General features: G+C 47.1%; 1 protein-coding gene across 1 annotated transcript; it reads right to left on the reverse strand.

Moving 5' to 3' along the window:
• Positions 1–761: 761 nt before the first annotated feature.
• TMEM265 (transmembrane protein 265) lies at positions 762–37,540 on the reverse strand. The gene is made up of 3 exons (XM_069244390.1): positions 37,336–37,540; positions 15,094–15,364; positions 762–1,992 (listed from the first exon to the last, which is right to left on the reverse strand). Exons 2-3 carry the CDS (start codon positions 15,304–15,306, stop codon positions 1,840–1,842), a joined length of 366 nt encoding a protein of 121 aa, XP_069100491.1. The 5' UTR covers positions 15,307–15,364; positions 37,336–37,540; the 3' UTR covers positions 762–1,839.
• Between the last annotated feature and the right edge of the window lie 34,549 nt (positions 37,541–72,089).

Here is a 72,089-nt window from a genome sequence, read left to right on the forward strand (position 1 = left end):
TTTGAGCACCGGCACCTCTTAATTTACAAATTAAGCACTGCTCAAAGTCCTGTTGGAACCTCGAGCCTATAACAAGCTAATATTTCATGTGGCTCCTGCTGCCACCCTCCTTCTAACCAGGATGTGTTGGTATAGTCATAGCTTCTGATTTTGAAACAAGAGAATGAGGTTTGAGTCCTACTGTTGGCTGAACATCCTGTGATTCTGGGCAAGTAACTTGATCTCTCCCTGTCTATAAAAAAATGAATGTGACCTTGTGTAATTTAACTGGTGTCAGGTCAAATTCACGCTCTATAAAAACTGCAGAAAAATGCGCAGAGGTAAAAACACTAACAGAAAACGAGGAAAGACAAAAATATACCCACTTAGTGGCTGATGTGTACAAGGTGAAACCAGAAAACCCGGAAAATCGCCTTTTCTCCTTTTAAAATGTGTGTGATCTTAGACAAATATTTTATTTCACCAAAACTCTTTTCTTCATTATCCCTTATGAAAGCACTTTCAAATAGGTGAGGTCCGAATGCCAGTCGTACAAAAACATATTGTGTTTGATTTAATAGACAATAACGACTCTCTTTGCTAAAACTATCACACCCACCGCCCCCTCCCTCCGCCCATAGCTCGTGTAGGTGGCCCAGCAAAACCAACTTGTCTCTTCCAGGCATTTTTAACGTGAACCGGAAATAAGTTAAATATTGTCCCTAGCTCATTCCGAACGTAAAGCGCCACGCCTCCACAGCGACCTTTGAGACAGACACTGATTTCATAACAATGTACGTTTTACTACGGTCTTTCGAAAAAAAATGCGACAAAGCACAGTTTTTTATAATGAAACAAAATAAATATATTAAAAACTATACACTGTAAACTGAAAAAGAGCCACTGAGTGAGCAAATATATGAGCAGGTATCCCACGACACAAGGAATTATTCACCCTTCTGTGGCCTACATTTGGTGGCTAGCAGTTCCGATTTTGGAAGGGCCGGGTAATCTGTTTGGTGAACTGTTACCATTTGGTCGTGTTTAGGTTTTATCCTTTGCATCTCACTCCATACAGCCACTTGCTTTTTAGTCAATTCCTTCAAAAACCCAACAGTTCCTTCCAAATGTCTCTCAAACTGGATGAAGTTCTGTGACTGCAGCGTTCTGTTCTGCCTGCTTGAGACACATCTGGATATCGGTCTCCAGCAAAGCCAAAATGTCACAGCGTTGGTCCAGATCCTGTCTCCTCGGAAGTCTAATGTTGGTCTTGCGTATATTGGGCTAGATGGGTGTGTGGCCATGTTTAAGACTGTCTGTGGTTCAGATTATACATAGGCCTTGATTCCCAAGTCTGGTATGTAACTCTTTTGTAGGCCTGGGGCAGATGGAGTACTAGGCTTGCATGTGAGGAAAATCTTTTGCCCTTCCATGGCATGAAATGGCTGGAAGTTGCATCTGGTTTGAGGTAGTCACTGCAGGCTCCGATGGCCAATCCTGCAAATAAGTCGGATCTGCAAAAGTTTGGTCCTCCTGGGAGTCCTGGCACTGTGGGTCCTGCTCTCTTGCCAACACATCCAAACAAGCATGGGTTTTGTGAAGCGTGGATAACATCCACCGGCCCAGGCAAAAGTGCTGCAAGGCGTCAATAGCCAACAGAGGGTGCCAGGAGGAAAGAGTTACTGCAGAGAAGCTGGAACACTTCCAAAGCCAAGAGAGCTCAAGATGCCTTTCTGACATGCAAGGGTTTGGAGACATTAGTGGAAAAGAGATGAGAACAGGGGTACTCCACCGTGACATGTCCAGGGCCTCCGCAGGCATCCACAAAGGGGGTGCTGATCAGCTCTCATGGCACCGACCTCACTCGGCCTGTGCAACAACATAGGAGAGAAAGCCAAGAAAGAGGGGCAGAAAGATCAAAGTGCCCACCCATAGACTGATGCTGAGGATGGAGAACCGACGGGATTTACGTCTCATGGTCCTGGCTGCCTCCAGATCACCGGCCCCCTCTGCCTGTAACACAAAAAAACAATTATAGATTTGAGATCACACAATTATCTCATCAGCAAATAACAAACAACACTTTCCATCCACATCAGGGATTCACACACAGAGCAGGAAATGGATGAGCAGGTGCAAAGCAGTCTGCTGAAAACCAGTGCCAGAATGGAAACCAAAATCAGCCACGGCAAACTTGTTGATTCCTTTATTTGTATTCCGAATAATTGAAGAAATATTGGGTTGCTGTGCTTCCGTTGAGCTTTGTGGATCAGAAAACTCCCTATTGTATCTCCCCTAAATGAAACTCTCTTGCAAGCAGGCTGTGTGGCATGTTCTGACGTTTATGTACAGCAGCAGGAAAAATCAGTGGCGGCTTGTGGGAGGAAAAAGGGGCGGGGCGGCGCAGCACGTGGCAGTGGAGGGGGAGAAATAGAATAAAATAATGTAAAAAAAAGTGCCTTAATTCCGCGCCGCGCTGCTCTGTCCTCGCACCTACAGGACCAAGCTTCCAGCCTGCCTGGCGGCCAATCCTGACGCTGCTCAGAGTAGCATTAGGATTGGCTACAAGCGCCAAGCCAGGAGGCTCCCAGGCAGACTGGGAGCCTGTGCCTGCTCTCATCAGCCCAGCAACACAGTGCCGGGCTGGAGAGAGCCTACTGTGCATGTGTGTTTTGCCAGCCCGAGACGGCCGGCCAAACATACCTGCACAATTAGGGGGAGTGCACAGCACTCCCCCTCAATGCTTGTCAAAGTCCGTGGCCCCACCCCTTTTAAAACAAAACGCTAATAAAGGAAGTTTATTATGGTTTTGTATTAAAAGGCTTGCAGCTGTTGCTACTGTCGGGGGCGATGCTCCTGCACCCAAACACAACAATTCTATGGAAAGCAAGTTACAAATGTATGGTACATATACTCAATGGGAAGCAGCCTGAAGTGAAGGGGAATTAATTCACGAAGACACATACTCTTTCTTCTTAGTTTATTAGCATCAGATAGGCAGTGAAGACACGTCTCCGAAAAGGGGCACAGAGAGCAGCAACTGCCGCATCGAGGACACAGAACAGCGTGACATCATATCAATGATGTCACACCGTTCTATGCCTCTGCGAGGACGTAATACAAAGCAGTCACCACATCTATCCTCCCCCTTTTTAAAAAAAAAAATTAATTCAAATGACATAAATGAAACAACGCAAGAGATAAATTACACAACAAAAATAAATAAATTATGACATAACAAAACCTCGAAACTTCTTTGGTGTTTGACAAGTTCTGGTGCTTTTCCTACATTTGTGTTCTCCATTAATGCCTGGTGTAAATTCACTGCCAGTGATAGAGACATCAGAATAATCTTGTGCAACAGGATCCAAAGCTATGCGAGAATTGTTCCACCAGCTTCCATCAGCCAGCCTGACTGCATTCTTTCGCACATCACGTATTTGCTGCGCATCCTTAAACTTAGAAAATCCTTTTTTAACTAGCACCGGATTTTTTACTCTCACCCAATCACCAACCTTTAGTTTACTTCCCTTGATGCCTTCACCGGTTCCCCTTTTTAACCTACTGACATTGGAATTACACTCAGCAACCTGCCACAATTCCTTAAGATCACCACCTGCATGGAATAACTTTACCATCCAAAAAGGGCACAACTCCGTAGATGCCACCCTCCCTCTCATGAGTTCAAAAGGAGTTTTCCCCGTGGCAGAGTGAGGTGTGGTGCGATAAGACCAAACCAAATCCTTAATAGCTTGAACAATGGACAGATGATTTCTATACGAAGCTTGAATACAGTCTACCAACACTCGATTGAATCGTTCAACCATGCCGTTACTTTGTGGATGGTAAAGAGGTGTCCTGATATGTTTCACACCACACTTTTTCAGAAACTGAAGCATCTCAGCTGAGACAAACTGAACACCATTGTCCGTTAGAATCTGTTCAGGAAAGCCCTCACGACTAAATATCTTTTTAAGACATTCTATTACTAGACGAGTAGTGGGAAATCTAACAGGTTCAACCTCCACCCACCTGGATAAATGATCGATAATAACCACAAAGTATCTCATGTCTGGGGGCAAAATATAATAGGGACCTAAAAAGTCAAGACCGAGTTTTTGCCAGGCCCTTGCAGGAGAAGGAACGAAAGTCTCAGACGATCCTTCCGTGATCAACACCTTGTCACTGGTACAACATCTTGTGCAACTCTTTACATAGTCTTCAATTTCAGTATCCATTTTGGGCCACCAAAATTCAGATCTTAATTTTCTTTTGGTGATTGTAGACCCCAAATGACCCACATGGGAAGCCGCAATCAGCCTTCTCCTTACACTTTCTGGTGGAACCAACCTTTTGCCTCTGACCAATTTATCCCCTTCAATAGACAGCTCATCATATACTTTCCAATATGATTGTAGTTCGGGTGGTAGACACCTCTCCTTGGGCCAACCTGATTTGACCAAACGCATCACTTCACAAAGAGTCCTGTCATCCTGTACTGCTTTCACCCACTCACTTTCATCTAACGGAACCGTGCTTTCAGACACACAGGCAATGAAACATTCTTCAATTTCCGTTTCCCATTCTTGTTCATCATTATCATCAATGGGAAGCCTAGATAAACAATCCGCCCTCCTGTTTTTCCCACCAGGTATGTATTCTACTGTAAACGTGAATTCTAACAGCTTGGCAGATAACCTTGCGATCCTTGCTGTAGAACGTTTCACCCTTTTACCAGAAAGAATTTCTACTAGAGGTCTGTGATCTGTCTTCAATACAAATTGTCTACCCCATAAATACTGTTTGAATTTTTCAACACTCCAGACACAGGCTAATAACTCTTTTTCGATCACTGAGTACTTACGTTCCACCTGCCTTGACGTCCTAGAAGCAAAACCCACAGTACTTTCCTTCCCATCATTAGAAACTTGAGATATGACAGCACCAAGCCCATACTCACAAGCGTCCACTGTAATTATGGTGTTCTTATTTTCTGAAAACGGTTGAAGTGCAGGAACACTAACAATTTCTTGTTTGATTTGCTCAAACATGTCATTACATTCATTGGACCAAAAGAACACATGTTTCTTTAATACATTTCTAAAACACTCAGTGTTTTTTGCAAAGTTCTTCAGAAATTTGGCATAAAATTCGCAAAGCCCCAGAAATGATAGTAGCTGATCCTTGGTTTTGGGAGGAGGAGCTTCTATTATACTTTTAACTAGACTTGGTTTGGGCTTTATGCCACACCTTGAGAAGACATGGCCAAGATATTCAATTTCATCGACCTTGAAGACACACTTGTCTTTTCTCAGGGTTACACCTCTGTCTTCTAATGTGTGAAACACTTGTTCTAAAACTTTATCATGCTCAGCTTCATCATCAGCAAACACAAGAATATCGTCTTGGAAAACTGCTACATTAGAATTGTCTGCAAACATATCAGACATAAGACGCTGAAAAGCTGCAGCCGCTGAGGCTAAGCCGAAAGGTAGCCGACAAAACTGATAAGTACCATCAGGTGTAATAAATGCAGTAAGATGTCTTGACTCTACATCTAAATCTACTTGATGATAAGCTGACCTTAGATCTAGTTTGGTGAACCACTGAGAGGAGCCAATTTTCGTAATCAAATCATCAATTCTCGGGGGAGGAAAACTATCCACCCAAATTGCCTCATTCAAACTTCTCAGGTCCACACACATCCTTAAGTCACCTGATTTTTTCTTAGACAGGACTATGGAGGATAACCACAAAGTCGCCTCAACCTTTTCTATCACACCCTGTTCACACATTTCCTTTAACAACTTGGATAAATCAGATCTCACACTTAAAGGTACATTCCTCAACTTATGCTTGACTGGAACCGCATTATGTTTGAGTTTTATCGTGTGAGAATAGTTAGTAATCTTGCCGAGTCGTTCCTGAAATAATTTGGTGAATTTATGTTGCCATAACTCTACTGCATTAGAAACTACATTGACTGGACTTAAACCCTCCTCATCTAGAACCACAGGTTTATCTCGGCCTGGTATGATTGCTAGATTGAATTCAGCCTGATGAAGCAACCCCAGAACATTGATCCCTTTTTTTGCTACATAGATCTTACCACGCAGTGTTCTGTCAAAAATGGTTATCGAGGCCCAGAAATAACCTATCAAAACAATTTTGCTACCCTCAAATGCAACAGTGGAAACATCTGGAGGGTAAAGAGTTTTAGAAGACCACTTTTCCATGTACTTTTCCTGAGCCACTATGGTTATGCGAGCCCCAGTGTCTGCCAATAACTTAACATTCTTCCCCTCAATTATTACATCAATGTCAGGATCAACAACAACTCTGTTACCATTAGTAGAATCTTTAACTACAAACACATATTCATTCATTTGTTCTTCCACTACATTCTCTGTATCATCACTAATCACACAACGAATATTATTCTTTTTTGCGCTTCTGCACACTCTTGCAAAATGTCCCAATTTGTTGCAAATTCTGCACTGTTGTTGTACAGCTGGGCAATTCTTGAATGAAGATACGTGCGTGGAAGAACCACATCTGTAGCATGTGAGTTTCTGATTGATTCTACTTCTTAAAAATGAGTTGTCCTGTTTTCTTTCCAAACGCTTAATGTTGCTTTCATTTTGCGTACTAACAACTGCACTAGAGATAGTTGCACTAGCCATGGAAGCCTCCAATAGCTTGGCATCCTCCATGGAACATTCAATGCTTTTAGCAATGTCAATAGCCTTATCCAACGAGGGATCTTTGCAAGTCAGTAACTTTTCCTGAATTCTTTTTGAAGAACACCTGGCAACCAGCTGATCACGGATGAGTTGCGATGTAAAGTTCTCAAACTCACATTTGGCTGCAAGAACTTTCAATGCAGTAATAAAAGTGTCAATGCTTTCACTGGAACCTTGCGACCTTGTGAAAAATGTATAACGATGGACAACAATGTTCTTAGTTTTAATGAAATACTTGTCCAATTGAGAAACAGCCATTTCAAACTCATCTAGCTCCTCATCTTCTGCGAGTTCATATACTGGAAGATGATCAAAAATGTTCTGTCCTTCGATTCCTAAATGATAATATAATAAACTTTTTTTTCTCTCTGGTCTGAACTTATGACCATCAATGGCACCCAAATATGCTTTAAACGACCGTAGCCAAAGCTTCCATTCGAGAGGTGGATCTCCTGGATCTTGCAGGAAAGGCGCCGGAGGAATGACATTCTGCATGTTTGCTTAAGAATCACAGAGAAAATATAAGTGCAAGGGAGCAGTAAATGAATGTACAGTAAAAAATAACTTGTACACAGCTGTGCCAAGTGCTGTACTTGTAGAATACTATACTATAGCTTCCGTCGTCAGTTTTAAATGTTTCCGATACTGCTGAAACGCTGGGCAGTCACCTCAGAATACGATAAGAAAAAGAATAAAATGAGAAAATAACTCATTAAAACAAATTTGCTCAAACGCGAGGAAGCACAGCAGTGTCAATGTCTTCTCGCGCTGTGTCAGCACCATGGCAACAGCCTAAACGAAACGCTTTCACAAGAAAAGAAACGCTTGCTCAGCTCAGCTTGTTCAGATAGTGCGTGCCAAGCACACAGTGCTGATAATCTCTGTGCCCCCAAGTGAATAAACACTTCACAAAACTCATACAGGAAAAAAAAAAAATTAAGATTCACCAAGTCACAGGAGCGTCCGTGTAGAACAGCCGGCCTGAAGGAGAACGAATAGCGTTGAAAGCCAAATTAGCACGTCGTGGATTTCCCCCTCGTCGCCATTGAAGTGAAGGGGAATGAATTCACGAAGACACGTACTCTTTCTTCTTAGTTTATTAGCATCAGATAGGCAGCGAAGACACGTCTCCGAAAAGGGGCACAGAGAGCAGCAACTGCCGCATCGAGGACACAGAATAGCATGACATCATATCAATGATGTCACACCGTTCTATGCCTCCGCGAGGACGTAATACAAAGCAGTCACCACACAGCCTTTATCACAAAGACTAAACAACAAGAAGCCTTTACAATGAAAGGCTTTTACAACAAAACTTTTACAAAGATTATGCCTTTAAAACAAGTGCCTTTTACACCGAGAATTGTAAGAAATGTAAGTATATTGAAGGTTAGTAAATTGCTTTTTTTATTTATGTGTGCGTGTGTGTGTGTGTGTGTATATATATATATATACATATATTTGTAATTTTTAAAATATATATGTATACATATATAGGATTGTTTTAGGGTTCAGGGCTTATTGGTTAAAAGGTGTGTGTGTGTGTGTGTTTTTATGTATATATAAATGAATATGTATATATACACACACACACACACATATATATATATATATATATATATATATATATATTCACTTAAAAAAACAAAGGTTACATGGAAGTTATAGTTAGGCTTGCATTTTAAATGTAAGAAACCACAGAAATTCACCTTGTTATAGTTATAGTTATCTCAAGTAACTATGAATCATGTCCTAAGGTAACTAAAGCTCGCACCCCCACCAAGCAGTTTTTTCGTCAAACATTTTACCACAAATATTACATTGATATTATCAATTATGTTATCAAAGATGTCATGAGTACCTTAATTTGTAGGGTAATCAGCAGTGCATGGCTAGTTATAATTACCTTAGGGCACGAATTATAGTTATTTGAGATAACTCTAACTATAACAGGTGAATTTCTATGGTTTCATACATTTAAAATATGACCCTAACTATAACTTTTATTGATGTGAATATCTATATTGTTATTAATTCTATTTCCTAACTATAATGTCCTTGTAACCTTTGTTTTTTTCAGTGAATTTCTATGATTTTTCTAACATACAGTAATCTGTGTTACTATATGTTAATACAAACCACCGCTGCACGCCGCCAAACCCTATGGCCAATCCCGCTAACCTCCCACCCCACGCTGTGCGCAGCAGGAGTTGGCTGCGGCCTGTCTTTCTGGGTGTGAGAATAGGTTTGAGAGGGTGTATCTGGCAATGTCAATGGTTGTGAGAGTGTCTGGGTGTGAGAGTGGGTGCATCAGTGTCTTAGTGGGTGAGTCAGTGTCGGTGTGGGTCTGTGGGTGGATGCATGAGTGCTTCAGTAGGTCTGTGAGTGGGTTTGTGAGAGTGTCAGTGGGTCTGAGAATAGGTGTTTGAGTGTCTTTTTGAATGAGATTGGGTGCTCCATTGTCTTAGTGGGTGCGTCAGTGTCTGGGTTTGTGAGTGGGTGCTTGAGGGTTTCTGTGGTCTGTGATTGGGTGTGTGAGAGTCTGAGTGAGTCTATGAGTGGGTGCGTGAGTGTTTGAGTGGGTGTGTGAGGGTCTGAGTGGGGCTGTGAGTGGTTGAGTGAATGTCTGAGTGGGTCTGTGAGTGAGTGCATAACGGTCTGAGTGGGTGTGTGAGTGGGAGAAAAATTGAAAAAGAGAAATTGAGAGAGAGAGAAAGTGAGAGGGAGAGAGAGTGGGAGTTTTTAGGCTTTGGTGAATGATATACTCAGAATGATATATTTCTGGACAAATAGAAAAGAAAAATGTAACTGTCAATTAAAAAGAGTGAGATCACCTTTCAGTATGAACTTTAAACTTGTAAAGTTTAAAATACATTAAAATAGGGAAATAACTACTGACACACCTGAACTAGAACCCTCAACTTTCAGTGTGAGGGTCTGTGACCTTAACCGTTATGCCACGACTGACTGTAGTAATTCCCTGGAAAGATCACTGCAATGACTCACTCTCTTTCTTTCATCCTATTATGGGATGGAAGACAGCGAGAGAGAGATAGAGTGACAGGACCGCAAGGGAAGCCTCAAGGACTCCATAGTCGTAGCTGGCTCCCCACTTCCTGTGGGAGCCTGCATTGCTCCCACAAGCAGGAAGCTGCTTTTAATAGGGAGCAATGTCTTTCATCTGACAGGTGAAAACTCTGTTTGACAGCTCCCTTGTGCAGAAAACGCACTTTGGTTGCTTTAGCTTGGTGTCAGCTCTCACCAAGCAAAAAGCTATGTTCCAGGGGTGGGCATCGCGGGATATAGCAGGAGGTGGCTTTGGGGGTTGGTGGTCTCCAGGGCTATCAGTGGCTCCTCAATGAGCATAGCACCTGAGAGATGGTGGTCTCTGCGGCTGCGGGGGTCTGAAACAGCCCCCTGTCACTGTTTTAGGTTCACCCTGGGGAGGTGGCGGTCCCTGGGGTGCGGAGGGCCGGGCATCCACTTCCTCATTGAACTTATTTGTAGCTCTGGGGAGGTGGCAGTCCCCAGGACTGTGGGGGACTGCGTGCCCCCCCATCATATTTTTTTTAAGCCCCGGGAAGGTGGTGGTCCCTGCGGCAGCAAGGGGGGCTGTGTGCCCTCCATCATATTTGTTTTAAGCCCCGAGTAGGTGTGGTGCCTGTGGTAGCGGGGAGGTGGGCACGTGCCCCCCTTCATATTTGTTTTAAGCCCCAAGGAGGTGGCGGTCCATAATGCAGCAGGGGGCTGCGTGGCCCCCAATCATGTTTGTTTAACACCCTGCTGAGGGGTGGGCCCCAGGGCAGCAGGGGGCCACCCCAGCATTAAAATAACAATGCTCCCAGGACCAGGCCCACCTGGGGGCTTATTAACAAACAAGTGCGGTGCCCACACTTGTTTTTATTGTTTAATTTTCAACTGATCCACAGCAATGTATGCCGCAAATTAAAAAAACAAAACATGCTTTTCTGCCCTGGGGCATCTCTCTGGGACCCCACCAACAGAGCTGAGGAGTCAGGGTGTCCCTACCCTGGCCCCTTTTCTTATTTTTTACTTTTTTTACTGGATCTCGGCTAGAGCCAAGTCCCAACATGGCTGCCAAAACTTCCTTGTTGAAGTGTTGGCAGCAAATCAGATCTCAATGAATGGAGAAAGTGTTTTGAGACCTCTTCTTTTTCTTGGCCCCCACATGATGGATCATCCCCAAAACTTTCCAGACAGATGCTGAAGTGAGCGTTGTATTATTTTGGAAAATGTGGTGAAGATTCATCAAACGGTGCCAAAGTTGTTAGCAAAACAAAAAACACTTTTTCTGTAGAAACTAGGTCCTAACTATAACTACCTAGTGGCGATGTAATGCATGTGTGTGTGTGTGTGTGTGTATATATATATATATATATATATATATATATATATATATATATATATATATATATATATATATATATATATATATATATATATATATATATATATATCAAAACAAATCCCTTTCAGGGTTAGAGTGCTGCATAAATTATGCAAACAAAGAATAGAGAACTGTGGGTAGTTCCCAAGTTTAGGTGGAGAGCAGCTCTAGTAAGGAGCACCCTGCAACACCAGCGACACTCTAGATTTGCTCACCTCAAATGTCTGTTTATCTGCTAACCAGAACCTCAGTGGTTATGCTCTCTCTGCTTTCCAAATTTGTCACTAACAGGCTAGTGACTAAATTTACCAATTTACATTGGCATACTGGTACACCCATATAATTTCCTAGTATATGGTACTGAGGTACCCAGGGTATTGGGGTTCCAGGAGATCCCTATGGGCTGCAGCATTTCTTTTGCCATCCATAGGGAGCTCTGACAATTCTTACAAAGGCCTGCCAGTGCAGCCTGCGTGAAATAACATTCACCTTATTTCACAGCCATTTACCACTGCACTTAAGTAACTTATAAGTCACCTATATGTCTAACCTTCACCTGGTGAAGGTTGGGTGCAAAGTTACCTAGTGTGTGGGCACCCTGGCACTAGCCAAGGTGCCCCCACATCGTTCAGGGCAAATTCCCCGGACTTTGTGAGTGCGGGGACACCATTACACGCTCGCACTATACATAGGTCACTACCTATGTATAGCGTCACAATGGTAACTCCGAACATGGCCATGTAACATGTCTAAGATAATGGAATTGTCCCCCCAATACCATTCTGGTATTGGGGGGACAATTCCATGATCCCCTGGGTCTCTAGCACAGAACCCGGGTACTGCCAAACTGCCTTTCCGGGGTCTCCACTGCAGCTGCTGCTGCTGCCGCCAACTCCTCAGACAGGTTTCTGCCCTCCTGGGGTCCAGGCAGCCCTGGCCCAGGAAGGCAGAACAAAGGACTTCCTCTGAGAGAGGGTGTAACACCCTCTCCCTTTGGAAATAGGTGTGAGGGCTGGGGAGGAGTAGCCTTCCCAGCCTCTGGAAATGCTTTGATGGGCACAGATGGTGCCCATCTCTACATAAGCCAGTCTACACCGGTTCAGGGATCCCCCAGCCCTGATCTGGCGTGAAACTGGACAAAGGAAAGGGGAGTGACCACTCCTCTGACCTGCACCTGGAGGTGCCCAGAGCCCCTCTAGTGTGTCCCAGACCTCTGCCATCTTTGAAACAGAGGTGTTGGGGGCACACTGGACTTCTCTGAGTGGCCAGTGCCATCAGGTGATGTCAGAGGCTCCTTCTAATAGGCTCTTACCTCTCTTGGTAGCCAATCCTCCTTCCTTGGTAGCCAAACCTCCTTTTCTGGCTATTTAGGGTCTCTGCTTTGGGGAATTCTTTAGATAACAAATGCAAGAGCTCATCAGAGTTCCTCTGCATCTCCCTCTTCACCTTCTACCAAAGGATCGACCGCTGACTGCTCAGGACGCCTGCAAAACCGCAACAAAGTAGCAAGACGACTACTAGCAACCTTGTATCGTCTCATCCTGCCGGCTTTCTCGATTGTTTCCAGGTGGTGCATGCTCTGGGGGTAGCCTGCCTCCTCTCTGCACCAGGAGCTCTGAAGAAATCTCCTGTGGGGCGACGGAATCTTCCCCCTGCTAACGCAGGCACCAAAAGACTGCTTCACTGGTCCTCTGGGTCCCCTCTCATCCTGACGAGCTTGGTCCCTGGAACTCAGCAACTCTGTCCAAGTGACTCCCACAGTCCAGTGACTCTTCAGTCCAAGTTTGGTGGAGGTAAGTTTGGTGCCTCCCCACGCTAGACTGCATTGCTGGGTACCGCATGATTTGCAGCTGCTCCGGCTCCTGTGCACTCTTCCAGGATTTCCTTCATGCACAGCCAAGCCTGGGTCCACGACACTCCTTCCTGCAGTGCACAACCTTCTGATTTGTCCTCCGGCGTCGTGGGACTCCCTTTTGTGACTTCACGTGGACTCTGGTTCACTCTTCTTCCAAGTGCCTGTTCAGTTACTTATGCGGGTGCTGCCTGCTTTTGTGAGGGCTCGCTGGGTTGCTGGGCGCCCCACTCTGTCTCCTCCTCCAAGTGGCGACATCCTGGTCCCTCCTGGGCCACAGCAGCACCCAAAAACCTCTACAGTGACCCTTGCAGCTAGCAAGGCTTGTTTGTGGTCTTTCTGCGTGGGAACACGTCTGAAAGCTTACTCGCAACGTGGGACATCCGTCTTCCAAAGGGAAAGTCCCTGGCTCTCTTCTTTCTTGCAGAAATCCAAGGTTCTTCCATCCGGTGGCAGCTTCCTTGCACCCTCAGCTGGCATTTCCTGGGCTCCTGCCCACTCTCGACACTGTCGCGACTATTGGACTTGGTCCCCTTGTCTTACAGGTACTCAGGTCCGGAAATCCACTGTTGTTGCATTGCTGGTAATTGTTCTTCTACTTCTGTGCTCTCTGGGGGTAGTAGGTGCACTTTACACCTACTTTTCAGGGTCTTGGGATGGGCTATTTTTCTATCCCTCACTGTTTTCTTACAGTCCCAGCGACCCTCTACAAGCTCACATAGGTTTGTGGTCCCTTCGTGGTTCGCATTCCACTTTTGGAGTATATGGTTTGTGTTGCCCCTATACCTATGTGTTCCTATTGCAATCTACTGTAATTCTACACTGCTTGCATTACTGTTCTTGCTATTACTTACCTAATTTTGGTTTGTGTACATATATCTTGTGTATATAACTTATCCTCATACTGAGGGTACTCACTGTTATATTTTTGGCATATTGTCATAAAAATAAAGTACCTTTATTTTTTAGTAATTCTGTGTATTGTGTTTTCTTATGATATTGTGCATATGACACCAGTGGTATAGTAGGAGCTTTACATGCCTCCTAGTTCAGCCTAAGCTGCTTTACCATAGCTACCTTCTATCAGTCTAAGCTGCTAGAAACACCTCTTCTACACTAATAAGGGATAACTGGACCTGGCACAAGGTGTAAGTACCTCTGGTACCCACTACAAGCCAGGCCAGCCTCCTACACTAGGCAGATGATCCTGGTGTATGTAATGTATTTCTAAGGGCATAATAGAAGGCAAGGCAGATATGAGATTGGTAGGAGCCCCCAAGTAGGCGCACGGAGCTCAGGAAAGATGGAGATGGTCTCAGGGAGACATCAAAGGGGAAAAAAGAGCATCTCTTGCTTTCAGCATACTTCTAAGCTTCCAATTCGGAAAGTCATAATTTAATTTAAATATAATGCAATCTACTGGGGTAATTGACTTTCTGCTCCTATATTTTGCCTTTTGCTGGACTTTAAACCATAAAGGGCTTATCTGAAGCATTGCCTGTATTAATGGGTTCTGGGGCGACCTGTTCTCATGAGTCAGTGTTGAATGGATTCACACATGTGCAGTTTCACAGAGGGTTAGGAGTAAAACGATTTTCGCCAGGTCAAGCATGAGTCCGTCTTCTGGAGGTTCGGGCGTACCAGTTGTCTTTCATATCACGGGGCAACCTTTCTCCCAGGGTCACAGATGAGCCTGTCCTTTCGAGCACTAAGGCTGTGTCTGTCTCAGGGGTTCAAGGGTGGCTTTGACCTCACAGGGCTTAGGGTGAATCTGTCTCTGGGGCTCAAGGGCAAACTTGATCTGAGAGTATCTAGTGTGAATATTGCCACATGGGATGGTTTGAAAATGTTTCTTTTGGTAATAGTGCAAACTGCATGTTTTTGAAGGGGTAAACCCACTCATTCTCACAAAGGCAGGGGATTACCTGTTTCCATAGCATCAGTACCCACATATACAAGGTCAGCAGTGAAACTGGTCTCCAGGGCTCAGGTGAGAACCCGTGCTCACAAGGTCAAGAGTGTCTGTCTTCATGGGGTCAGAGGTGAACCTCTTCTTTTAGGCTCAGACTTGAGGCCTCAAAATACTGACACCTACGGAGTGGGCAGCTTACCTTCATGGCATAGATGAGAGCTACAATTCCTATGCAGGAGAACCCACAGATTACGCTGGTTATGGCAAGGTTGCGGGGACCATGCTTGGTGCAGTGCTGAGGCTCCTGGGATCTGGTGGTATCTGGGGAACCAGAGGAAATCAGGATATTTTCCTCATCAGTTCGGAGTGGTGTTGCATGCCCATTTCCTGGTAGGGTGATGCTGGAGTCCATCACTGCGGCGGGAGCGTGGTGCGTCTTGCAACCGAAGTGGCACAAACCTGGGGCGGAACTGAAGAAATTAAAGAGGGTCAGATACCAAACCAGCTTAAAGAGGAACAACAAGGTGAGGAGGAACTATAAAGGAGAACACCAGGAACCACAGATGAAAAGAACTATGGACTGGAGTAGTAGGGGTGATGCTTCTTTTGGTAGATGTAGGTAGAGCCCAGCCCTCACCAGTGGCCACAATTACTCCTTAAGTCTTTACTGACCATACTCAGGCTACTGAAAAAATAAAAGTGATGGGTGAAATGCTTGGATTAATCTTAGCCATTGATAATTAATTAGGGCCGCATACCAGTCCATCTATCTTTTGCCTCAGCGTCTTTTCAGAATCAGAACAGATATATGGAAATCAGACTTGATCCTGTTCCAGCCGGAATAGTACAGCCAGAACTAGCAGGCCAGATTGCCTCTAAATGGGAACACAAGCAACCTCCCAGACTGGATTCGTCCTAGCTGCACCTCACCAGAGAGAAACAGTTTGAGTCTAATGGCAGAGCGAGCCAAGGACCAATGTCTGGGCATACTCGTCACACTTATGGCATCTCAACAAGGAAAAAAAAATGTGATGGGTGTAATAACTGGCCTCTGTCTACAGCAGTGCTTCCTAAACATTTTACAACCATGGACCCATTTTTAGAAAGGTAAAATCTAGGTGGGTTGAATAAGTTTATCTTTCTAAAAATTGTGTGGGAGCAAATTATAATTTACATTTATACATTTTCTATTCAAATAGCCACTAAATTTGATTTGCACAGACATATGGTTTTACTGATAAAAGTATATTGCACACAAATAATAATTTGTGGAAATCTGGTTTAAGTGAATAGTTATCATTTGTGCATCAACAAGTTTACATTTCTTGATTTGTTTTGATCGTATTAAGATATATGTTTCATCACACTTACAAATGACAAAAAAAGTGTTTCACGTTTGCTTTCGTAACTGCTGAATGTGTACAGTTCCTTCACAGATATTTATATTTTGTTGTGTTATAAAAATGCAGCCTTTCCGGTCACTCTCACTGTACTCCAGCAAGATTGTCACATAATTCACTTTACTCTCCTTTCTCTTACTCTAAAGTGAGAGGAGTTTGCAAACACCAATCCTATTTTCAAAAACATAAGCAGCAATTTTACAGAAGCTGTTGCTTGACATTTGACTTTAGTCTTTGACGTGCAGCAAATGTGACCAAATAATACATAATTTAAAGGCATCTTTATTTATTGCTTGGATTTTGTGATCCCCCAAAAATCAGCTTGCGACCCACAGTTAGGAAAACACTGGTTTAGAGTGACACTGAGAGCAAAAAACATAAGGACTGAAAAGATGCCCAATTAATTGCCAGTGGTTGAACTTAATTCAAACATTTCACCACTCACTTGTCAGACTCCAGGTTACAGGTTTTGCACTCGGAGAACAGTCAGACCAAACCTCACCTTCATCTGAGTATTTCTGTAGTCCGAGGCATCTCCCTTACATTTACAACCTGGCTATTTAATGTGCTCTATGACTTTTTGGACGTCACCAGGAGGTATCTAGGAGTCTTCAAGACAGTAGAATACCTGCTTGTGCATATCTCTTGATGCATGATGCTCACTGTGACTATCAGGATACAACTTAGTTTTGCCACTTGGCATGCAGTGTTGTACATGTTCATAACAAACAAGTTACTTACCTTCAGTAACGCATTATCTGGTAGAGACTCTATCTAGTTGCAGATTCCTTCCCTTTGAATTCCCTGGCGTCAGCTTCGAATACGGAATTTTTTGTTGAACATGCGTCATCGGGTCGAGTCATTCGGATCCACATACGTCGTTCGGCTCAGCGTGGCGTCATCAGCGTCGTTGGAGCTTTCTGTGATGTCACGGTTGCCTATAAAGGCACCACCCCGGCGTGAATATGTCAGTTCTTTTTACCCATGAACTTCCACACCAGAATTGCAGCGTCATGGATAGAGCTAACAGTTCATCTGTGCAAAACTAGGGCCCTGAAAGGGATGAACCCCAACCCTACTAGACATATCTGCAGAGCGTGGAGGCATGGGTGGCTGTAAGGAATCTGCAGCTAGTTAGCGTCTCTACCAGATAATACATTACCAAAGGTAAGTAACATGTTCATCTGATAGAGACTTCTAGCTGCAGATTCCTTATCTCTGAATAGATCCCCAAGCCATAACCTCCTGGCGGTAGGCTGCGGATACCTCTACTTACATTAGAAAGTCCTGTAGGACTGAGCGGGCAAGGTGTCCACCTCTCCTTACCTGATTGTCCAGGCAGTAATTTTTTGCAAATGTGTGCAAAGATGCCCACGTTGCTGCGTGACAAATATCCAGGACTGGAACGCCCAGAGCTATCGCAGTGTTAGCAGCTTTACCCCTGGTAGAATGAGCCCTCAGGAGGCTGCTTCCTGGCCAATGTGTAGCAGATCTTGATGCAGAGAATGACCCAGCACGAAATGGTTTGCTTCTCCACACCCGACCCTTCTTTGCTCCCACTTACCCCACAAAGAGTTGGTCATCTACCCGGAACTCTTCTGTGCGGTCAATGTAGAACGACATCGCTCTTTTTGGGTCCAGCTGGTGGAGTCGCTCCTCTTCCTTAGGGGGTTGCGATGGAGCAAAGAAGGTGGACAGGATGATTTTCTGACCCAGAAGAAATGGGGTCACCACCTTCAGGAGGAAAGAGGCACTAGTTCTGAGAACCACCTTGTCTGGATAATAGTGAGATACGGTGGCTTTGATGACAGAGATTCCATCTCACTCACCCTCCTGGCAGATGTTATTGCCACTAAGAAGGCTATCTTGATAGTGAGCAGCCGGAGGGGACAGTTGTGTGAAGGTGTAAAGGGAGCACACATAAGAAATGTGAGGACCAGATTTAAGTCCCATTGGGGCATAACAAAGGGCGTAGGGGGAAGCAAATGTACAAGCCCTTTGAGGAATCTATGTACAATGGGAGACTTGAAAAGTGAAGGCTGATCAGGCAGCTGAAGGAAGAAGATAGCCCTTGAGAGTACCCAAGGCAGAACCCTGCTGGGCAAGGCATAGTATAAAGAGAAGGATTTCAGAAAGAAGCAGAAAGAGGATCAATAGTCCTTTCTGTACAATAATATACAAAGCGTTTCCAACGGCAGGCTTATACCATTTTAGTGGAGGGACGCCTGGCTGCCAAAAAAACATTACAGACTTCAGGAGGAAGGTCAAAAGCCATCAACTGCCACCGCTCAATCTCCACGCATGAAGGCACAGAGTTGACATGTTTGGGTAGAGAACCCTCCCCTGCTGCTGCGACAGAAGATCCTCCCGAAGGGACAGCCTGATCGGAGGATCACTGCTCATTTTCAGAAGCTCGGGATACCAGACTCTCCGTGCCCAATCCAGAGCCACTAAGATTTCTTGGGCCCGGTCGTTCTTGATCTTCTTGAGAATTCTGGGCAGAAGTGGTATGGGTGGAAAGGCGTACAGGAGGCCTGAACTTCACTCGCGATGAAAAGTGTCACCAATCGATTGCCGCCTTGGAAACTCCAAAGCGCACTACTGCTGACATTGCGCATTCTCAGTGGAAGCGAACAGATCTAACCAAGGCTTTCCCCACTGCTGAAAGAGTCCTTGTGCCACCTCCGAGTGGAGATACCATTTGTGATCCACTAGGCAACGACAGCTGAGTTTGTCCGCCCTGGCATTCAGAGAACCTGCCAGGTGTTGAACCACCATGGTTATGCCCTACTGTTCCAGCCATGTCCAGAGATGCAGAGCCTCTTGACAATGGGTCCACAACCCCACACCACCTTGCTTGTTGCAGTACCACATCGCAGTGGTGTGAAGGGGAGCACAGTAAACTGAAAGTGCTCGTGGCCCACATTGAACCACAAGTAGCGCTGTGGGGGTGCAAGATGGGGACGTGAAAATACACATCCTGCAAGTCTAATGCTACCATCCAGTCTCCTAGGTCTAGGCAGACAAGACCTGAGCAAGAGTGAGAATCTTGAATTTCTCCTTTTTGAAGCAGAGAATGACATCCTGCAAATCCAGAATGGGGCGAAGACCCTAGTTCTTTTTGGGAATAAGAAAGTAACGGGAATAACAGCCACTGCCTACTTTGGACATCGGGACCCTTTCTATAGCTCTCTTGGCCAAGACAGTCACAACTTCCTCGTGGAGCAAAATTAAGTGCTCCTCCATCAGCCATTCTTTTAAAGGAGGCATAGAGGGAAGGAAAGACTGGAAGGAGAGGAAATAGCCCTACAGTATGATCTGCAAGACCCATTTGTCCGATGTTATGGACCTCCAGTGAGGGAGATGAAATTGAATCCTCCCTCCAACTGGACGCATGTGGTCTTGCAGAACCACACTAGGAGAACGTGGGTGCTGTGGAGGAGGGGGGCTGGGTGGTGGCGGACCTCTGGCTAGATCCGCTGTGTCTAAAGGTACCACAACCTCGTACTGGCACTGGATGCTGAGATGATGGAGAATGAGGCTGATTTGAGGGTAGCGGGGTACCCCACCCCTTCCAAAGCCTCGAAAGGGGCAAAAGGCAGACTGCTGATGACCTGGCACCGAGAGGCTCAAGGATCTGGCCGTAGCCCGAGAGTCCTTGAACTGCTCAAGCACCGAGTCTGCCTTTTCTCCAAAAAGGCGTGAGCCACCAAAGGACATGTCCATAAGGTTTGTCTGGACATTCCCCGAAAAGCCAGAAGTACGAAGCCAGGCGTGGTGTCAAATGGCCATTGTCGATGAAATCGCCCTGCCCAGTGAGTCGGTCGTGTCCAAATCAGAACGAATCATAAACTTGGCTGCGTCTCTCCCATCTTTGATGGCTTGAGTGAGAGTGTCCCGTACGCCCTCCAGGACCTGGGGCAGCACCTGTGCCTCCGTATCCCATAAAGTATGGGAAAAATGGCCCAATAAGCATGAGGTGTTTACGGACCTCAATGCCAGGCTGGAGGAAGAAAACATCTTCTTACCAACTGATCCAGGGTCTTGGATTCTCTGTCCAGGGGAGCGGAAGGGAAGGCATCCTGGGAAGTGGAGGCTTGGACCACCAAGCTCTCCGGGGTAGGGTTTTGGGTGAGGAAACAAGGGTCAGTAGGAGCGAGTCGATGACGGTGGCTGATTGTCCTATTTACAGGAGCTCCTGTGCTGGGCTTGGACCAGGTCCCCAGCAGAACATCAGTAAGGGCTTTGTTAAAGGGTAACATTGGTTCCGATGTGAAAACCCCCATCTGAAGCACCTCTGTCAGGATGTTAGTCCTGACCAGCACAATAGGCAGCTCTAGGTCCAATACCTCTGCTGCTCTACGCACCACCATGGCATATGAAGCTCCTTCCTCCATAGCCACAGAAGGAGGTGAGAGCATGCCAGTATGTGGAGAAGTGTCCAGTCCACTGGCTTCCCCTAGATCCTGACACCAGTCCTGCTCCAATCCTTATTCTATAGGGTCCTCAGACCCCTCCCATTTCTCACCTGTACCTGGCTGTTCAAAATAAGCCTCAGGCACAGATCTAGGCCCTGTTGGTGCAGTCAAAGTCAGAATCGGCGTCATACTATGTCTCCGGATCATCCGGAATGAGGATGGGGCTCGAAACCACAGAGTGGGGACGGCAGTGGGGGAGCGTCAACATCGGGACTGACGCCGGAGAAGGTTGACTGTGTGCATCCGATGTTGCTCCAGATCCAATATCGGATCCCGGGGTCCCCAACTGCGTCAGGGCTGAAGCCACGGATGTGGAATTCAATGGGGCCCCTGCTGACCCCGGAAGGGCACAAAGGCGCACCAGTGCCTTGTCCATCTTGTGTTTGTATCTCCCCTGGAGCACAGCCTCTTTACTTGAGTCCTTCCACTGCTTAATTTTAGTATACTACTTTTTTTTCTTTTAGGTTAAGTGCTCCATGAGACTGCATGTTTTTTTCTAGCTCTCTTCTTCTTGAGATTTCTCCTACTTCCCCCTCCCCCTCCCTGGTCCGTTTTCCTAGCTTCCTCCTGTGGTTCCCCTGCAAAATCGCTCCTTCCCCGTGTTCTCCAAATGTTGCTTTCTCAGCCGTGTGCTTCAACCTCAAGCAAACCGCCTTGGGTCCCCCGTGCTCCTTGTTCTTCCTCCAACCTTCGCAGATGCTGTGTGTTTCTTTGTCCCTTGTCGACTTGTGCCAGTGCATGAAAGTTCACTTTCCGTGGGGGGTGGGTTCCTGTGTCACACTTGCTCATCAGCAATGTTACTTGTATCCAGCACAAGAGGAAGTCACTTGGTTTGGAAAAAAGCTGTAAGCGGGAGATTGCTGAAGTTAAAATAAACGTACTATGACTATTCCTGACACATGTTCTTTAAAAGTATAATAATTATTTCACCGGTAGTTTGAAAAACTGAAGGGAACTGTTTCACACACATTAAATTTCTCAGTGAGCAAGCTTAAAGCCCGCTTTTTTAGTGCATTTTAGAAGGTTTTCATGAACCAAATACACCTATTCAGACGTACAAAATAATTGCTGTATATGTTGCACACGCTACAAGTGAACATGATTCAAGGCGCCCACTAACAGCTACTACTGATATGTTCACGCAACTCAATGACTGTTCATGTTTTTAAAGGTTGATGGATGAAATACTGAGCTAGCTGCCGTTCTTCATCCTTGAGGCCTCTGTGTTTACGTTTATTTCCAACAACTGATTTGTGGCGACCCAACTTCCCCCTCCTCAAATTAAAACATTACGCAGTTCAAAACCTGACACCAACATTAGTGCCTGCATATGTGCAACTCCCTATAAGTAAGCTGCTTCCATTCAGTAACAGAATAACCCACGCAGATCGGGGGGCAATTACAAATGACAAATCCACTCAACAGGGAAAGACGCAGGAGACAGAATTACTGCGGCAGCCAGGGTGAAGTGGGGTAAGAACTATGTCCCAAGTAGACAGGGGTCCAGCTGCTTCTGCAGTAAGGCCTCCCTCCTCTGCCATCACACTGAATGTTCTTATTCCTTAAGGTGCCACTGTCCTCCCAGAGCTGAGGTAGAGGCCTCCTTTGCTAGGCCACACCGGTCAAGTAGTTACCTAATGTTGTTGGCATTTGGGTAGGGCGCAATCTGCCACTGGGAAGGCCCCACACCTGGTTCGTTGTTCTTTGATGATGTTACGACGGTTGCCAGGTTTCCATGGTAAGGTGTTTTCCGATTCACCTTGTGAATGGGTGTGTTTCTCTATTAGGTGAATGTCTAAGTTTCACTGAGCTGTGGATGGATGTTCTTGGAGTTTTGGTGGGTGAGACGTGGGGGTTGTACCAAATTGTTCATAGGTCAGGCCACTGCCCTCAGATGCATATGTCTGCCCAAGGCGATTGGTGGCAGTGGGTTCTTTCAGATGTCACAATAAATAGCCAGTTAAGGGTTTATTTGTTAGTGTTTTCTTGGAAGTTCTGTCCTAATGGGTTCAGTTGTAGAATGATGTCCGGTGTGGCCCCGGGGAGAGTGCTTTTGTGGACAGCCTGAGAAGAGGTGGAATGAAATAGTATTTTTGACTCGTGCTGCAAATTATGAATATGAATACCTCACAGATCTTATAAGGAATAGTGATACTTGAGATTAATAATCTTATCACCATTGTGACATATTTTCTATGTGCAGTATATAAAAGATATTACATAGTTTAATTATTCTCAGTTCATCGTCCCCGGAGGGATGAAAGGCTGAGCAGATGTCCTTCACTGGGTCTGTGCCAGCTAGCCCCTATTTCTAGCCTGTAATCACCAGGCCTGTAGTGGGTTAGCATTTTAACTTGAAGAATGCATCTCTGTGGTAAAAACCCAAAGCACATGCAAGGTTTCCCCCTAGTGACTTATTGTATTCTAGATGGTTGTGTTGACTAGGTTCGTCATTTAGTCTATCGTTCTATCATACAGTGCTTCTTCAGAGCATTTTCTATATTCTGGGACCACAGCCTTTTTTCATATTAGTTTTGTGTGGGCTGCCTATGTACAGGGTTGCAGGGCTGTGACTTAGTATTTTATTGTTTATTCTGAGGCCTTTACTATTTGGTCTTTCACTACCTGGTGGTCAAAGGCACCTCTTTACTTGATAAGGCCCCAGAAAGTTACAGCACTTCTGAGCCGTATTATGGACCGCCCCTGGGGCACTTTGGTATTACAGAAGGGGATGCAGACACTTGTGCGGCCCCTTCTGTAATGCTGATAGAGCTGGCGCACATATAGCTTCAGACAGTCGTGGCTCGCCGTGTGGTAAAGGGGCGGGGCGGCGCTTGGCAGGCACGGAGGGGACACATAAAATGAATGGGACAACATTTAATTTAAAAAAAAAAAAAACTTATTGCAAGCCGCAGAGTCCACTTACAGACACAGGCTCCCAGCTTGCCCTGCAGCCAATCCTAACGTTGCTCTCATGCCGCTGGCATGAAAGCAGCATTAGGATTGGCTGGAGCGCCCTGGCTTGGCGCACCTAGGCAGACTGGGAGTTGGACCACATGAACATAGTTTGCTTGAACAGACTGGGAGCCTCTGTCTGTTGTCTCCAACGCAGCAACACAGTGCCGGGTTGGAGAGAGGTCAGTGCGCATGTGTGTTTGGCCGGTCCAAGTCGGCCAGCCAAACACACATGCACACTGTGGGGAGTGCTGTGCACTCCCCCTTCGTCCCTATCACACCCCATGGCTCGCCCCTTTAACAATAAAATGATAATGAACAGTTTAATATCGTTTTATTTTTAAAATTGTTCAGCTGCTGCTGCTGCTGGCGGGGTTGGGGGGGTGACACTCCTCACTGGCTCCAGTGCTATTTTTAGACAGTGTTCCCTCATTTGCCTGCAAACATGGCCCCATAAAAAAGATGGAATCACTTTGCCTCTGCGCCCGCGCCGTATTACAGACACAGGTGCAGGGGCAAACAAGCCCTTAGGAGGTGCACTGAAAGTGGGCACCTCTCTGGAGGGATGAAAGGGGGTCCAATGGACCCCTCAGGTATTCCCCTGCAGGCGGGTACACCTACGTGCAAGGGATCTCTTCAAAGTGCAGGTGGGTTGCCGCCTGTACATAGAAACATGGAGCGACCGTTAAAGCAGCTGCTCTGTACTTTACTGAATGTGCTGCCCCCAGGGCAGTGCGAGTTTGCGAATGCCCTGTGGGCAGCACATTCATCGTAATTGGGCACACTGTTCCTGTTTGCAGCTGGTCCACCTGTTTAAAGGTGCGCCGTGGTGCAAACAGTGAACGTTCTCCTATTTGTAATATGACCCCTGCACTTTAAGCAACTGTGGATTCTCCCAAGGCCTGCTATGCACATCGGACTTGGGCACACACAGTAGTCATTTGCAGAACTAGAGGTACAGGGTTTTTTGAGAGGTTTATCCCATTCTGAACCCTTTTGAGGTTTCAATTACAGGCAGTGTTTAGCTGTACAACATTGCTCATGATTGGCATCCTACTTTCTTGTTTAGGTTTTGCTTACTAGGCAGAGTAAATTGTCTGGTTTCAAAAGACCTATTGTGACCTTACTAAAAACTTACATTGGGCTAAGGTCTCGCCTATTGCTCTTCATTGCTTGGCCTAATGTATTCCATGGCTTTCCTTCCTGCTGTTCTATTTGCCTCTCCCCTGGAGCTTAACCTCTATTTCACCCTCTTGATTGGATGGCTTGTATCTTTTTACTGCTCACATTGAAGTAAATATTTTTTTTCTTTTTCTTTCAGCACTCAATGAGAGTGTTTGTCGTTTCTAGCTCCTTCTCTCAAGTGCTGCTTCCCTCTTCCAGACACCAGCTGCCACTGCATGCACTCTGTGTTGCTTTCTCCCTCCTGTGCTGCTTTGTCTTTTGTGCATCACTTCCTGCCCCCCACACTCTGGGTAGTTCTCTCCCTCGTATGTTACTTTGTTTCTCTTACCCCACCTGGCTTTATCTTTTGTTATTTCCCCCCTCATGTTCCCCCTCACCTGCTCCTCCATTGCTCCCACACCCCTTGAAGGCATTTCATTTTTTTTGTGTGCTTGTTTTTTGGAGGGCTCAGCAGCTGCCATTTGCTGCTGTGCATACATCAAAACCTCTTCATGCACTTAGCATTTCTTTTTTTCTTTCATTTACTGATCTAAGAGACCTCCTCAATATTAGATCAGCCAATAAAAAAAAGAAAATGATACCAGCTTCATTCTGTTTGCGTGCATGTGTGGTGACACGTGCGCCGTCCTACAGAATGATACGACCAGCAACAGCGGCTATGTCATCAAGACTGTTTTATTTATTTATTTCTTATTATTGTGCTGATAATGTGCAGTTTCGATAAACAGCACTGGCAAATCCAACAGGTCGAAAAGGAGAGACTTACTGGCTTTGCCAGTGCCTGTTTTTTTCCCCTGCCAGGGACATTGGCATATTTGAAGGAGCCAATGTTACCTCATCCCTCCGCTCAGTTAGCCTGGTTCAGAGGTTTAACAAAGATTAACCAAAAACCAAAATGCCCATGTCACTTGTAGATTGTGGACTGCTTCAAATAAAAGCCTGATTTCTAATAGCTGGTCATGGCCATAGGAACCGGGACGTGGGGGTGGCTCTGGCATATGTCCCACCACCACAGATTTTGTAGAGAAGGGGATACACAGGTCACTGTGCTGCAGCAAGATTTCACTGGGTTCCTTGTCACTGCACAATAAACAAAACATAACCAGTCTCTTTCTGGCATAGCAACGCCTTCAGTGGTTAGTGCAAGACAACGCTATTGTTTTACACTGTCTAAAATTACTCAACATTCATCTGATGTGTCAAACAAGGATTTGCATAAGACTCTGATCTGCATTTCTGTACACAGCCCCGCTAGACTGAACAAAGGTGCTTGCTTTTCTTTTCAAAGAACTGGAGAACATGCTTGGAAAGCAATTTGATGTTTGCAGATTATGTATAGCAAGCAAAGTCTAAAAAAAGAACTACAATTGAAAGATCCAATGAACTTTCAGATTTCTGTGTTTGAACACATATTCTATGCCTATGATGTGCCTCTAGAATAAGCAAATATTGTTGGAGACATTTTGAAACGTTGCCATCTTTGGATGGCTGTGTTTAACAAAACTTTATCCAGAGGAAAGCATTAAAAAAAAAGAAGATTCACTCCTTTGAGTCATTACTCTGTGGATTTCCAACATGTTTGCAAGTTGTGCAATAAGCATGGAAGAGTGTGGGTTGGCATTAACTATTTCTTCAGAGGATTGTACGGGGAAAAATAAATGTAGCTGCAACAATGCAAGCTACATAACCAGAATGGCAAAGGTTGAAATGCTGGCTTCACCATTTGGACAAAGGTTGTGATCTTGGGCAAATGATCTTCTGTTTTTTCTTCAATCACTTACCTGCCAAAGATTTGAGAGTGTCTAGAAGCAATTTAGTTTGCTGTATGCGTTATTTAAAGGCAATATAAAGTATCCATATAAATCTCCAGTGGTACCATTTCAGAAGTTAGTACATCATGCATAATTACATACTTAATAACTTGTATCTGCGGCATGAAAAAGCACTGTAAATAGCAAGTTTTCCACAGTAAGATGGAAGAGTGAGTTGGACTTGCAGGAATTTAAACTTGTGCTCTGGAGACTTCTGCATGTTTATGTAAGTATAAAAAATATGTATTTTTATATGTATAAAAATAAGATTTATGCCATTTTTCAAAAAAGTTCTTGAGGCAGGCCAACTTTCAAAACTGCTGGGAGGTGTCGCGGACAGGCTTGTATGGCACACCATGAGTGCTGGAAGATTTCATGAGTGTCCCTTCAGAACCGATTGCTTTTTGTCAAATGTGAGTGAAAATTATGTTGGAAAAGTGTTCAATTTGGCATCAACATTTCAAAATATTGTTGGGAGAACTCCCAAGGCCCCTAGAGGAAGCCTGACTCCCTTCTTTTTGGGCTGGATTTATACCCCCACCACTTTCAAAGACCACCAGTTAGGCTACATGTCAGAGATTCATATAGCATTGTGTTGCCATTCTTAAGTCCACACAGCACTGTCGTGCACTAAGCTGTATGGAAGAACAAAATTATGGAATTCACCAAATCAAATTAAGTCTCGTCTTTGAAAAAATGAGTGATTTCAGCTGAGGCAGTACTAAGTGTATTGCATGAATTGGATATTTTTCATGGAAATTGTGTAATCCAGTGTTATTTTGAGAGGAAGAGTACCTGCACTTCTCAAGAAAAACGCAATACTTTTAATTGGAGAGTACCAACACTTCTGGGAAACAAGCAGGTACTCTGGTACAGTGTACCTGCCCTTCTATTTTTCCATTTCAAGCAGTGATTACGGGGGAGTTGTGCGTTGAGGAACAAATAGGAAAAAATGCCACAGCAGCTATTTTTGCTCTGGGTGCCCACAAAAACCTATGTTGCCACTCACCTGCTGCTGGTTAGCGGCATTGATGCGAAGTTTAGTGTGGAGTCTTTGCTCCAAACACCACTGGTGCATTGAAAACTGGACAGTACTGCCTTGGTCCCACATATCATACTCTGGCCTCATGGGCCCTGTGGTTTCAAGGTTCCACCACTACGGCAATTATGATAGAAGGGTAGTTTGACTATGTTCTGTCGCTAAAGGGAGGTGTAGGAAAGTACTCTCTTTCTTGCCGTGGTTACCCCCAGTTTCTGCCTGTCAGTATGTTTGACTGTCTACTGGGTTCCTGCTAACCAGGACCCCAGTAGTTTTGCTCTCTTCTCTAAATTGTACCTTTTTCTTACCACAATTGGCATACTGCCCCCCCATGTAAGTCCCTAGTATATGGTACCTAGGTACCCAGGGCATTGGGGTTCCAGGGATTCCTATGAGCTGCAGCAGTTATTCTGCCACCCATAGGGAGCCCATGAAAAGGGTTCTGCAGGCCAGTCATTGCAACCTGCGTGAAATGGGTGCATGCACCCGTTTTCAATACAGGTCACTACACCAGGTCACTATAAGTCACCTCTATGGTAGACCCTCTCAGCCCAGAGGGCAGAGTGCAGGTACCGGTGTGTGAGGGCACCCCTGCACTAGCAGAGGTGCCCCCACAAACTGAAGATCCATTTTCCTGGACTTTGTGAGTGCGGGGATGCCATTTTACGCTTGTACTGGACATAGGTCACTACCTATGTCCAGCTACCTAATGGTAACTCCAAACCTGGGCATGTTTGGTATCAAACATGTCAGAATCATACCCAAATACTGCTGCAAGTATTCTAAGTATGATTCCATGCACTCTGGGGGTTCCTTAGAGGACACCCAGCATTGCTACCACCATTTGTACAGGGTTTTCTGGGCAGCCCAGCTGGTGACACCCCTCAGACAGGTTTCTGCCCTCTTCCGGCTTGATCTGATCAAGCCCAGGAAGGCAGAACAAAGGATTTCCTTTGGGAGAGGAAGGTAACACCCTCACCCTTTGGGAATGGGTGTGACTGGCTTGGGAGGGGTAGCCTCCCAAGCCACTGGTTTGCTTTGAAGGGCACATTTGGTGCCCTCTGTGCATAAACTTGTCCACACTGGTTCAGAGACCCCCCAGTCCCTGCTCTGGCACGAAACTGGACAATGGAAAGGGGAGTGACCAAACCCCTCTCCATCACCACCCCAGGGGTGGTGCCCAGAGCTCCTCCAGAGGGTCCCTGGGTTTAGCCATCTTGTTTCCAAAGTTGGCAGGGAACTCTGGGAGCATCTGAGTAGCCAGGCCAGGCAGGTGACATCAGAGCCCCCTCCTGAAAGGTGCTTACCTGGTTAGGTGATCAAACCCCCTTTCAGGGCTATTTAGGGTCTCTCCTGGGTGGGTCCTCAGATTTGGCTTGCAAGATTGCAAGATTCCAGAAGGACTCCTCTGCAACCTCTTCTTCAACTTCTGGCCACTGGAAGCGCGACTGGACCCTCCAGGAACCTACAAATGCTGCTTCAACGAAGAAGACTATTCTGCAACTTTGTTTCCACATCTCCTGCCAGCTTTGCAACATTTCCCTAGCTGTGCATCCTCAGAAGACTGCACCTCTTCCGCCTGCACAAGAAAAAGAAGGAATCTCCCTGGAAGTGAAGGAGTCACTCCCCTGCATTCGCAGGCACCTACAACTGGCTGCGTTGATCCCCTCTCCTGCTCAGCTGCGTGGATCCTGCAGCACGGGTGGTGGTCTGGAGTAGTCCACTTTGTCCTCCCTGCCAGCTGTCCAACTTTGGTGGAGGTAAGCCTTTGCCTTCCCACACACGACAGTACCCCTGTGCACCGCATCCCTTGCAGCTCCCAAGGCTTGTTTGCATCTCCTCCAAGGACTGTTCAGGTGACAAGTAGCTCCAGCTCCCAGCACTCCATCCTGCAAAGCACAGCCTCCTGTGTGGTTGTCCTGCGGAGTGGGATTCTCTTATGTAGTGCTGCGTCAGCTTCTTCTGAGACTCCTGTGTCCCTGTCCTGTAGAACTTCTGTGGGTGCTGCCTCTGCTCCTGTGAACGCTCTGCAATGCTGAGGGTCCCCTGTGACTCCCCCTCCTGGGGAGAGTCCTCCTGGGCCTTGCTGGTCCTTGGCAGCACCTCTTTCCCACTAACCGTGAGTTTGCCTTTGCCAGGGCTTGTTGGTGGAATTCCTGCACCGACAAACATTCCTTTCAGTGTGGGACTTCATCTGCATCCATCAGGGACTCTTCTCCTGCTCCAGGGCTACAGTGCTGGGCTGTTCTTCATCACTGTCGACCAACTCCTGCAACCACAACTGGATAGGTAGTAGCTCCTACGCCTCCTGGACCCCACTGTGACTCTTGGACTTGGTCCCCTCTCTCCACAGGTCTTCTTTCTTCAGGGATCCACTACTGGTTTTCTTGCAGTCTCTCTGGGTGTCTTCTTTTTCTTCTTTTCCCCCTTTTGGGTGATTTGGGGAAAATCCAGTGTTTTACTCCTGCATTCCTGGTCGCTGAGAAACGAATGTTTCCTAATGATACAATAGAAACGACCTAGGTGCCCCAATGCTGTTAGAAACAAACAATCGATTGGCTTTTCCCGAAAGAACTAAGGACTTGATTACTTTTAGTAAGTAAATGTCCATGCTTAATATATAACTTCTTGTTCCTAGTACAGCTGAGTCGTGTGCTGTGCTTGCTTGTTTTCATGCTGCCTAGTGTGTGTGCTTGCAGAGTGCACTGGGTTTATGCCGTACCCCTCAACTACTGGCACAACCAACTCTTTGGCGACAAGGGTTTACACAAGGTCCTAGCACCCCGAATGTGAAACCTGTTCTATTCCAGGCTGTGCCGGATTCATTTTAGAACATTTGTGAGCTTTATCACTACCACCGCTCTGTAACTGTTTTTTCTGCAGGGCTTGCTCGGAATCATTACGTGAAATACACACTGGTATGCCTGTATTGACATACCCACTACAGCCCTCACCTTTATAGAAAGGCGAGGAATACACCCCCCCTCCCATGCCACACTTATCACCAGGGGCTTAGACATTTTAGACTGGATCTTCGGCCACAAGAAGTCACAGGCGGAGAAACACAGGAGACCACTGATCTACAGGCCGGACGTGTCATTGCCAACCCCTACAGCATAAGATCACACAGAAAGGACAGCAGAAAGGGGTCAAGATATCAGTGACATGGAGGCCTTGGCAAGACCTGCTAGGCCCAGTGCAGGAGCTACAGGACAAGAAGGGTTTAAGGACAGGAAATCACCAGGGTGGGGTGGTCCCGGGGGTGGGCAGTGATGCACGTGGGTCGGTCCTTTGGGGAAAGAGGAGAGGGTTTTTAAGATTTGTATTAGTGAATTTGTTAGCCCCTAAGATGGCTCATTGAGGTAAACGCTTGACACAGAGTGTTCACCCCCATGTTTGTAGCTCCCACCAAACCCCCCCCCCCTTCGTTCTCCTCTGCTCTCCAGTCCCTTTGTGTTCTTTGATTACAATAAATGGTTCCGTAAATATCTCTTCACCTCGCACTTCTGCTATTTCTGATCGCCTCTGTATTTTGCACCCCGTGTTTCTTGCCAGCCGTTAGCACTGGTCCCCTTGATGTAATTCACCCCCTGCACTCTTATCTCCCTCGGAATCCTTCAGTTCCTTTGTGTGTTGTTTACACTAATCCGTGTCAACCACTCTCCCGGGTCTTTCTCGCTCCCCAGGCTTCGTGAGATCTTTTCTTCCTCCTACCCGTGTACCCCGCCCCAGGCATGTTCCTCACTCGCCAGTGCTCTGGAACCTGTGTTCGTCACAGTCTCCGGTTCTTCGCTCCCTTGTGCTCTATATGTCTGCATCTTCCTCCCTTCTATTCTCCCACACGCACGTTCCCCGTAGCTCGAGTTCCTTGCTTCGTCCCTTGGCCTCTTTGTTCCTCGTAGCTCGTGTTCCTTGCTTCGCCCCTTGGCTTCTTTGTTCTGGCCCCTATTGTTATCCGCTTTCAGGGCCCCTGCTCTGCCCTACATGCCGTCTGCGTGGCTCCGGCTCCGTGCGTGTTGGACTCTCCTGTATCCTCCACTCCCGCAGGGCCCTCTACTTCCCTGCTCCTGGGCCCCTCCCGTGCTCCTTCCTCACCACACCTTCACAGTTCTCTGCGCTAGCTGCCCTTCGCAGCGCTTCCGGCTCTGTCTCTTTGCTCTGACTGCGGCTCCCTCCCTCAGCTCCACGTCCCTTCCTCCAGAGTAAGCTCCCTGGTTCCTCACTCGATGCTCTTGGCTTCTGAGCTCCCCAGTTCCAGGCTCCCGCCACATCCACGTCTCCCTCAGCGCCCCGCCTCCTCCGTGCTTCTGGTTCCATACCCGTGCTCTCTCCCATGCTTCACTCCCGCAGCGATCTTTGCATTCTTTCTCTCGTCCTTGCACCCAAAATGTGTTATTTGCTCAGATGTGTAGTCCTAGTACAGAACTATATCCAGAGCTCCCAAAGCTCCCTCTGCCTGCTCCTTACTCCTACAGAACTATATCCGGACCTCCTCTGTGTTTCCTATCCATACAGAACTATATCCAGAGCTCCCGCTGCCCGTGTGCCTTACAGAACTATATCCAGAGCTCTTACTCATACAGAATAACATCCAAAGCTCCCTCTGCCAATGTTCCTTACTCCTACAGAACTACATCCAGAGCTCCTCTGCCCATGTGACTTACGCCTACAGAACTGCATCCAGAGCTCCTCTGCCTGTGTGTCTTACTCCTACAGAACTATACTCAAAGCTCATTGTATGTCTTCTTCACTCCTAAAGAACTATACCCAAATCTCCCTCTTCCCGTTTCTTACAGAACTATTTCCAGAGCTCCTCTGCCTATGTTCCTTACTTCTACATAACTTTATCCAAAGCTCCCTCTGCCTGCGTGCCTTACTGCTACAATATTGTATCCCAAGTACCCTATGCCTATGTTCCTTACTCCGACAGAACTGTATCCAGAGCTCCCTCTGGCCATGTTCCTTACTCCAACAGAACTATTTCCAAAGCTCCTTCTGCCTGTGTGTCTTACTCCTACAGAACTATTCCAAAAGCTGTGTGTCTTCCTTACTCCAAACTATTTCCACAGCTCCCTCTGCCCATCTGTCTTTTTTCTACAGAACTGTATCCAAAGCTGCTATGCCTGTGTTCCTTACTACTACAGAACTATATCTAGAGCTCCTCTGCCTGTGTTCCTTACTCCCATTGAACTATATCCAAAGCCCCTATGCCTGTGTTCCTTGCTTCTATATAACTATACCCAAGCTCCATGTCTGTGTTCTTTACTCCTACAGAACTATACCCAAAGCTCCCTCTTCCCATTTCTTGCTCCTACAGACTTATAGCTCCTCTGCCTGCGTTCCTTACTTCTACAGAACTATATCCAAATCTCCCTCTGCCCGTGTTCCGTACACCTACAGAACTATATCCAGAGCTCCTAAAACAGTGCTCCTTCCTCCTACAGAACTGTACCCAGAGTTCCTCTGCCCGCGTGTCTTACTCCTACAGAACTGTATCCAAAGCCCCTCTGCCAGTTTTCCTTACTCCTACAGAACTATAGCCAAGGCCTCTCTGTCTGTGTTCCTTACTCCTACAGAGCTACATCCAGAGCTCCATCTGCCTGTGTTCTTTACACCTACAGAACTATATGAAGAGCTCCTAAACCTGTGCTCCTTACTCCTACAGAATGGTATCCAGAGCTCCTCTGTCTATGTTCTTTACTCCTACAGAATGGTATCCAGAGCTCCTCTGTCTATGTTCTTTACTCCTACAGAGCTGTATCCAGAGCTCCTCTGTCTATGTTCTTTACTCCTACAGAACTGTATCCAGACCTCCTCTGTCTATGTTTTTACTCCTACAGAGCTGTATCCAGAGCTCCTCTGCCCGCGCGCCTTACTCTCGCCAGTTGTTCCTCCAGATGTGACCCCTGCTCTCCAGTCGGTCCCTCTTCCTCGAGTGATGTTTCCTCTCCATTGCCCTTCGGCTCCTCACTGCTGCCCGCTGCGCGGCTGGACTTGGAACCAAAAGAAGACCTGGAACCATCTGCAAGAGCAGCTGGACATTGCTCCGAGGGGGTCTGGGCTGTATGGTGCCTCTTAAAACGTTCTGGGAAACGTGGGGAGGCCAAACGATTTTATAACTCAGATTTGACCCTATATTGGCTGAAAACCACAGGTTTTACAAACCCTTCTGAAAAGGAATGAATGGAAAACAACAGTGGCTGGGAGCGTAACCGCGAATAGGGACCTCAGATCCTATTAAAAACTTGGTTTCTATCACACTTCAGGGTTACAAAACAAAAATGTGCTTGAGGTTAAGAGAATACGCAACAGTTTGTCAGAAGTCATTGCCTGATGTCTGTCCTCTGTCTTTAAACACATAGCAAACGTGATGAGATAAAAACAAAATTTAAAGGCATCTTTACTGCTCATTCACCTTCGGAGCTCCCGCTAATGTATGCAATCTTTCAGTCTATGGGCATTTCTGAGGGCTGCTGCCTTTTGAGGCCACACTATGAACGCCCAATTCCGAGGTTGGCACCTCTATTTACTCACACTCTGAGGTTTATTGCAGCAGGCTCAGAGAGAGCAAGAGAGGGGGGAGGGTACATGCTGATTTGAACATTTCCCCAGGTTTGCCATTTGTTGCCATTCCGGGCCTGCTCTTGTCCAGCTTGAGTGCTTTGCTCACTGGAGCAACTGGTCCAGCCATGGGGCTTTACATACGAGGCAATATGTGCCCAGCTATTATGGCAGTCTACTTCTACTCATGGACCTCAGTTCACGAAAATGCCAGGGGTAGCGGAAGTGACATCACATGCCCTTTGACTTTCACTCACCCGCACACACTCAGGTAAAAACTCACCCGTAAGCGCGCACACATTACACATTTAAGAGCAGTTTTTTTAGTTACCTCAGCTGCCAGGGAAGGTCAGATTTTAGCTAATTGTACTCCATCTTTTTTAAACTAATAGTGAATAATGTAATATCATTCACTGTTAGTGTAATAAAAAAAACTGACAGAAAACAGAGCGTTCCAGCGTGGCACTGATTTTGCCACCTCTGAGGCCAGGGTCGCAAACGCGGTGCCAGGGGCCGCAAGGGGCAAACCAGGGAGTTACACCTGGGACCCCTGACGACCCCTAAATGACGTCCATGCTTCTATTGTGTGATGCTGGGGTTAACCGATTAGAATAAGTCTCAGCGCCAAGACAACTCCCGGCTGAGGAGCGCTCTTTGCAAGTACACTTAACATTACTTCCCTGGCACAGTCAGAAAACAGCAGTTTGAGAAGCACCCCTCGACGACTGGACATCAGCACCACCTACAGTACTTGAGCAGCACCCTAATGGCATTAGCCGCACCCCGGAATTCTTGACACAAGGTATATTTTGGAAGCAGAAGGCACGCGGTGCCACAGCTCTAACACAAATGAAATAAATTCTTGGTGGTGGTTACATTTCTGGTGGATAAATTATAATGGATCATTAGTAAGCGAACGAGTGAAAAGATTAATTTTATGGTCTGATCCAGCATTTCAGACTAGTATTAATTTCTCTTTGCCGACGTGTGTTTGTGCTAAACTTTTCAAGCGCGTTACACTATGTAAAAAAGGTAGATTTTTCCACGTGGAGTAAATATCTGCCCAGTATGCATTCAGTGTTTTCTGTTGGCACGATTTTTTTTTATATAAACACTTGCATAATTTGCTGCAAATAAGAAATTATAGTTATTGGCACTATGCAGACTCAAAGATGTAGGATATTGCATCAATTTACCTTTGAGGGTTGTCTACAAACCCTTTCGCTTCGTGTCAACATAACTGGAAACCTGGGGTGTAAAATGCACCATTTGATCGGTTGCCCCGAAAATGTTCGTGGAAAGGTGCCCCCCTCCGAAATCCTCTTGAAGGAGTGTTTTTGGCTTTTCCTCAGGGTAGCGTTTGGGTAGAAGCGTTGCATGACGCAGCATCGAGGGGGTACCGAGCCCCTAAAGCCCTTGCATGCAGTAGGGTCTACACCCTCAATGACCCTACGTAGCTTTCTCTCCGCAGGGACACGCACTGACTGACAGCTGGTTCAAACCGTGCTGTGGTTAAAGTGGCCGAGGCGCAATGGCAGCACCTCGTAACGTTACAGGCATTTAAACAGTGTGTTTGGTGGTGGGGTGTGTGTGTTTGGGGGGGGGGGCGGGTGTGTGTTTGGGGGTGTGTGTGATAATAAAGTGGAGCTATAATGCCAGGGGTGCTGAACCTCAATATATTTTGCACTGTACCGCTCACCATGTTCTTACAGCGCTGTCTGGAAGGCGGCGCGCTTACCTCAAATGGCGCTGAGTTTGGGGGTCCGAGTCCAGGTGTCCTGCTGCCTTCACGTGGCTGCTCTTAGCAGGTGGCGAAGCTTGGCCTCTATCGCATTTCACTGCAGCTCACGGTCCACGGATCTTGAACGTGATCCCGCCCCGGGGCGCACCCTCGAAAGCCTAGGCCACGGGGAAGCGCAGACTGGAGCATGCACAGGCGTCCAGCTGAGCCTACCCTGAGCTCCAGCAGCACGAGAGGGACAGGATGTCTGGCCAGTCTCTACAGGGGCTCTTGGTGTCCCACTAGTAGCCCCTCAAAAACTCTGGTGGTCTGCTCCTCACTTCTCATACTGCCCACCGGTGCCAGCTCCTCACACTCTGCCCGTCGGTGCCAGCTCCTCACACTCTGCCCGTCGGTACCAGCTCCTCACACTGTCCTCCAGTGAGAGCTCCTCACACTCCGCCCGCTGCTGACAGTTCCTCACAGTGCCCTCCAGTGCCAGCCTCTCCCCCGGGTGGTGCTTCTCTCACGCAGGCTCCACTCTCTGTGCTCCAGCTCTCGGTCTCACCTGGGTTATTTCGGGGTGTGTGCTCCGCCTCTCGCCGCACTCGGTGATGTCAGGCTGACTCAGGCAGGCTCTATGTCTGGAATGTGTGCGCCTCCCAGGCCGGCCAGGCCAGGTATGCGGTGCCAGCCTCCGCACCTCCCTGGGACCGCTTCAAAGCCCATCGCCTTCGCTGTGAGGGGGAAACAAGCCCCCACCAACCCCACCACACATACGAGTCGAGAGGATGGGGACCTGCGCGCGTGGACAGAGGGCTGACCCACGCCCAGGCATCTCTGCACAGCTATATTCCACTTCTCTAAATTACCATTTAGCGGTTTGGGACTTTTGGCCGAGCAGGGCGTGGAGAACCACAGAATTAAAGAGAAGCCCATGCTTTCCTGTGGTTTGCAGGGAGCGGTCCAAGAACAGCGTCTCTAGGTGGAACGGAGCCCAACCCTCTTCTCCCCAACACTACAACCCCCCATTACCTAGATAAAAATAGAGACCACATCAGGCGCGCCCTGGAGTGAACGCAGGAGCGTAATAAGGCAGGCTCCTGCAAAGCAGGGGGCACCTTACAGACCCGGTCCTATGAACCTCACTGAGAGATGGGAGTCTCCGTGGTCCCGCACCACATTCTGCTGAGGGCCCTCGTTATTCTCCGTCAGGCCAGTGGTTGAACACCAGCCTCACTGCGACTCCACGGTGGAGTTTGCACTTCGGAGCAGGCTAAACACGTGCTCACCTGGGAATGCGGAATAGGATGCCTGCGCCCTCCTCCCTCGCCTTTGTCCGTCTTAGGTGAATTCCAGGGCCAGGGACGTCAGCGCGGCCTCCCTGAGAATAGAACAAAGGCCAACGCCCAGCCGGGCCCTTCCAGGCGTGACATGCACCCCGGTCTGCGTGCCACCCACGCCAGGCACAGCGCCGGGAAACCGGTCTCACCGCGAGCAGTTATTATTATCCAACAGCCCCGGCGAGCGCAGAAACTGGCTAACCACAGCTGACGTCGCCCCCGAGGCCTGAAGTATTTCTGTATCGGGCGAGTTTCAGCCCGCCGCATTTTTACTCAAAAGCAAAGCCTTAAATAAACAGAATGTCCGCGCTTCCAGGCATAGTTACATTATTATGTATCAATTCATATTTTTAATATAATCTGCGAAACGTGTAGTTTTGTTTCCGAATAAACGTATGCTGTTTTCATAGCGCTGACAGCTATTTTGTATGAATGCGTGTTAAAAAGCTGCAGCGCTCCACAGTCGGAGTACGTGCCCTGGAGGAGCAGGTCCTCGCCGTACCTTAATAAACTCCAGCGTCAGCGCACGATGCGGGCACGGGCGAGGCTGGCACTGAGGGCAGCGAGTGAGCTTCAGGGCCTCGATCAGGGAGCAAAACACAATCGTCTTTGAGTGGTGATGATGCAGAAAAAGAAGGTCCGACATATATTCATATAAATTGTGTAATCAGTACGTGTAATGTAGTGTGATTTTAGTAAAAGAAATAATGTACGAGGGAAATTGTGCCCTCAGGGTAGTTCGCCATCATTATAAACGAGCTTTATTAATCACGAAGTATTAAAATGTAGTAATCAGTCATAATCGCAAATGTATGCCATGATTTCTTGTTTGAAAACTGTTTTGCTCAGCTTAAATTTAGTACAGGCTTTGGCCTAGTTGCTTGGTTTCAAATTCTAACTGCGTGATTTTTTTCCTTGAACTAATTAAACATATATTCTTGCTTGAAGTTGTATTTTTCCAGTAGAAACTGGCTGGTACACTTATCTCCAAGGTTTCGTGCTAGGCCGGTTACATCCCCTTTGATACAAGGTCAGTCTCCGCAGGTGCGGACAATGAAGGTACAGATAGTAAAATAATTGGCAAACCATGATACAATTTGTGTTCCAAGGCTCCAAGGACAGTGTATGCATAAATGGGCGCTAGTAAAAGACAATTTTTGATTGGACAATTTGAAGCCAACCTATGAACCCTCCAATGGAAGACCCTGCAAAATTTGGAATGTTTCTTACTTAAACCCACCGGACAAAGAGAAGTCAGCCATTTTCCTCGATGCCAGTTTGAAGCCTGATGCCAGCCTCCATTTTGGACGACACCCTGATGCCCTTTTCTCTATCTGAGAGAAAGAGACTTTAAGAATTCTCACCCTAGAGACTTTAACTTTGATTTGCCCCCGTCTTGCCCATGCAGTATCTTTGCCCTATTCTCCTTGCCGCTGCAAGGAAACTTGCCCTTAACTTTGCCCCTTTGAAATTTGCCCCATGCTGATCAACCGGTACCTGAAGGACGAAGACTTTTCTTGAATGCTGATTGTATTTGGTAAATATGAAAGGATAAATGTATTATGCATTGTGTTTTTCCTTTTAGGTACCAACTGCTATTTTGATAGAGTCCTAGCTAGAAGTTTTCCAAATTTGTGTTGACTAAATTCGTTTTGCATGAAGTCCCACATGCCAATGCTAATTAGAGGTTAGTCGAGGTATTCATTCAATGTATCATGAAGAATTGAAATCTTGTTATGCTGACCGAATGTATGCAATTAGTCAAATACAGTTAGTCACATTAGTGATTTGCATTGCTATAACAGAGTGTATCATCATTCAGATTTTGCGTAGATTGCGTTTCTTCCGCCGTTATGGACAGCTAATAATGTTCATATACATATATCAATTGGTTTTGAGACATATATACATCGTGCTAGCTTTGTTAATATAGGGAAATAAATTCACTAACTTTTAATAAACTGGTGTGGTTATTCATGACTGAAAGGTCATGGTGCGCCGAAATACCAACTGTTATTGATTTCTGATGTGTTATATTGATCTATTAATTGAGTATTAAATACCGATTTCAGTAGTTATTGATTATTGATCTGAGTGACTCGACTATTGAGGATGAGGAGAGCCCGACTCGGTTAAAAGATTCACCGACCTCCAACGTGTCCAGGTACAGGTAATTTATAAAGGCTGGACGCGTTATCAGTAGATGGTAGCAGAGATTGATGGTTTCGCCCTTTGGGACCCCATCCGAACAATAGACAGAGTCAGGTTAGAATTTTCTTTGATAAAACAAGTTGGAGAGATGATGATGCCCTAAGTCCCCAATGACTTTCCCGGGATCTCGGAGCTTGCGAATGAGGAGCATGGAGGTATGAGAATGGTCTCAGCGTTTCTAGTGACGGTATGAGTGAAGTTAGGGTTTCGCGCTTGCACAGCTTATCGCCGCAGATTAATTGAGAAGTTTGTGAGGATTTTAAGGGGGGGGTTAAAAGATATTAGAGGAGTGTTACTCCAAAGGTGTGAGAGTAGGGAAGTCATCGAACTTCACGTGTGTGTAGCGCTTTGAGCAGAAAAAATTGTCCACGTGGTTGTTGATGTTGAGACGGGCCCTGCGAGGTCAAGAGACTCCGGAGTATGTTGAAAAGTGTATGTGACACTTGTTTGATGTTGTGATCTGGTCGGTTTAATAGGTTGATCGGGCGTGGTCAACAAGTCGGTATGAATGTTGCAGAGTGAAAGAAAACTTCGACTTTGAGATTTGACGAATTCTAAAGTGCACTAGAATAGTTCATTGATCAGTTGAGAGTAAAGTTTGCGGGTCAAATTTTGCTTGCGAAAGTGGGAAACCGAGAAAGATGGAATAACTGCTGAGGCTAGTGAAAAATCCCTAAGGTTTCTGAAGCGATTGTAGTACCTTTCCTGTAGTAAACCGACAGATCTGTTTTATTCTTTTGGTAAAGTGCTTGCGTTATATTGCAGAAATTAGTTTATGAGTGAAGCCGAATGAAAAGAGGACAAGCCGCAGGACTTTGTCAGCCGCAGTGTGTGAGTGTGACGTCACTAGGAGCCGCGCTGGGATAGGTCGGTTGGTGAGAAGGGTCGCGCACAGATTGGACGCAGTCCGTGAAGCGCAATTGGAAGGGGAAAGGCAAGCGAAGAGTATTCCGGGAATTAAAGTCACTTATTGATTACATATTTTTAGAAAAACAAAAGACGGAAAGATGAAATTTTTCAAAGCATTTAAGAGTGCCATGAGGGGAGATGTTTATATTAAAGCAAATGTAGGAGAAGAAACACCGCCTGAGGGTACACCAGCTTACATCATCATTGAAGAAAAGGGTGTAGCGCCATGTCTATGGCTAAAGCAGTGGTGCAAATTAACAGAAAAACATGGAAGTGTAGCGTTCCCTATCCATGGGTCGTTTAACCTAAGGGTTTTAGAAAATCTGAGATTTGCGCTATACGACATGAAAGTACCTCCAAGGCCAGCACAGTTTGAGGCATTAGCAATTTGGGAGCTAATAGCTAGAAACCAACAACAAAAGAAATTTGAGACAAGAATAAGAAAAGTAGAAAAGACACTAGCGGATGCTAGATGGGACAGCACACAAAAGGTTTGGAGATCAGACGTATTGTAGGGAATTAAATTGTTTCCAGCGATTGCTGAGGAAGCGGAGACGGAAGGAAGGAAAGCCACCTGTAAGACAAACAGGAGTCAGTCCAGAGAGGGAGAGAGCAATAGAAACTCGAAAAGGGGAGACGAGTCAGATGATGAGGAGTTCATTATACAATTGCTGAATGATCGCCCACCGCCATATGTGGAAAGCGAAAAAGGCTCAAGCATTAGTACTGCCCCTCCAGAACCAATACAGGGTAATGTAACACCAAATTTGAGAAGATCTCAGAGGCAAAGCAGCTCTGACATGCCTTTCTCACCACGAATACCACGGATTCAGAGAATGTACCCAGACGTGCCAACATTGAAACCTGCTGATAACTATCAGCCACAGGTTCAAAGGCACTGTTGTGATGGGCATAATGTGGGAATGACTTCCGATTCAATGGCGCAGGGAGGACAAAACTATCAGAGACCGACATTGATTCAAGCTGAATCAACACAGTTCTCGATGCCCCAAAAGCAAACGCAAGAAGCACGAGTAGTAGAAAGCCAGTTAGGTATGCCAGCAATGATGAACCACAATGTGGGGATTAACATGCCACAGAATTCGGGGAACAGACAGAATCCAGATGCAATATCTCTACCTATCACTGTAGGTCCACCAGTACCACTGTACATACAGGCAAATTCAAGCACCAGCGACCAAGGTTAATGATGCAGAATGGGACAGGGAGGAGATGCATAGAAACCACTCCAGAGACAACTCCGATAGTGGCACTGCCAAATGGATCTGGGACCTTGTCGGAATTTAGTCCAATTCCAATTTGTGCTCCGTCAACCGTGGTAAGATCACATCCACCACTATTAGTACCGTTAACCTCACAGACTGAAACATTACAGAAACCGTCAATGGCAGTTGATGTAACTGCTACACTGATGGGACTGAATGCGCAACAGTTAACACAATGGTTGAACAGCCTGAATTCCCCACAGAGTACATCTAGTGGGAAGGGAGAAGAATACCTGAATAAGATAAGGTTGGGTATGGAGGCAGATGAACTGGTTGAGGGAACAATGGGTTTGAACAGATTAGAATCATACACAGAGGAAGAACTAAGATACATGTGCCCTAGGATTACAAGAGAAGTGAGCAACATACATAAGAAGTTACAAGAAATTGCAGACAGAAACAAGATCGATATAGGTAAGACCAAACACCTGAGCAGAAGTTACAGGTTAGACTTTGAGACAAAAGATTTTGAACACATGAGATCCGCAGGGATGAAAACACACCTTAAAGAGATACTGCAGAGTGCACAGGTTTGGAGATGTTTAGACAAGTGGGAAAGCAGGTGGGTCAAGAAAAAGGATAAAAAGAAGGAAAATACTTCAGAACGAAGTGAGAAAAAACAACAGAATGACGATCTGATAACCATGCTACCAATGAGAGAGACAGCAGGGGGAAAACTTGTGCATGTACCATGGCACAGGTGCGATATTCAATCCCTTACGGATGACTTTCCCAAATTAAGAGAGAAGCCGATTGAGTGGTATCAACAAACGGATAGATTTGTGAAACTCGCGAAGTGTCTCTGGGAAGACCTGAATACCTTATTTGAAATTGTGGTTCCGGCAGATTTGTGGGAAGATTGTAAAAGGGCTGTAGGTTGGCCGACGAGTGAACCAGAAAGAGATAGGGACACAGGGGCGCCATCACCTATGGTAATGAGTTTATACCATAAGGTGATCGAGCACTTGAAAACCAAGGTTGCGTCGAAAAATGTGGATTGGCAATGGATTGACAGGACCGCTCAAGAGGTTAAAGAATCTATACACGCGTATTATGAGAGGTTGTTGAAAGCGTTTAAAAATTATAGTGGCATGGAAACGATTGAGCCAAAAGACATGCTCCATTTTGTGTTCAGGTTTGTGGAAGGGCTGAGACCCGAAATTAGCCAGATGATTAAATCGCATTTGATTTGTTGGCAGTCAAAGTCGATTGATGAAGTGTTGAATTATGCAAAATACTGCAGTGATGAGATTGAGACAAAGCAGAAAAGATTGAAGGAGGAGGTGATGGTGATGCAGCTCAGACAGGTTTACAAGGTTTGCAAGGTTTTCAACAACAGATGCCGCAGCAGCAGCAACAGGGAAATGCTATGTTTCAGCCGCAGATGAGAGGCAGAGGCCGAGGAGGGTTTGTGAATAATGGTCCTGATTTGAATACCGTTATGATTCCAAATGGTATACAGGCAATGAAGAAGGTGATGCCATGTCACACGTGCGGAATTGTCGGGCATTGGAAACAGGAGTGCCCAATGATGGTGCAGGAAGGTGTAGGTCAGCAAAACAATGATGTCAATGCATTCCAGACAATGAGAGGACCGAAACTGAGAGGTCCAAACCCAAATTTTCAAAACAATATAACCCAGATGCAGGGTTTACAACCGCAACAGGTGCAAATGCCTCGTGTGCAAATGACACAATTGCAACCAATGCAACAGCAGTTTCCTATGGTACCTAATCAGCAAATGCAAATACCCTTAGCACCAATGAATCAGCAGCAAGCAATGCTTCCTCAACAGGTCACGGGTTAGGGAATGAGTCAAAATGACACAGTACACCAATTCCCGTTACACAGCGAGAATGGAATAAACGATGTATGGGAGAGTGGAAGTTCAGATGAGGAGGGAAATTGTGTGCTTGCAGCATCTTTGGAAGTTGATCAAAAGGGTCCGTATGTGGAGGGAAGAGTTATGGGTCATCGCGGTTCATTCTTGGTTGACACAGGAGCTACACGTTCAACTGTTAGGAGCATTGAAGTGCCAAATCTGCCACTTTCAGGAAGAACAGTTCAAGTAGTGGGAGTAGCAAACAGGTACCTGACGAACCCAATCACAGATCCAGTACAAGTCAGAATTGGTAACTATCAAGGGTCACATAATTTTGTGGTATGTGACTCAAGCCCGATATCACTGTTAGGGAGAGACCTATTGTGCAAATTGGGATGTTCGATTATGTGTTCGAACGATGGAATTAGAATTCAGACGAGCAGTGATGGGGAAGAAGAGGACAGTGTAGAAGGGGATGAGATGGAGACTGTCGATGAAGAGTATCCTCTGATTACCCTTTTTCCGATGATCACTGAAGCAGATATTCCAGCTGAGTTACAGGAAACAGTCGGAAAAGAAGTGTGGGATATGACAGGAAAAGAGGTGGGATTGGTGAAAGGAGTGGAACCAGTGAAAGTGACTGTAAAACCCAATGTAACCTTTCCCCAGACCCCACAGTACCATATGGCACAAGACACCCTCATGAAAGTCGCCCAACTCATTGATGAGTTTGTAAAGCAGGGAGTACTGAAAGAAGTGTTAAGCAGTCCATGTAATTCACCAGTTATGGGACTAATAAAGCCAAGTGGAAAGGTACGAATTGTGCAGGACTTGAGGAAAATAAATGACATAATAATTAAATGCTGCCCTGTAGTACCAAATCCAGCTGTGATAATGTTTCAAGTCCCTTGCGATGCCGAGTGGTTCTCAGTCATCGACTTGTCACAAGCATTCTTTTCGGTGCCTCTTCATGAGGACAGCCAATTTCTCTTTTGTTTCAAATTCTTAGACAGAGTTTACAGTTGGTGTCGAATTCCTCAAGGGTTTTCGGAGTCACCGTCAATTTTCAATCAGATTCTAAAGAAAGACTTGGAAGCGTTAGAATTGCCATTCGAGTCAACCCTAGTACAGTACATTGATGACTTACTGATTGCATCGAAGACAGAAAGTGACTGCACAGCCGACACCATTGCCCTATTGAACCATTTGGGAAGGAATGGACACAAGGTGTCTCCTTCAAAATTACAGTTCTGTCAGAAGAAAGTGAAATATTTGGGTCACCAAATAGAAAAAGGGTCACGGAGAATAATGAAGGAAAGAATAACAAGTGTACTTCAAATGAGTCCCCCAAAGACGAGGAGGGAGGTGAGGAAGTTTTTGGGAATGGTGAGTTACTGTCGCCAATGGATTCCCAACTTCTCAACCCTAGCAAAACCTTTACTGAAACTGACTCAGAAGGATGCATTGGATGAAATTGAACTGAAAGGAGAAGAGATGGATGCTTTTATTGAATTGAAAGAATGCATGTGCAGGGCTCCAGCTTTAGGTATGCCTGACTACACAAAGCCTTTCACATTGTTTTGTCATGAACGTGATGCATGTTCCTTGTCTGTCTTGACCCAAGCCCATGGTGGCGTAAACAGACCGGTAGCGTATTTTTCAGCTACTTTGGATCCGGTCGCAGCAGCACTGCCAGGGTGCTTGCGCGCCGTAGCCGCAGTTGGTATCAGCCTCACTCAGAGTGAAGGAATAGTGATGGGACACCCTTTAACAGTCATGGTCCCTCACTCAGTTGAGATACTTTTGACACGTTCCCGAACACAGCACATGACTGGTGCTAGACTCACAAGGTACGAAACAATAATTCTGGGATCACCTAATGTGCAGCTGAAAAGGTGCACTACGTTGAATCCAGCAACCTTGTTTCCCAGTGAAAATGCTGAAATTGAGAACGCTGAAGACATCGAGCATGACTGTCTTCAGGTGACTGAATTTTGCACCAAACCAAGACCTGATATCAAAGATACCCGATTGGAAGAAAATGATCAAATTATTTTTGTTGACGGTTCATGTTTAAGAGATGCACTGGGTGTATTGAAAGCAGGGTACGCTGTATGCACGGTAACAGGTGTTTTGCAAGCATCTTGGCTTCAAGGAGTTTACTCTGCACAAGTAGCAGAATTGTTAGCCCTTACTAGAGCTTGCCAACTCTCTGCATTGATGAAAGTTACCATTTACACTGACAGCCAGTACGGGTTTGGAATAGTGCATGATTTCGGACAATTGTGGTCACAGAGAGGCTTCATGACCTCTTCAGGATCGCCAGTGAAAAATGGCGAAAGAATAAAAGAATTGTTACATGCCATCCAACTACCAGGAGAAGTAGCAGTGGTAAAATGCAGTGCACATTCGAAGGGACAAGATTATGTTTCTCTGGGAAATGGATATGCGGATCAAGTCGCAAGGTTTTGCGCATTGAACTGTATATTGCTTAGGGATGAATGGAATTTGATAAATGAACCAGAACTCGAACCAAGCGAAATATTTGCTCTAAAGGTGATAGATACGATGGACGAATTGAAATCCTTACAGAATGATGTCAGTGAGGATGAGAAACTTTCGTGGACCAAATCACAATGTGTAAAGAGACTAGATGAATTGTGGGTTTCAAGTGAAGGGAAATTCGTTCTTCCAAATAGCCTTTTGACACAGATAGCCAGATTTTACCATGGACAAGCTCATCTTGGGAGGGATGCCATGATTAGGTTGTTTGAAACTGATTGGTTTAACCCCACATTCCGTCAAGTTGCTGAAGCAGTTTGCCACCGTTGCGTCATTTGCCAACAGATGAACGCAGGGAAGGGAACCGTTGTAAATTTGAGCCACATTGGAAGAGCAGGGGGTCCATTCAGCAGGATGCAAATGGACTTCATTGAGATGCCTGTGCATGGAGGCTTGAAGTATGTGTTGGTGGTTGTGTGCATTTTTAGTCACTGGATTGAAGCATACCCTACACGCAGAAATGACAGTCTCACAGTTGCAAAACTACTCTTGAGAGAGTTAATACCACGTTTCGGATTCCCGATCTCTTTAGAATCAGATAGGGGAAGTCACTTCAATAATGAAGTGATAAAATTGCTTTGTGCAGCACTGAACATTGAGCAAAAGCTGCATTGTAGCTACCGCCCTGAAGCATCAGGTTTAGTGGAGCAAATGAATGGCACATTGAAATCAAGAATGGCGAAAATATGCGCATCAACAAACTTGAAATGGCCTGACGCATTGCCTTTGGTACTAATGTCAATGAGAAACACCCCTGACAGAAAGACTGGACTGTCCCCACACGAGATTCTCATGGGCAGGGCTATGAGACTTCCAGCAGTTCCTGCAAATGCGCTTTTGAATATTACAGATGATATGGTGTTAGACTACTGCAAAGGTCTAGCTGATGTGGTTCAATCTTTCTCTCACCAGGTGGAGGCAACCACCTTGCCACCGATCCAAGGTCCAGGACACGCCCTGAAAGCAGGTGACTGGGTCGTGATAAAGAAGCACGTGAGGAAGTCGTGTTTGGAACCCTGTTGGAAAGGACCTTTCCAAGTGATTTTGACGACTACCACCGCTGTGAAGAGTGCAGGAGTTCCCAACTGGATTCACGCCAGTCACACAAAGAGGGTGTTGTGTCCCACAGATGAGGAAGTTGAAGCGCTGAAGTTACCAGTACCTGATAACAAAGTACTAAGCGCTGAGGCAGAGCGAAACAGAACTAGAAGCGAACAGGCAGAAATAGAGGAGGGAGAAATATTCTCTGAGGACGAAGCAACTGATTCACTTGGGGAAGGCCAAGGAGGAGCCTCAGACAGCGACGAAGCAGCTGAAGGTAACAAAGAGCCTGAAGCAGCTGAAAGTGACAAAGAGCCTGAAGAAAGTAACGGTGACAAAGGGCTCGAAACAGGTGAAGAAGCAGGAGAGCCTGATCAGAGGAGGGCTTTCCCAGAAGCAGACGATACAGAAAAAGAAAAGGAAAACCTGATTGACTCCCCAGAAGGAGGGGACAAGGCAGAGCAGAACGAAACTGCTCAAATTCCTTCAGAAGAGATTGGAGGTCCATCAAGTGGACACAGTGCAAAAAGAAGACCAAGCATATCGCCAGTAAAACTAAGAACTAGAGAAACGTTGAACGACAGTGAAGGGCCAAGAGTGAAAGAGAAAAGAAAGGAAGTGTCTGTTGTAGTACCAACACCAAGTGAAGAAAAGGACTTGGCCAAAGAGGAAAGTACCAGTGAGAAAGAATCAAAGAGAGATGCAAAATTGAAAAGGAAAAGGATACAGAGCAGGAGGTATTCTGGTCCGGAGTGGGCGTACGTAGCCAATAACGATTGGTCAGACGAATTCGTATCCCTCAGTCTTGAGAACGAAGAGGCAGAACTTCATTTTGGAAATAAAAACTTTATGGACTCTGTTGATTGAAACCATTGATCACTTGATTGACTTTTCAACCGGGTAAGACATTGCTAACTTGATTGACTTTGAAACCGATTTTGAGACAACGCTGCTAACCGATAAGAGACTAAGCTGCTAAAGAAAACTGTGTGAACATTGAACTCGTTCAACTTTGAAAATACCTGCAAACACGCTTTGATAAAGTGTCTTCAACTTTCTGATTCTATACAGATCATGACTAGCTTCACTACACAGGGGCGTAAAATGAAGTATTGTAAATACATGTGTATAGGCTTAATAACCGCATGCGTACTAATAATCGTAGCAATAGTTCTTGGAATGCATGGTAAAAGTGAGAGTGAGACGAATGATGCTTCTACTTCTAAACCTATTATCGTTACTGAACTAACAGCTTTGAAGAGACTCGAGCAAGACGAGAGACACTTGCATGATAAGAAGGAACTTTCATCTAACGTTTTCTATCGCTTACTGAGTGAGTATGTTGAGACCATGGATGCGAAAGATTGTTATGTGTGTACACAAATACCTACCTCTGTAGTGGAGGGGGTAACGTATCACAGCATGCCTCTTACGTATGGAATTACATGTAGTATAGTAGCTTCCAGATTTTATGCTCAAAAAGACATTCACTATTTCTATACTAATTACGATGTTACCTTTGCATATGTCCCCATAATAGGGCATTTAAGTAAGATAGCTCGAGATTATTATGCCAAATTAATGAGGGAATTCTTCGAACCAATGTCACCTTTTCACACAGCTCACGCACATAGAGAGAACCTTACATGCTTGCTTTCACCAGTAGAATTATAATTTTTAGACCGCACTGATGATAGGAAGAATGAAATGAAGGAGAAATTAGAGAGGGAATTACACGAAAGGACGTCTGTAGATAATTATGCTTTTGCTGCAATAAAGACACAAGGGAAAATAGCTTTAGATACATTGCATGTAGGAAGATTTTGTATACATAGATTTCCATCATATTATGAAACAGTTTTTGTGGGAACGAGTGAATGTAAACATACATATGCATTTCAATCTAAGTGGACGTTCATGCTGAATGGACAAGATCCAGTTATTCCTGGAGTATATTATATTTGTGGACTCAACGCCTATTATCGTCTTCCTAAAGGATGGTATGGGAGGTGTTATTTGGGAATAGTGTTCCCAAAGGTTTACCAACTAGACGACTTAAAGAAATTTCCAAGGCTGTCTGAATCACATCGTGTTCAGAAAAGGGAGACAGCTTCTGGTGTGGTAGGAGATATATTTGGAGCATTGTTTCCTTCAGTAGGAGTCATATTGAATTCAATCAAAATACGAAAGTTGTCTACTATTGTGGATAACATGCTGACAAAGTTTTCAGGAGCTATAATCCTGATGGATGCTGAACTTGCTGCAGAAAGAGCTATGACTCTTCAAAATCGGCTTGCCTTAGACATTCTTTTAGCAAAGGATGGCGGCGTTTGCAAAATGCTTGGCACGCGTCACTGTTGTACATATATACCAGACAACAGTGGAAAAATTAGAACGATGCTTACAAATTTAACTAAAGAAAGTGTAGATTTAAAGGAATTGAAAGAACCCGGAGTTTGGGAGAAAGTTGGAAAGGGATTTGCTTCAGTGGGAAATTGGCTCAGCAACGTTTGGAACGGATTGTTACTAAAAATAGTAAAGGGAATATTGATAATATTAATTTGTTTATTAGGCTCTTGGGGAACATGGAAAGCTTTCAAAATGTTAAAAGCAAGAAACAAAAGAAAAAGAGAAGAGAAAATAGAGAACAAAATGGTGGAAATATATAGGGAGAAGTCAAAAGGGACTAAAAGAAAAAGGGAATTGACTGAAGTGCCAAATTACTATACAGAATTTTAATGGAATAAAATTTGTGAGTAGATTTGATGTGATGACATAATTAGTCATCAGAGGAGGGATTGATGACGCAGAAAAAGAAGGTCCGACATATATTCATATAAATTGTGTAATCAGTACGTGTAATGTAGTGTGATTTTAGTAAAAGAAATAATGTACGAGGGAAATTGTGCCCTCAGGGTAGTTCGCCATCATTATAAACGAGCTTTATTAATCACGAAGTATTAAAATGTAGTAATCCGTCATAATCGCAAATGTATGCCATGATTTCTTGTTTGAAAACTGTTTTGCTTAGCTTAAATTTAGTACAGGCTTTGGCCTAGTTGCTTGGTTTCAAATTCTAGCTGCGTGATTTTTTTCCTTGAACTAATGAAACATATATTCTTGCTTGAAGTTGTATTTTTCCAGTAGAAACTGGCTGGTACACTTATCTCCAAGGTTTCGTGCTAGGCCGGTTACATCCCCTTTGATACAAGGTCAGTCTCTGCAGGTGCGGACAATGAAGGTACAGATAGTAAAATAATTGGCAAACCATGATACAATTTGTGTTCCAAGGCTCCAAGGACAGTGTATGCATAAATGGGCGCTAGTAAAAGACAATTTTTGATTGGACCATTTGAAGCCAACCTATGAACCCTCCAATGGAAGACCCTGCAAAATTTGGAATGTTTCTTACTTAAACCCACCGGACAAAGAGAAGTCAGCCATTTTCCTCGATGCCAGTTTGAAGCCTGATGCCAGACTCCATTTTGGACGACACCCTGATGCCCTTTTCTCTATCTGAGAGAAAGAGACTTTAAGAATTCTCACCCTAGAGACTTTAACTTTGATTTGCCCCCGTCTTGCCCATGCAGTAACTTTGCCCTATTCTCCTTGCCGCTGCAAGGAAACTTGCCCTTAACTTTGCCCCTTTGAAATTTGCCCCATGCTGATCAACCGGTACCTGAAGGACGAAGACTTTTCTTGAATGCTGATTGTATTTGGTAAATATGAAAGGATAAATGTATTATGCATTGTGTTTTTCCTTTTAGGTACCAACTGCTATTTTGATAGAGTCCTAGCTAGAAGTTTTCCAAATTTGTGTTGACTAAATTCGTTTTGCATGAAGTCCCACATGCCAATGCTAATTAGAGGTTAGTCGAGGTATTCATTCAATGTATCATGAAGAATTGAAATCTTGTTATGCTGACCGAATGTATGCAATTAGTCAAATACAGTTAGTCACATTAGTGATTTGCATTGCTTTAACAGAGTGTATCATCATTCAGATTTTGCGTAGATTGTGTTTCTTCCGCCGTTATGGACAGCTAGTAATGTTCATATACATATATCAATTGGTTTTGAGACATATATACATCGTGCTAGCTTTGTTAATATAGGGAAATAAATTCACTAACTTTTAATAAACTGGTGTGGTTATTCATGACTGAAAGGTCATGGTGCGCCGAAATACCAACTGTTATTGATTTCTGATGTGTTATATTGATCTATTAATTGAGTATTAAATACCGATTTCAGTAGTTATTGATTATTGATCTGAGTGACTCGACTATTGAGGATGAGGAGAGCCCGACTCGGTTAAAAGATTCACCGACCTCCAACGTGTCCAGGTACAGGTAATTTATAAAGGCTGGACGTGTTATCAGTGGGCTGCTCTCTGGCCCAACGGGGCTTCCAGATCTCCCAACGCCTCTTTCTATTTCCGAACGGGCCACTGCTTCCGAGATGCCAACAGGAGTCTAACGGACAGGTAACCGACTCCGCCCCGGGCCTAACGACACCCGACTAAGTGTCCACACATGCAAGGCACAGGATGATTGAGAACTTGCTGTCTCAATGTAAGCTTCACCCCTGCAAACGCCTCCGACGAAAATATACATTATAAAATGCTATATCCAATACGACCTTATGATGCACATTAAATGTTTAAACACATAATATGTGCATATTACATAGGCGGTGACAGACCACCTTTGCAAAGGCATTTTATGTTTTGCTAATAACTTTGGCGCTATTTGACGAATCTGCACACAAGTTTAAAAAGACAAATCCACTTTTTGGTCCTTAAAGACAAGCTTAGTTCAGATCTGTCAAATGGTGGCCAACAATGTGGAAATTCCTGAGTGCGACCTTTCCCTTTTTATCTCACTTAGGATTCTTTGCTCTTCCATAACACAATTACATCAAATGTTGCATTAAAATAAAACTTTACTCAAGGAAGTACCGTTGTTTGTTTTGGTGTAAATACCTTAATAAACTCCAGCGTCAGCGCACGATGCGGGCACGGGCGAGGCTGGCACTGAGGGCAGCGAGTGACGCTTCAGGGCCTCGATCAGGGAGCAAAACACAATCGTTTTAGACTAGGCTGCTCTCTGGCCCAACGGGACTTCCAGATCTCCCAACGCCTCTTTCTATTTCCGAACGGGCCACTGCTTCCGAGATGCCAACAGGAGTCTAACGGACAGGTAACCGACTCCGCCCCGGGCCTAACGACACCGACTAAGTGTCCACACATGCAAGGCACAGGATGATTGAGAACTTGCTGTCTCATTAATGTAAGCTTCACCCCTGCAAACGCCTCCGACGCAAATATACATTATAAAATGCTATATCCAATACAACCTTATGATGCACATTAAATGTTTAAACACATTATATGTGCATATTACATAGGCGGTGACAGACCACCTTTGCAAAGGCATTTTATGTTTTGCTAATAACTTTGGCGCTATTTGACGAATCTGCACACAAGTTTAAAAAGACAAATCCACTTTTTGGTCCTTAAAGACAAGCTTAGTTCAGATCTGTCAAATGGTGGCCAACAATGTGGAAATTCCTGAGTGCGCCTCTCCCTTTTTATCTCACTTAGGATTCTTTGCTCTTCCATAACACAATTACATCAAATGTTGCATTAAAATAAAACTTTACTCAAGGAAGTACCGTTGTTTGTTTTGGTGTAAATATGTACTGTAGTTATGGAGAAATAAACATTTAAATAGTGCCCCAGTCTGGGCATGACAAGAATGGATTTTAGAGATATCGGGAATGCTAATTTGCAGAGTGCTGCAAACATGGCTTTGCGGATCTCGTCTGATACAAAAAAAAAGAAAAAAATCAAATCTGATAGGATGAGGGAACCTTTTCATCAATTTCAGCAGCACAAACCAACACCCAGGTAAAAGGAGGTTTAAAATGGCTGTTGGCTGTAAATAGGAGGTTAAGCACAAGGAACCACTGGATGTTATACATGATTTAAAAATAATGCATACTGGACAGGCCGAACTATTATTATCTTTCATTCACTACACAGTTTTAATTTAATGCTCACATGTTGCATATAATATTCAACAGATTTCCTTCTTTTGTAATCCTGGTCTTCATTCCAAAGTTTTTTCTGATCATTCAGCCATTTATTATACATCCACGTGGTGTGCAAATAAACTTGTGAATTTACATAAGCCCTCCATCAGGGAACTCACATAGTCAAACACCTATTTACACCTCAGGAAGTACAAAAAGTACATCATATAAAACCAAAGTTAAACAATGACACCCCTGTCAATATAAATGCAAACATGAGCATTAATCAGGGGATAGGTATGTTTATCACAAGTTAAATACTATACTAGTTTAAAGGGAAGCTTATCAGTGGTTGAAGTTCAGTACACACCAAACTCAGAGATGGAGTTCCCAGGGCACAGGCAACACCAAGTCAACCAATGGACACATTGTATATCTCTTTCGTACAGCATCTGGTATCTTTTTGTTTACACCTTTTCTCAGTGAGACAAATATCCACAGTGTGTATGTCTGTTATAAACAATATGGGGCATCACTGCCGATTTGTGTGTAAATTATGGGCAGTACATCATAACTCGTCTCAGGACCACAGACTCAATGGATTTACCAAGTGTGTGTAAATTAGACCTAAATTTATGGCATAGGTTGCAGTGCTCAGTTTCCTTTATGTGACTGCATGTAGGAAAAAGTAATGGACTGTAAGTGATATGGCGTCTTAGCTGGCCAAATGTCTAAAACATGGATTCGTGTGGGGGAGGGGGGGGGGGGAGGACGTGGCAGGCAGAATGGCCGACTGACAGCTCTAGAGGAGTGCTCCCAGCCCTGGACTCTGAATCCTCTGCGATCCTGCCGCCCTGGGCCCCCTCGAACCCGGCAGACGGGTCCTGGAGCCCCCTGGAGCGAAGGGGAGGGCGAGGAGAGCACCGGCAACTGGAGTAAGGTGTGGCGATCGCGCCACAGGAGGAGCGCATGTGGTGAGCGCCTGACCCCAGGATGGTGGCTGCGATTGTGGGCGTGTCTTGAGAATCAGTCAAAATCGGCTAATTGCAAAGCAAGTGAGGTGCTGTTTAGGGGGAAGTGACCCAGTTGGGGGGGGGGGCTTCAAGATTTGGACTCATTGGTGTTCAGGCGTCGTAACCCCCCCGGCACCCTCCCCTCCCCCCTGCATGAAGCTGGAGGTGCCCCTTCCCATAGGCCTGGAGGCCCATCATAGTGACTAGAATTTTGCAGGGTGTCGGTCCTTGAGCAGCTGAGAAAGATGCTTGGGCTGCCGGTGACAGACAGAGCTGTACTGAATGTGCGAAGGTAGCTGTGGACTGTCACTGGGTTTGTCGTGGTGCCCCCCTTCTGTGTCAGTGTTCCGATTGGGCAGCCCTGTATCAGCCGGCTCCTGGAGTGCGGGACTGGCTGGTGGTGAGACGGACTCATTGAGTGGAGGACGACGCCTGCGCTGATACTGCCTGTGCCAGTGTTCGCCCTGTAGTGATCTGGTGAGGCAGTTTGGAACCAGGCAGTGGTGCGTGGAGAGGGCACGAGGTTCGATCACTGCGCTGCGCCTGGTAGTGTGGTGCACGGCATTGGGAGTATTTGCTTGTAGCAGGCGCCTCATTAGGTGCGCACCATGGGCAAGGACAGAGCGAACAAGGGAACGCAGCAAAAACAGATGGATCAATACACAGCGCAGAATGCAGGAGCGAGTCTGCAAAAAGAGCCCCCCTGGCCCCTCGGAGAAGGCAGCAGAGCCCACCGGGGCGCAAATCCTGGCTGCTATTGAGTCATCTAGCCGGGCAACGCAGACTCAGATTGCGGCCATAGCGGTAGATGTCAACCTGCTGAGAGCAGATTTGGGGGTAGTGGTGGAACCATCAGTGGCCACTGAGCAAAAAGTGACTTTCATGCAGTCTGATGTGGACACGCTGAAGGCTTCGGTGGCCATCCTCGAAGCTCAAACACGCAAACTGGAAGCGCGTGTCGAGGATGCGGAGGGTAGGGCAGGCGCTGTAACCTCTGTGTAGTGGGCTTCCCCAAGGGAGTAGAGGAGGCGAATGTTGAGGCCTTCCTGGAGGACAGGATCCGTTAAACATTGCCTGCTGCCCCATTGTCGGCTGTGTTTGTGGTGGAGCGTGCGCACCGGTCCTGCCGGGGGCCCCTCCGCATACAATCATAGCCAAGGTCCTTAACTATAGAGACTGCAATGCAATCTTGCAAGAGGTGCGCAAACATGGAGATCGCACATTTGAGAATCACACTATCCATTTTTTCCCTGACTACGCCACGGCGGTGCAGCTCCGACGACAGTCATATGCTGGTGTTAAACATAAGCTAAAAAGACCTGGGCTATACTTATATGTTGTTGTATCCAGCCAAATTGAAGGTTCTTCATACGGGCCGTTCACATTTCTTTCAATCTCCTGAAGCAGTGTGGGACTGGTTGGAGCGGAACAATGGGACAGGAACGCCAGAATCACTGTGGGGGTGGGGGGAAGAGTGGTGGGAGACTCAGAGGGCCGGAGGAAGTGCGTACTGCAGCGCGCAGAAGTACCAGACGCCATCATGCCGGCCGCGGAAGCCGAGTAATTGTGCGCTCGGACGGTACTCTGAGTCTTGAGTGGAGGAGACAGGAGCGTGAGGAGGCTAAACTGTTGGTACAAACTGTCACGTCAGAGGCGTCCTTGCGCTCCAGATCCCCTGTGTTGCGAGTGGTTTGTCTCCAGAAGGGGAAGCCGAGGTCACCTGAATGATATACTGGACCTTTCGTTATGTTGGAATCAAGTACTTTGGTTTGGGGTCAATGCTCTGGGTCTTCCCTCTGTTGGCTCTCCTCTGACTCTATGGCCTTTGTTCTTCTCCTGTCTACTGCTGCCTTTTAGGTGCTGGGGATGTGGGGTTCTGGGTTGGCGGCTGAACGGGGGCCATGACAGAGTGGTGAGCCTGTGAACCTCCCCCTCCGTTGTTAGTTCACTTGTTGGGAAAAGTGTGTGTGTGCGGGCCGAATGATTAGTGAGTGTTGGGAGTGTGCAGTGTAGTCCGGACCCGACACTGGCTATTAAGCGGGAGCGGCGATTGTTCCCCACTACTGGGTCACTGGAAGTGATAGCGGGGTACACACATGATTGGGCAGACACTAGTTGTGGGTGGTGTTTACCCATGGTGGGATGGAGGGAGGGGGGAGTGTTCTGTGGGTTCTAGTTGGTGTTGGTATTCTGTTTTTGATAAGGTGAGCATTCTCCTGCTGAGAAGGTATTGGATCGTCGGGTTGCGCGTGCACAGTGGCCGGGGGTGGTGTTGGGGGATGCATGTGGGTGGGGAGGGGCGGTTGAGCACTGTAGGGGACCAGGCGTTGTGGAACAAAATAAGGCAGGGACCCCTACACGCATAGTTAGATGGGATGTTAGAGGTTTGAACTCCTTTGTGAAGCGCTACAGAGTACACACATCTTAAGTGACTTGACGTGCATATTGCGCTCCTACAGGAGACGCATCTGATGGAAAGTGAAGCGCAAAAAGTGCTGAAAAAATGGCGGGGACAGTTTTATTTGGCAACCTATTCCTCCTACGCTAGGGGGGTCTCTGTTTGGATTGCTCCCAGGACTCCCTTCACGTTAAGAAGCTTAAAAGTGGATGTACAAGGCTGATACATATTCTTACACGGGGTATTAGATAGCCGGGAGCTCTGTCTGTTGAATGTTTATGCCCCTAACACTGATGATGCGGTGTTCTATCATCAACAGGAATTTAATGCCTTACACAGGGATGCCCATTTTGTGGGCGGGTGAATAATTGTGTCCTAGACGGAACCCTAGATAGGGACCCGCCAAAGATGAACACTAAGTCGCAAATGACTGCCAAATTGCGGATGGTTATGAGGAATTTGCACTTTGTGGATGTGTAGAGGGAGATGTATCCTACCTCTAGAATATTTTCGTGTTTCACGTCCACCCATGGGGCTTATAGCCGCCTGGATCGATTCCTCCTTTCCAATGACGGATCGCTTGACGTTTGCCGTGTTGCTTATCAGGTCCAGTTCTTATCGGACCGTGCCCCTCTCTTTTGGAATGTGAAACACACATATCCAAGCCTGCAATCCCATGTGGCGTCTGAGGCCAGACCTACTGAATGATCCTGAATATAAACAAGACCTCCAGGGGGTGCTAAATGGTTATTTTAGTACAAATTGGGGTACGGCTACGGCCCGAGGCATCGAATGGGAGGCATTGAAAGTAGTTATCAGAGGTGAAAGCCTTAGTAAAACGTATGGTATTAGGAAGTGTTGGACTTTTTTGCTTATGCAGGGTCATCCTCAATCTTTTTGCCTCCTATTTTTTCTGACCTTTTGCTGTTGGCTTTTGAACTCTGAGCACTTTACCACTGCTAACCAGTGTAAAGTGCATATGCTCTCTCTGTAAAATGTGTATGTGATTGGTTTATCTGTGTTTGGCATATTTGATTTACTAGTAAGTCCCTAGTAAAGTGCACTAGAGGTGCCAGGGCCTGTAAATCAAATGCTACTAGTGGGCCTGCAGCACTGGTTGTGCCACCCACATAAGTAGCTCTGTAATCATGTCTCAGACCTGCCACTGAAGTGTCTGTGTGTGCAGTTTTAACTGTAAATTCGACTTGGCAAGTGTACCCACTTGCCAGGCCTAAACCTTCCCTTTTCTTACATGTAAGACACCCCTAAGGTAGGCCCTAGGTAGCCCCAAGGGCAGGGTGCAGTGTATGGATAAGGTAGGACATATAGTAATGTGGGTTCTATGTCCTGACAGTGAAATACTGCCAACTTCGTTTTTCACTGTTGCAAGGCCTGTCTCTCTCATAGGACAACATGGGGGCTATCTTTAAATATGATTAAAGTGTAGATCCCCCTAGAGAGTAGATGGACATGTGGAGTTTGGGGCCCCTGAACTCACAATTTAAAAATACATCTTTTAGTAAAGTTGATTTTAAGATTGTGCGTTTGAAAATGCCACTTTTAGAAAGTGAGCATTTTCTTGCTTAAACCATTCTGTGACTCTGCCTTGTTTGTGGATTCCCTGTCTGGGTCAGTTTGACAGTTGGGTTGTTTTTCACCTCACACTAGACAGTGACACAAAGGGGGATGGGGTGTAACCTGCATTTCCTGATTAGCCATCTCTGCTAGGAGGGAGGGGTGGAGTGGTCACTCTCACCTGAAAGGATTGTGCCTGCCTCTGACAATGCCGGCTCCAACCCCCTGCTGTGTGTCTGAGGCATTGCCTGGGCAAGGCAGGATTTCACAAGTAGGTGTGAGTCCCCTTTGAAGAAAGGTGACTTCAAAGACTAAGAGGGGTATAAGAAGGGCACCCAAATCTACAGACTTTAGAAACACTTCTGGAACCAAGAGGAACCTCTGCCTGGAGAAGAGCTGATAGCTGAGGAAGAAGTGCTGCCCTGCCTGTGACTGTGCTTTGTGGAGCTTTCCTGCAGTGCTGCTTCTGCCAGAGTAAGAGGGCAAAGGCTGGACTTTGTGTGCCTTCCATCTTGTGAAGAAATCTCCAAGGGCTTGAGTTAGAGCTTGCCTCCTGTTGTTTGAAGTCTCAGGGACAGCAAAGACTTCTCTCTGCCAGCACCTGGAGTTTCTGGAGAGACTCCTGCTCTGACAGATGGTGCCCTATCCAGTCCCTGGGCCCTTGAAAGAAAAGCTGGTGGAAATCCAAGGAAATCGTCTTCGGACGACTCCGGACCGACGCCGCTGCTGAATCCGGTAACGCCGCCTGCACCTGACGCCATGACCTTCGCTGGAACGAAACGCTCTTCGCAGGCCCGACGCTGCAGCAGCCCCGCTGAAGTCCGCGACTCCGTGGAAGTCGCCGCACCACGTCGTGACCGACACAGCTCAAAGTGCACGGATTCAACGTTTCGCACAGAAGCCATGATCCCCGACTTCACGCATCGGCTTGTTTTCACTCTTCACCAAAGGTACTGTACTTGGGGGTCTACATGACTCCATGACCGGCGCCGCTGGTGTCGGCTTGTTGGGAACGACTCCGTCACGACGCCGTGTTAACATCTCATCGAAGCATTTTTGTTTCTAAGCGCTAGTTTTGAGTTTAATCTCTAAAAATTCATAACTTGACTTGTGTATGTTGGAATTTTGTCGTTTTGGTCTTGTTTTGTTTAAATAAATATTTCCTATTTTTCTAAACTGGTGTTGTGTCATTTTGTAGTGTTTTCATTAAGTTACTGTGTGTGTTGGTACAAATACTTTACACCTAGCGCTCTGAAGTTAAGCCTACTGCTCTGCCAACCTACCAAGGGGGTAAGCAGGGGTTAGCTGAGGGTGATTCTCTTTTACCCTGACTAGAGTGAGGGTCCTTGCTTGAACAGGGGGTAACCTGACTGTCAACCAAAGACCCCATTTCTAACAGGAAGCGCTTGGACCAGGAGCTCACGCAGCAGGAAGATGTATTGACAGCCTTACAGCACCAAATAGATAATGGTGACGTGTTGGAATCGGCTTGCCTTGAGGTGCGTCACAGAATTGTACAACTCTGGGATAGACTGGATAATTATGTCAGCCGGAATTATAGGCAGCAGCTGTATCGGGAGGGGGACCATTCGGGGTGTATGTTGTCTTGGCTCGTCTGACAGGAACGTCCCGTTCCTATCATCCAGATGCTCCGTGGTCCTTCTGGAGATAAGATTTTGGGAAAACTGCAGGTGAATTCGCACCTGCGGGCTATCTATGCCACAGCATGTGGTGTAGGTGTGACCCGGATACTGGAGTACTTGGATGGACTGTGGATGCCTCGCCTTACGGAGGCCCAGTCGGAAGAGTTGGAGGGGGAGGTGTCCTTGGACGATCTGATAGAGGCATTAGGAGGAATGGCATCTGGGAAAGCACCTGGTCCGGACGGGCTACCATTCAAATTTTACCGTACTTATCCCGCTGTGATTCTGCCGGGACTGTTGGAGATGCTCCATGAGGCGCGGGGTGAGGACCTTCTCCCGGAGAATATGCGGGAAGCATTGATAGTCATGCTGCCGAAACCTGGGAAGGCGGTGGACGTCCCGGGCTCCTATAGGCTGTTATCCATGTTAAATGTGGATGTTAAATTGTTGGCCAAGGGTTTGGCCTCTCGTTCGAGTCGAGTGATGACACATTTTTTACAGAGTGATCAATGCAGATTTATACCGGGGAGGGGGACTCATATGAACAAACGGCGCTTAGCACATATACTGCACGAGACCCGCAGATCCACGTTTCCCGCAGCTCTGGGGGCTCTTGATATGGAGAAAGTGTTTGACACCTTATCCTGGGAATACTTATGGGAGGTGATGCGTAGGATGGGTATAGGCCCGGTCTTTCTATCCTGGGTGCATCTTTTATATACAGCGCCTCGGGCAAGAGTGCGTACGGGAGCGATAGTGTCGGAGTCCTTTACTATCAAACGAGGCACACAGCAGGGATGTCCCTTGTTGCCACTGCTGTTTGCGTTGGCTATGGAGCCTCTGTCCATACGACTGCAGTCTGGGTTGGATGGGTGGGACAAGAACGCATATAATATCACTGTATGCTGATGATGCCCTGGTGTATGTCACAGACCAGGAGCTAGCGGTCCACCTCTTGTTGGGTATGATGGGCATCTTTGGGCAGATATCAATCGGCACAAAACGGTATTATTCCGGATGGCAGGTCTGTCGACATGGCGAGGCCAGAGCTACCTTGTTTGGGGCTGTCTTGGGAGACAGAGGCCCTCATTCTGACCCTGGCGGTCGGTGATAAAGCGGCGGCCAAGCCGCCAACAGGCCGGCGGTCTAAAATATGCAATTCTGACCCTGGCGGGAACCGCCAACACAGCCCGCCAACTTAACACTCCGACCGCCACAGCGGTACAAACAAACAGCGCGGCGGTTCCCGCCAACAGCCCGGCGGCAGACAAAGTACTGTGCACCCTATTACGACCCACCAATCTGCCACCTTTTCCGGGGCGGGAGCACCGCCGATAAGAACACGGCGGAAACAGACTACGAACGGGAAAACGCTCACCTCTACGCACTCCACGCGAGATTCCGGCAGTATGGAGCCAGAGTTACAGGTCATCCCCGCACTCCTATTCCTCCTCATATACCAGGAGCACGCCCGGCGGCGCGGAAGACATCGGTGAGTACTGCACCTACGACACAGGGGAGGGAAAAGATTACCGGCACACACCCACCCACCCACACCCACTACAACACACACATCAATGCATTCCCACAGATCACTGTCACAACCCACAAACCACCCCCCTCCGAAATAATGCAAAGACCAAAAGAAGAGATCATAAACGGCCAGATATATTGAAATATGTACGCCATTAATCCCAATAAATAAATAAACTATGTACAAAATATATACAGCTACTAAATGTAGTCCAACCACTGTCCGTGGATCACAGGGGTCCTGTGCAAAGGGGCAAGGCCCAGTCCCACGACAAGAACTCCACGGAGAGAACACTGCAGGGGCATCAGAAAGAAAATAGGACAGGCACCTCAGGGGGAAGGGAAGGGGGGGCACCTCAGCCACTTGAGTACACGACGCCAGATCCACGAGGGGACTCCATGACCACTGGGCCATCCTGGGGAGAGCAAAGCCACAGTCCAAACAGTCCATACAGTGGGTGGCCTGCCCACTGGCCCATCCTGGGGAGAGCAAAGCCACAGTCCAAACAGTCCATACAGTGGGTGGCCTGCCCACTGGCCCATCCTGGGGAGAGCAAAGCCACAGTCCAAACAGTCCATACAGTGGGTGGCCTGCCCACTGGGCCATCCTGGGGAGAGCAAAGCCACAGTCCATACAGTCCATACAGTGGGTGGCCTGCCCACTGGGCCATCCTGGGGAGAGCAAAGCCACAGTCCAAACAGTCCATACAGTGGGTGGCCTGCCCACTGGGCCATCCTGGGGAGAGCAAAGCCACAGTCCATACAGTCCATAACAGACCCCACTGCCACTGGAGGAGGCAAGTTGGCCAGAGGACATCCTGCAGCCCTGCCCGAGATAGATCCTGCCCTGCCACGTCTGCCAAAGGGCCAGCGGTTCTTGCCCTGAAGGGCCCAGTTCAGCGGTTCATGAGACGGCGGGGCCCAGTTCAGCGGTTCTTGAGACGGCGGGGCCCAGTTCAGCGGTTCTTGAGACGGCGGGGCCCAGTTCAGCGGTTCTTGCCTTGAAGGGCCCAGTTCAGCGGTTCTTGAGACGGCGGGGCCCAGTTCAGCGGTTCTTGCCTTGAAGGGCCCAGTTCAGCGGTTCTTGAGACGGCGGGGCCCAGTTCAGCGGTTCTTGCCTTGAAGGGCCCAGTTCAGCGGTTCTTGAGACGGCGGGGCCCAGTTCAGCGGTTCTTGAGACGGCGGGGCCCAGTTCAGCGGTTCTTGAGACGGCGGGGCCCAGTTCAGCGGTTCTTGAGACGGCGGGGCCCAGTTCAGCGGTTCTTGCCTTGAAGGGCCCAGTTCAGCGGTTCTTGAGACGGCGGGGCCCAGTTCAGCGGTTCTTGCCTTGAAGGGCCCAGTTCAGCGGTTCTTGAGACGGCGGGGCCCAGTTCAGCGGTTCTTGCCTTGAAGGGCCCAGTTCAGCGGTTCTTGAGACGGCGGACGGTCTATGGCCAACTGCTAAATGCCTGGTGGTGCCCTCCTGGGCAGCGGGGATGGTGCTCCTTCACTGCCCACCTGGGCTGTGGGTGGTGGGGCCCTCCTGGCCAGCTGGGCTGGGTCCTCCCTGGGCAGCGGCTATGGGGCTGGTGGGCTCTCCCGGGGCAGCTGTGCCGGTTCCTCCCGGGGCAGCAGCTATGGGGGTTGTGGGCTCCTCCTGGGCAGCAGGCCTGCTGCCTGACCTCTCCAACTTGCTGCCCTTGCCCTCCTTAGTCGTCGGCCTGTGGCCCTTGCCTCCCTTTGGAGCTGTGGCTGGTGACTGTCTCTGGGTGGTGTCCGGGGGGGATGTAGAAGGCGGGCTCCTGCGGCGCCCCTTCCGTCTTCTGCTCCTCTTCCCAGGGGGTGGGCTGGCTGTCCCCTTGCTGCTGGGCGAAGATCCAGACATGCGGGCTGGCGGGCTCCAATACCCCTGCACCCTTGTCAAGGGGGCTGCAGGGCTGGTGGTGGCTGAGGTGCTCTTCTTACCCCGACGAGAAGGAGGGGGGGGCTCAGGGTCAGGAAAGAAGTTAGTAGTGGCGAGGAAGAGCTTCTTGGGACAATGGAAAGTGGTAGGTACAGTGGGAATGGGAGTGGAGGGAGAGGATGTGGTTGTAGGTGAGTCACGTTTGCTGTCTTTGGGTGCAGGTGCAGGAGGGATAGGCTGTCGTGAGGTGGATGGCTGTTGGGTGGGTGGGTGGCTGCGTTTGTGTGGTGTGGAAGAGGGGGTGACAGACACAGTGGGAGAGGACACAGGGGACGTGTAAATGGCAGTGGGGGTGGTGACTGCACGTGTGCGGACTGGAGTGGAGGGTGTGCTGGTGATGGAAACACTGGCTGATGGTGAGGTGAATGGAGGTGTGAGTGTAGACGTCACAGGGAGGGAGGAGGGAGACGAGGAGGTGGGGGTCACAGAGGTGGTAGTGACTGTTGGCATGTCTGCATCGGAATGTTGCGTGTGTGAATGTCTGCGTGATCTGTGGTGCTTATGTTTGGATGAGCTTCTCTTGGGTGTTGAGGTGTGTGCAGGCTGGTCTGATGGTGTGGGTGGGACAGGCAGAGGAACAGGAGACTGGGAGGAGGGAGTTAGTAGAGGCAGGCAGGAGACAGGGACAATGGCTGCCGTCAGTGCTGAGGCCAGAGCCTGGAACGATCGCTGATGGGCAGCCTGACCCGAATGAATGCCCTCCAGGTACGCATTGCTGCGATGAACCTCCCTCTCCACCCCCTGGATGGCATTCAAAAGGGTAGTCTGCCCAACAATGAGCGTTCGGAGGAGGTCAATGACCTCCTCACTGAGGGCAGCGGGGGTAACAGGGGCAGGGCCTGAGGTGCCTGGGGCGAAGGAGATGCCCGGCTTCCTGGCAGAGCGGGCACGGGGCGAACGCGGAGGGGCTGCTGGGAGGGCGGAGATGGTGCGCTGGGTGGCGGCTGTACCTGTAATGGCGGGGGGCACGGATGGTGCCACCCCCGCAAGGGAGCCCCCTTCCGAGGACGTGTCCGTGTCGCTGCAGGCTCCAGTCGTCCCCGTCGTGGAGCTCCCCTCGCCCTCCGTCTCACTGGTCCAGTCTGACTCTGTGGCATGGCCCTCATGGGCCATGTGAGATGCAGCTCCCTCCTGCCCCGATGCCACTTCTCCTCCGCCTGATGATGCTGATGCACACAAGCACAGAAAGACAAACAAAAAGGGGGGGGGAGAGAGAAATAAAGGGATATTGAGTACATGGATCTCCGGTACAGTTAGCGGACATGACAGACACAGATGCCCCCTGCACTAAGTTGCGCACTTGGGGTACGCTACGCATTCCGTGGAACATGGCCTACACGCCTAGAGTTGACAACTGCACCCATGGATGACAAGGCCCAGGGATGGCTGTACTGACAAACTACTGAGGGTGGTGGCTGGGGACACAGGGGCTTACGGGGGTGCCCAGCCTACAGATATCGCCCTGGCCTAGGGGGACCCCCAGCCCTCCTCCCCCACCCAGACACCTCCACTGCACGACAACAGAGTAGATAATGCTTGTACTCACCCCCTTGTGTCTGCTGTGCTGCCCTCACGCGCCCATCCAAATCAGGGTAGGCCACCGCCAGGATCCGGAACATCAGGGGGCTCAGTTGACGGCAGGCACCCCGCCTACGTTGGGAGGCCATCCCCAGCAGAGACTCGGCGGTCTTCTTGGTCCCGCAGCGGATGTCCTCCCACCTCTTGCGGCAGTGGGTGCCCCGTCGATGGTGGACCCCCAGGGCCCGGACTTCCTTGGCGATGGCACGCCAAATCCCGATCTTCTCATGGGCGCGGACCTATGTGACACGTACAGGGAGGGAGAAATACCACGTTCAAGTTACTCAGCATTTTCCTTTCCAGTGGCCCAACGCCCCCCATCCCCGCCAGGCCCCCCGCCAGGCCCCCCGCCATGCCCAACATGCCCCCCATCCCCGCCAGGCCCCCCGCCATGCCCCCCGCCATGCCCAACATGCCCCCCATCCCCGCCAGGCCCCCCGCCAGGCCCAACATGCCCCCCATCCCCGCCAGGCCCCCCGCCATGCCCCCCGCCATGCCCAACATGCCCCCCATCCCCGCCAGGCCCCCGCCATGCCCAACATGCCCCCCATCCCCGCCAGGCCCCCCGCCATGCCCAACATGCCCCCCATCCCCGCCAGGCCCCCAAGCCAGCCAGTGGCCCCAAATCCATATTTTTAAGCGTAGGGGTTTGTGGGTGATGTGGGTGTGTGTTTTATATTGTATTGTGTGTGTGGGAGTGGTGTGTGTATGTGTATCAGGTGTGTGGGATTCAAATCGTCCAATGTGGGTGAGTTTTGTTCGTTTGTGTGTATTCTGACCGCGCCGGTGTGTCCCGCCAATGGAATACCGCGTTTGAATGACCGCCGCGTGGATTCGTGGGTCGTAATGGGATGGGCGTATTTCTGTTGGCGTGGCGGTGGAGGTTTGGTCACCTCCACCTTTCCGCCGACCGCTGGTCTGGCGGTCTGTTGTGGCGGTCGGATTTTCGGAGGTTTGCCTTCTGCGGGTCAGAATGACCGTGGCGGGTTTCCGCGACCGCGGCGGGATTATGGAGGATTTCTGACCGGCGGTAGGCGCCTTTTACCGCCGAGGTCAGAATGACCACCAGAGTCTTTTACATATTTAGGTGTTCGAGTGACGCACTCCCCTCAACTGCAATTTATGCTAAAGATGGGAAGAGTACTGGAGGGCCTCCGCACCTCTGTTCAATTCTGGACCTCCCTTCCATTATCAGTTATGGGTAGAATCGCACTAAGCAAAATTATTGTTCTCCCCCGATGCCTGTATGTCATGCAGAATTTGCTCTGTGAGCTTCCTCTCTCATTGTTCTGGTAGCTGGATAGATTATTATTATCAGTAGTCTGGGCGGGCAGACGATGCAAAGTCCGCATGGAACTCCTGAATTCTGCTGAGCTTTGGACATAGTTAGTCCACTCATGGAATGAGGTTGGCGGGTATAGAGGCATGGCTATGAGTTTTGAGATGATATGGTGGGTGTGACTCCAGGGTTGGCTATTGAGGTGGGGGTCACCATGAGTGGAACTCCTCCTCATCCTGGTCCCTGATTTGTATATGGGCTGTTTTACAGTTATCCCCCCGGCCTCGTGTGCGTGATACCTTCAATGTCATATGGGCGTTGTTGCACAATTTTATGTTCTGTCAGTGCTCACTATAATCACAGTGTTCTGTCTGTTTGATAGTTGTGGTATTGTAATGCACTGCACTAAATGTATAGTGGTTCGTACCACTAATCAATATACCCAATACGTTTGTGATGGTTGGTTCAACCTAGTCTAGTGCTGTAAATGTTCACTTCTTAATGCCTACTAGGCCAGAGCACAATGCGTGAACCCGGGTGGGGGCCTCAAACGGGGACTGTCATTAGTTGGTCGACTGACTGTATTTTTCCTTAACTGTAATATGCTATGAGGTAGTGCATAGTTATATGTATTCCTTTCTATGCATAAATAAATAAGTTAAAAAAAAAACATGAATTCAAGAGTGAGACCATGGTTAAGGCATATTATCACAACACTGGGCAGCATGTACTGGATGGTGTGTTGGCTTTGATTGTATTGTGTGCCACTTAGCAACTACAGACCAATCTCACTGCTCCTTTTCCCTGACAAAGACATTGAACAAGCCATCAACCAATAACTCACCATATATCTGGAACACAGTCACCTCCTAAACGACTCCCAATCCATATTCCGCAGCAACCACAGCACCAAGACAGCCCTTATCGCGGCACCAGATGACATCCGTGCCTTCTTCGACAAAGAAGAGACAACCACCCTTATCCTCCTCGATCTCTCAGCAGCCCCCCCCCCACCCTATCTCCCACCACATGTTCATCGTCAGACTTCACGACATAAGCATACAAAGACCCTCCCTTAGATGGATCGCCTCCTTCCTTACCGACAGAACAAGAGTCCACCTACCTGACTACACCTCCAAACCCAAACCAATCATCTGCAGAGTGCTTCAAGGCTCATTGCTCAGCCCCACTCTCTTCAACATATACATGTGCCCCCTTCGCAACATAGTCAGATCCCCTGGATTCAAAATTATGTTCCTACGCCAGTGATACTTAAAGTACTGCCCGGGGGCCGCATGCAGCCCTTCTGACCTTCACATGCAGCTCCAACAATACGATAATGTTTTAAAAATTGAAAAAAGTGTTTTTCATTAACATGCAGATGCGATCACCTCAGCACATCAGATCATATCAGTGCATTCAGAAGTATTTTTAAAACTGATAGCTTTCAAAAACAAATGTAGAAACATTCAAGCCTCCTCCCACCCTGACAACAATGCCAATAGTGAACTAAGAGACAAGTCAGTTTTCACATAGAACTTTCTGGGTGGTCTGGGTTGGTATTATACATGGACAACATTATAGTTTATTAAATCAAACACAAGAGAAAAGGTTTTATACAGTTCATATCCTGAACTCGTGTATTTCAAGGTGTTTGTATACGTCATAATGAAGTAAAAAGGGGCAAAGTAAAATGAGACAATTTTCTAGGGTCACAAAATGTGGTCAAGATGGTAAGTCAGGATTGATCCCAGGGTGTAGGAAGCTAGCTCTGTATATACCATATCAAAATGAGATATAGTGTGCACAGAGTTCAGTAGTTCCCCAGAGGCTTAACAGAGGCTAAAGTAGATAATACTAATGCTCTGTTTTGTGGTTGTGTGGTCGAACAGTTAGGCTTATCAGAGGGTAGTGCAAAGCATTTGTTGTACACGCACAGGCAATAAAGGAAGCACACACTCAATTACTAAATCCAGACCAATTGTTTTTATACAGAAAATACATATTTTGTTAATTTATTTCTAAAACCACAAGATTCAGTTTGCAGGTGAGTACATTTGCAGGTAAGTAGCAAGCATATGTATGAAGACCACTTAGTTTCAATTTGGCAAGTAAAACGGTTTTCAATAAAATAACAAATATCTATCTTAAAAGTTGACACACTGCAATTTTCAAAGACAGTTTTGGGGGATGGGGAGTTAGTACAGTTCAAGGTAAGTACAAGACTTACAGTTCCAGTCTCTGGGGGTTAGGACGTCCACAAGTTGGGGTTCAAGTTAACTCCAAACACTCACCACCAGCAACACTGGGCCGGCCGAGTGTAGAGGTAAAATTGTTGCAAGGATCCTATGAGGACTGGGGGCATTTGAAATCAAGCCTACTTGCAGGTAAATACCCACGTCTTCAAAAGGCAGACCTGGGAGGTTTAGGAGAGCACCAGGTGCCACATGTCAGCCCCAAACACACACCCTCAGCGGCACAGGGGCTGGCAGGTGAGGAGTGCAGACCTATAGCATGGGGCTCCCAATGCTCTTCAATAGTGTGACCCCGGGGAGCACAAGTACACTGCAGGCTTGGTCCAGGGGGTCAGTTCGGAGAAACCACAGGCTGGACAGTGGGGAGGGCCGCCTGATGCATATTGCTGCACCAGATTTCAGGTTCCCCAGGGCCAGGGTGATGCAGGTGAAGGGTACCTTTTGGCATCGAGTATCTTTGTCCGGATCTTTCACAGGCAGGAGGGGTCCTAAGGATTTAGCCTGCAGGCATCGTTGTGGGGGACAGGAGGGGTCATCCCAGAGTGGACACTAGGTTAGAATCGCCAGGGGACCAGCTCTAGTCTGTTGGGCCCATTGTCCATGGGAGATCTTGGTCCTCTGGTGTGCAGGAAGTCTTAAGGCTTTTAAGAGGTTGCTGGTCCTGCAGGATGTGTCGCCTTTTTATAGAAGAGGCTTCAGAAGCTGGAGACATGCCGGTAGGGCTAAGGCCAATGCACTTGGTGACTTCAGTCTTTTCTGCTGGGTTCAGCTTAGCAGTCCTCCTTCTTACTTCTGGTTGTCTTCTTGAGGTCACCAGGAATCTGACAAACTAGGTTCAGGGAAGCCAATAAATCCTGAAATTAGGGGTGTTACAGGGGTCAGAGGGCAGTCGCCAAAGGCCCCTGTCCCTAAGGGCGACTACACCCTTCCCGCGCCCACTCCCGTTGTGGATGGGGACCCAGATCTAACCCTATTGGTCCCTGTCCTCCAATCCAAGATGGAGGATTCTGCAGGGAGGGGGTTCACTTCAGCTCTGGACACATTCGGGGTGGTCCCAGCTGAAGTGGTCACACCTTGTTTTTTCTAATTTTCCCCAAGACTTGCTGCGAGAATTGAGTCTTTGTCTGGGGGTGGACATCTCCACTAGTTAGACTGCCCTTGGACACTGTAACAAGAGGCCTGAGCCATTGAGGCTCACCACCAGGTGTTATAGTTCCTGCAAGGGGAGGCATGAAGCACCTCCACCCAGGACAGGTTTTGTTTCTGGCCACAGAGAGCACAAAGGCTTTCACCTCATGTGGTCAGAAACTTGTCTAGAAGTGGCAGGCTGGCACAGACCAGTCAGGCCTGCACTAGAAGTTTGGCTAAAATATAGGGGGCATCTCTAAGATGCCTTATGGGTGCATTTTTCAGTAAATCCAACACTGGCATCCGTGTGGGTTTATTGTGCTGAGAAGTTTGATACCAAACTTGCCAGACTTCAGTAAAGCCACCTTGGAGCTGTGGAGTTCGTAATGACAAACTCCCAGCCCATGTACTTTATATGGCTACACTGCACTTACTATGTGTAAGAATGGACTTAGACACTGTAGGGGCATTTTGCTCATGCAGCTATGCCATCACCTGTGGTATAGTACACCCTCCCTTAGGGCTGTAAGGCCTGCTAAAGGGGTGATTTAACTATGCCACAGGCAGTGGTTTGGGGGTATGGGAACTTGAGAGGGGTGCCATGTCGACTTTGTCTTTTTCTCCCCACGAACACACAGAATCTACAACGGCAGTGTACATGTGCTTGGTGAGGGGCCCCCTAAGGTGGCATAATTCATGATACAGCCCTTGAGGACCTTCCCTGGCCACAGGGCCCTTGGTACCATTGGTACCTTTTACAAGGTACTTAGCTGTATGTCAGGGGTGTGCCAATTGTGGGAACAATGGTACATTTTTAGGGAATTAACAATGGTGCTGGGGCCTGGTTAGCAGGATCCCAGCACACACTCAATATCAGGCAAAAAGTGTGTGTGTGGGGGGGAGGAAGAGGTAACTGTGCCAAAAGGGGTGCTTTCTTACACAACTCCCTCCCAAACCAAAGAGGATGAGACTAAACTTTCCCTAGAGAGTCTTCATTGTCTAAGTGGAAGAATCTAGAAAGGCCATTTGCATGGGCAGTCCCAGGTCTGTATTCCACTGAAAAGTCAATTCCCTGTAGGGAGTTGGATTGCCTCAGAGGTTTAGGGTTCTCACCTTTCATTTATATCCGCCATCTGAAAGGTCTGTGGTTAGTTTGAACTATAAAGTAACTACCAAACAAGTATGGTCTCAGGTCTTTCAGTGACCATACCACAGCAAAGGACTCTCAATGGCACTCCAGTGCTGCTCCATGGGGAGTAACCTCCTGCTAATAAAAGCAACAGGCTGGTCAAGGCCATCATCATTGGTTTGTGTCAGAACTATTCCTATCCCATGTTCAGAGGCATATGCCCACACAATGAACTGCTTAGAATAATCTGGAGCTTTGAGTACTGGTGCTAAGCACATTGCCCCCTTCAGGGTGTCAAAGGCCTTTTTGGCAGTCAAGAGTCCAGTTTACTTTTCTCTGCTTTTTCTTTTAGGTCCGATCTGTGTGTGTGTGGGGGGGGGGGGGGTGTTACAATGGATTCATACCACTTCACAAACCTCCTATTGTAACTAGCCAAGCCAAGGAATGCCCTGACATGAGTCTAGATTTTTGGAGCTTCCCAGTCCAGAATTGTCTGGATCTTGGGCTGTAAGGGTTGCACTGCCCTATATGGCACTTTCATGCCTTGATAGTGATGCATGCTGACTGCAGATTCTGCAAAACCTTCTCCTGATGAACCAGGTGATCCTGCCAGAAGGAGATAAAGACAGCAATATCATGCAGATATGCTGCACTAAAGGACTACAAACCAGCAAAGACTTGATTCAACAGCCTTTGGAAGGTGGCAGGGGCATTCTTTAAGCCAAAGGGCATAATATTAAAGTGATAATGCACATCACATGTAGAGAATGCTGTATTTTCTTTTGCTCCAGGTGCCATCATAATTTGCCAGTAACCTGCAGTTAAGTCAAAGGTAGTAATAAATCTGTCTGCACCTAATTTCTCTATTAGTTCATCTGCTCTTGGTATGGGGTGAGTGTAGGAAGCTGGCCTGGTGTGTGGTGGGTACCTAAGGTATTTACACCCTAGACCAGGTCCAGGTATAGTTATCCCCTCTCTGTGAAGAATAGGCAGTGTCTATAAGCCAGGCTCTCTAGAGGTAGCTGTGGATGAACAGCCAAGGCTTATCTAGGAGATATGCAAAGCTCATGCAATACCAACGTAGTCACACAGAACACATGAAAGAAAACACTCAGCTGTGCAAAAATAAAGATACTTTATTTTTGGAACACAGTATCAGAAAATACTAGAGATGCAACCCTCCAATAGGAGGCAAGTAAATACAATATATATATATATATATATATATATATATATACATACATATATACACATACATACATACATATACACACACACTAATAAACAGTAAGAGACATAAAAAAAGGTTAGAAAACAATGTAAAATAGCAATATGCAATAGTAGTCCTAGGGGGAGCCCAAAC

This window comes from Pleurodeles waltl, chromosome 7, assembly GCF_031143425.1.
Source record: "Pleurodeles waltl isolate 20211129_DDA chromosome 7, aPleWal1.hap1.20221129, whole genome shotgun sequence".
Taxonomy (NCBI): domain Eukaryota; kingdom Metazoa; phylum Chordata; class Amphibia; order Caudata; family Salamandridae; genus Pleurodeles; species Pleurodeles waltl.

Coding starts and splice junctions, on each gene's coding strand:
- TMEM265 (XM_069244390.1), bottom strand. CDS start 15,306: ATGGACTCCAGCATCACCCTACCAGGAAATGGGCATGCAACACCACTC. Junction 1,993..15,093: donor CTCTCATCTATGCCATGAAG/GTAAGCTGCCCA, acceptor TTTGTGTTACAG/GCAGAGGGGGCCGGTGATCT.